Source organism: Talpa europaea (genome assembly GCF_964194135.1).
Source record: "Talpa europaea genome assembly, chromosome: 6".
In the NCBI taxonomy this organism is placed as follows: Eukaryota; Metazoa; Chordata; class Mammalia; order Eulipotyphla; family Talpidae; genus Talpa; species Talpa europaea.
This window is the reverse complement of record NC_140072.1, coordinates 100,025,826-100,083,669: the sequence shown is the minus strand read 5'-3', so window position 1 is coordinate 100,083,669 and position 57,844 is coordinate 100,025,826. Positions and strand designations below refer to the sequence as shown.

General features: G+C 36.5%; 1 protein-coding gene across 2 annotated transcripts; it reads right to left on the bottom strand.

Annotated features, from left to right (window-relative positions):
* Positions 1–14,466: 14,466 nt before the first annotated feature.
* SUGT1 (SGT1 homolog, MIS12 kinetochore complex assembly cochaperone) lies at positions 14,467–45,538 on the bottom strand (the record flags this gene model as incomplete). Of its 2 annotated transcripts, XM_084234578.1 has the most annotated exons (13): positions 14,467–14,588; positions 15,944–16,125; positions 18,845–18,935; positions 26,837–26,944; positions 27,702–27,798; positions 29,700–29,734; positions 31,433–31,449; positions 31,815–31,868; positions 35,607–35,677; positions 36,397–36,466; positions 37,701–37,791; positions 45,354–45,411; positions 45,501–45,538. In XM_084234578.1, the coding sequence occupies 13 exons, from the start codon at positions 45,536–45,538 to the stop codon at positions 14,487–14,489; spliced, it is 1,014 nt and encodes a 337-aa protein (XP_084090704.1). In that variant the 3' UTR covers positions 14,467–14,486. The 2 variants fall into 2 exon arrangements, with proteins under 2 accessions (XP_084090704.1, XP_084090703.1); XM_084234577.1 differs by lacking the exon at positions 31,433–31,449 and having other exon boundaries at positions 31,792–31,868.
* Between the last annotated feature and the right edge of the window lie 12,306 nt (positions 45,539–57,844).

The window sequence follows — 57,844 nt, the reverse complement described above, 5'->3', positions numbered from 1 at the left end:
AAACAGACATAGAATAGAATCCACCCAGGTAAACACTGTAAACTTCCAGGAGGTAGTTCCTGGGAAGTTCTGCATCTAGAGTATGTGATTAATAGGTGGCTGTTCTATGTTGAGTCACTTCCAGGAGAAGAGCATTAGGATAAAGATGGAAAATGGTTAATGATAAATCAAACGTGAGGAGACTTTCATTGACATTCTGAAAAGCAGGTCTTCACACCCTCTTCAATCTGTTCTTAGGAAGTGGTCACTAGGCATGAAAGAGGGTAACGATTTCTACCTTTGTAGTACAAATCAGGCTCATGTTGTAGTCCAATTACCAATAAGTTACTCTCCCAGGAATAGGGCTGACAAGGCTGCTTGCCAGATACAGCTGAGGAAAAATGGCTTATTTATCTGTAATGACAGAGTCTCCTGGGCACAAGATCTTTAAAAACTGAAATACTAGATCAGGAAGATGGACAGGTATTTCACGTATTTGACATTTTAGCTTTGAACCCCAGTTCAAGAGGTAAAGAACTTTCTTAGGGAAAGTTTTCCATTAACAACACAAGGATTAAGAGAAATGACAGAAGAGGTCTTGATACCATGATCTCACTAACATCCCATATTCTAATTATACTTTATTACTTTATGTCCTGTTTGCCAACTTGAGCCTGTAAAGTCAAAGAATTTTTAAAACCTGGTTATTAGATAATGCTCACATGCCTGTACTTAACAGAATACACTACAAGCAAGGTCTCAGGAGGAAAGGGATGAAGACATACACTGATGTGTCACGTTCACATCCATACTTTTCTCAAGCAGTTACTTCCTGCAGTTATGAATTTATCAGCCTTTAAATTACTGTCACTCCATTAACCAAGCAATCATGTGCCAACAGTTCTGCCCACCCTCTCCAACTCACCACCCAGCTACCTGTATTTCGCTCTAGAAATAAAACTCAGTGATGCTAACCCAGAAAAGCTTTTGGTCTACTGAGATACAGGTAAGTAGGATTCACCAATGGTCTTGATAAAGATGGGAACAGTAGGCTTCTTGGAGAAGGGAATGCCTCTGTGAGGTCTTGAAGGTAAAGGAGTAACGTGAAGGTGACAGAGGAAGGGTATTCCTGGCACAGTAGTAGTTTGAGTGAAGTTAGAGGTGTGAAGTTACATGGTTCAAAGCAGGCCAACAACACTCAAGTTGAGATAGGAAACAGCAGATGGAAATATAGGCAGCAGCTCTATAGTGAATGTTACCTTTGGGCGTGTATGTATTTGGTGGATAAGAAATAAGGAACCAATAAAGAGGTTTCAGATGAGGGGTGTAGTGTTTCCATTTTAGATGAATTACCTTGGTAGCTTTCTATGACAGAAGCAAGCGGGTGCTTATCAAGGAGAGCATTTAAGGGAAGGCAGGCTACCTCCTGAAGAGGTGCTCCCTTTACAAAGCACCATAATTAAATGGGAATGTTGGAGATGGGTAATTGACTTCATAAATGATGGAATTACGTTATTATGAAAAGTCACTAAATATACAAGTCAACCAAAAAAAACTGATGTTTGAAGGGCAGAGTGAAGCTCACTAGATTACGGATAGGAATGACATTAGAAATTCAAATTGTATTCATAGAAGAAAACTAAAGGTCTATTTTGAAAGAGAACATACAAGTACACAAAGAAAGAACATTTGATACAGGAAGAGAGGACACTGAAGAATACAAACTCTTCACAAAATAGTAATGATTTCCATATTTTTAACCAAAATAGTACAAAAATTGCAAATGCAGCTTAGTTTGCTGTGCTGAATTATTAACTACACATACACACACACATAGACACACACACATTTTAGTGATATATCTGTATTTTTAAATATTTAATGGTGTTTTAAGCCAAGTCAATGGACATTACAGGTTAAGTTTCAAGGACTGAGTTTGACTCAGATTGGAAAAACCACTGTACTTTCTGATGGAGTTGCTGCTGCATCAGCACACAGACAATGAAGATACGGGATTACAAGGTTTCATTATGTTGAAATGTTCTTTCCATGTTACATTAACTTATCTCACTGAAATATGCCAACAAATTTCTATTGAAATTTTTAAATCCTATTAACCTCAACCTTATACCACTCTCCCACCACCATCTCAAATAACTGACACTAAAAAAGTAAATATTTTGGAATAATCAACCAACTGAAAGTTTACTTCTTACACCAGATTTTATTACACTCTGAAATATAAGCTACATTTTTACAAAATAGAAAATCTTCTGTGAGTGGTTAACTTAATTTTACTTTTGTGTAAGCTGAATATGCTATTCTGCTTTATGAACATTATATAGAAATGGTCACAATCTTTTTTTTTTTACTGATTTATTGAAGGGAAGGAAGGCGTTGACAAAAATCTATATACACAATCCTAGCAGCAGATCTTAAACATGAAAGTGCAAATTTGCAAGTCAATGATGCAGACTTTAGCAAGAACATTTTATAGGCAGAATGAGTTTGGGTGTGTTTATAAAAGAAAGTGAAATTCCTTTTAAGGGCTTTTGTACATATATGCATGCTTATATTCTATATGCATACAGAGATTTTACTTTCAAAAGCCCAACATAATATTAGAATCAAATTTACAGATCAGGTTAAGTTAGTGTTCAATGATTTAATAAAAGGACTCAACAGTTTTTATTTAAACTGTTGACATTCTAAATAAATTACAGTTTCTATGTACTTACTGTGTAAAGGTAAGTACATCTCTATATACATTTATACACATACGACCTAAACCTAGCAAACAGGTGATGTTATTTCCCAAGGTGTTTGGCTTATTGAAACTTTTCCACATCTTAATAGCTTTTAAATAAATTATATAGAAGTCTTTATTAGCATATGTTATCACTATAGTGATAAAAATCACTAATAGTATACCCAAAAAACTTAGGTTAAAACACCACGTTATTTAACAACCATTTGTTTTAAGAGGTATTCTATGAGTAATAACTTTACATGTCATATTCCTATTCTGTGTCTGCTCCTTTATAAAAATTCTTTATACATCACATTCCTACAATTGAATCAGAACCCCAAAAGATTCAACCCCTTTTTCTCATCTTTAACAGATTACAAAAATTTTAATAATCAATGAGAAGAAATTTCTTGGAATAGCCTCTGTATACTATTTTCTAAAATTAGCATTATATTTGCAAATTTATTTGCAACTACTTTTTAAATCATGATTTCTGTGGTTTCCCATCTGTCCTTCAGCCTTCCAAAGTGTATTTAATTGCTAAAAATTATCTTTTCAACTGGCTAAAATAGGCTTTCCCTGGTGGTCTAGTGGTTAGGATTCAGCGCTCTCAACTGGCTAAAATAAAGTTTATTAACCTTAATTCATCTTTTTATAATTAATTTGCTTTATATTGACATAGTCAAAGACCTGGAATAAACTAGTCAAGCATGAAATTTCTCTTAGAAGGATATAATGCTTTTAAATTTTTTTTCCAGTTAACACCATATTTATTCCTGGGCCTCCCCTGGTGGCGCAGCGTTTGAGCGCTGGGCTGCGAGGCTGCCCGCAGCCTCTGCAGCGTCGGTTCGTTCCCCGGCCACCGGCGAGGGTCCCACCAGAAAAAAAAAAAATATTCCTGTTTTTGTGTAACTATACAACTATGTAGTAAAAATTTCCACAGGATGTACCCTAACACACATTCTACAAACTTTACTGAATCAGCACCATCATTTTAAATATTCACTTAGCATTAAACCAATCAAGCAACTTCAGAGAATACTTAAGTAGCTAGAGTTTAGTACCTCATTTATAAGTCAGCACTACGCCATGGCTGTAATTATTATTCTAGTATTCTCTCAATTTTATAATACCAATTGGTGAAAAACTGACATCCTGCCCAAATAATCTCAACTTGTTTCACTTTGACAGAAAAGATGCTATACAGATTCAGTATCATAAGGATCCTAAGACCCTAATGACAAAAGAACAATCATTAAGCATCTTTTCTCTGCCTTTGTATCAATGCAAGAGACAAGTAAATCCCTTTATTCCTCAAAATCAATGTTTTTTTAAAGCAATAGCCCAGGTCACTGAAAACACAGACTTACTGGGCCCTACTCCAAACCTACTGATGCAAAATCTCAGGAGGAAAGCCAAGAAAGCCTGTGTTAACATCAAAAAACAAAAGACAAGCATCCCACGTAAGGATTATTGACCATTAAGTTTGAGAACCACTACTTTATATATTATGTGAAATATCTGCCCAACACTATTTTAGTTATCTGATATTTGTGGGAACTGTCACAGGGCAGCACAAGATTAGGGTAAATAATTTAAGTTTTAAGGGGTTAGATTCACATTCCACCAACAACTATATGTTTGAATTATGTTTAAGAACGGTTATGAGGGTCTCCCTGGTGGTGCAAGGGGTTAAGACGCAACCTATGACGCTATCCCGCAGCCACTGCAGCACGGAGTTCGATCCCCCACCAGGGAGCTACTCATATGGCGATAGCAGACCTCTCCTGACTCGCCGCTGTTCCCCTTGGCAGTGTATTTCAGTAAGTCTGCCTGTTCTGTTCCCCACTCTGTCTCTGGTGAATCCTCTCACCACTCCCCTGCCCCACATCTCTGACCTGTGCCCCAGTTCTTGTATGCATAAATAAATGAATCTAAAAAAAAAAAAAGGAAGAGTTATGAAGCGTATGAGTGCTATGGATAAAAAGGCATCTGCAAAACCAAAGGTGGACTAGACAGTACTTATGATAGCTTTCAGCTCTGAAATTTTATTTTTCTTTGTTTGGTCTCCTCATATTACAGGGAACAATACATGTTTAAGGGAGTAACTGATATCAAAACTATTTTGAGTCTTGGCAGATGGCCCATAACATGTCCTGTTCATCTGATTTTAATGATTCTATTAAACATAAAATTCTACATACTTACTCTGAAGTCCCTGTTCACAACCAGTCATTTTATTGAACCCAATTCTGTCTCAGTAATTTATTCTGCGAAAACTGTATTTATGCTCCAGAATAAAATATAGCTTGGTTAAACAAAGATTAAACTAAATTGGGTATTACCTGTAATTTAATGAATAAGGAGAAAAGGGCAGAAATAAGGTAAGCATTGAGCCTGAGTGTTCCCCATATACTCATCAATTCATATACCACAACTCAAATTCATTCACATGAATACCATGAGGTATAGAGTAATTCCTGACAGATTTATAAAGTACATTTGCATGTATACACATCCGATAAAAATCAGAAAATTTTTTTTAAACAATTTTTTTTTAAAGAGGCACGTATTTTATTTATTTATTTGTTTGTTTGTTTGTTTATACATGCACTGGGTACAGTCAGAAGCGCGGGAGGGTGAGAGAATTCACCAGAGCCAGAGCGGGGAGCAGAGCAGGCAGAGGGACCGAAGTACACTGCTGAGGGGAGCAGCGGGCGGCAGGAGAGGTCTGCGCGCCATGTGGGACCCTCCTCCGGTGGGCGGGAAGCAGCCGGGGATCGAACCGGCGTCGCAGAGGCCACGGGCAGCTTCGCAACCCAGCGCTCAACCGCTGCGCCACCGGGGAGGCCCAAAAATCAGAAAATTTTAAAAAATGGTTACTGATAAAAATTTTCACAGCACTAAAGACAACAGGATTTTATATTAAGCTGGGACAAGCCCTAGCTTTGGCTATCATCATCTCATCTGTATTGCCTGCAAGACCCTGTAAGATCTAGGCCTCCATTACCTGCTCAACCCGCTCACTCTATTTCAGCTGCAGAGTCTAACAGTTTCACTAACACACGAGGCTTCACGTTTTGCTTTTCCTTCATTTGGGACCTATCTTAAAATTTTAACTACCTGTTACCCTCTTTACAGTTTTCTTCCTTGGTACATAGTATCATTTAACATACATTTCTCTTATTTCCACCCTAAGTTAAGCTTATTCATAAAGGCATGGAATTTTGTATGTTCACCAGCATACTCCTCCTAGTGCCTAGAACAACATCTGGTAGATGTTTGGCACTCAACGTTGATGAATGAATGGGTATATCATGAACCATGCATTCTTCACTTACTGTGTTAGTGTATCACCTACCATGTAGTGAAGACCCACTCCAAGAAAAATATGTGAGTTTTAAAGAAAAACCTCAGTTTTTCAATATTGTAAAAAACTTCAAAAGTACACAATTCTCACTAAAGAGGGTCATATAGTATTAAATAGTTCACATTTTCTTTGGGGGATTTCCAGAAAAAACATACTAGTAAGCAATTAAGAATTTTTGTCTCCAGAAGTTGGTGTGCTTATAAATGAAACTGCTTGATTCACTCTTGGCCTTTATAGCGTTGTGTATGTCTGTATCAATCCCATGCCTGCCTCTATAAAACTCTAGCCTCCCTTATAGACTCAAGTTCCTTGGGTTCAAGATTTCTTCTTGAAAGAATGACGAGCCTTACATTAGGACATAAACTCCAGTCCCTTTTTAAAGAATCACACATTTTGGTTTTAAAACAATCAGAATCCCCTCTCCAAAGCCACAACAATCAGGACCAAGATCTGAAAATTAAATAGTAAAATAAAAAATTCTTGCTTTCACACTAGTTTTTTAGTTATATAGATGGTATTCTTTCTAGTAATACAGATAACTCAAGAAAATTTAGATTTAGCTTTCACAACCACTGGTTAAAAATTTACTTAGAAATTATCTACATGGATGAAACAAAACCAACTGTAAGGGCACAATATAGTAACAACTGTCAAAAACTACTTAATTTGGAGTAAAGTAACAGTTCCAGTATCTGAGTACCTATGTGAAAGGCACTGTGCTCTGCACTAAAGAGCTAGAGCTAAAAAACTGTCAAAGCTGAAAACCAGGTTTTTCCTCTTCACCAAAAAAATGCTCAGTCACGGGGAGAAGAAATAAGTCAACTGCAGTTATTTGCTAAAGAGAGGATAGACCAGAATCCCAAACATGCTCATGAGTCACCATGTTTTGGGTATTCCTCTACCAAAAAAAAATCTAATGGATGCTTCAAACATAAGCTAGTAACACAATCCAACTGCTACAAAACAGCTGTTGACAGAGTAACACAAGATTCAATAGGCTTCCTGAAGATGGCTTTTGAGCTCAGTTTTGAGTTCAGATCAGATTTTGTACAACTGAGTTGGAACTGGAGCTTTCCAAGGCAGGTGGGAGAAGGAATAAAAACACATGGTACATTCAGACAGAGCAGGGAGTCTATAAACTAAAAACAAGAAAATGTGATAAGGATTGTATGTGACCCACAAAGCCTAAAATATTCATTCACTATATGGCCCTTTACAGGAAGTTTATCCACCCAAGAGTATTCTTGTGTGGCTTCATTTAGGTACACAGTGAAAGAGTGACAGATGAGGAAAAAAAATTAACTGAGGCTGAATTATAAAAGTCCTTCAATAGCAGATTCAAGTCAGACTTGTTAAGCTCCTTTTGGGTATTCTACTGCTCCAGTGGAATTTATTATTTAAGTTCAGATGGGTTTGTCTCAATACACACCATTAATATATCAGAATAGGATTTTAAGATTCCAGATTCACATGTTAATATGCTTTTCTCTCCTACAGTTGCTTCTGTGGTAGAGTAGAAATAAAGTGACGATTTTGCAACTCATTATTAGCAAAATAATAGTAAAGTCATGGAAATCATTTAATTTCTTGACATATTTCATGGTCACTAAATATATATCCCTCGCCTGAACTAATGCATGAAAATAGTCATTGTAGTCAATTAGATGACAGAAAATTGTCAACAATGGAGGACAAATGATCAGCAAAAAGTGGTAACTGGGGGAAGAGAACCCCAAATCTGAGTCCAAGTAGTGTCTATAAACAAAGGAACTGCACATACTTATCATAACTCCCCACTGATTATTTGGGAGGAAAAAAGGATGGACAAATTAACTCTTGTTTTTCCACACTGAAGGAAATAACAGAATTCATGATTTACAAGTGATACAATTTTGCACCTTATTTTTATAGACTATTCTATAAACCCTGTTTTAGCATGCTTTGAGATTTTAAATCAAAATGGAATAAAACCAAAGAACTTCTATAAGGAAGCTCCTTAACATTCTACAATATACTTTCTTCTGCCACCATCATGCATTTTATGCTTCTTTTTAAAGGACAATATATTTAAGCTCTGCTTAAGTAAATTACTCAAATTAAAAACCTTTTCTATAAACTTAAAATTTTAAATACTTTTATCAGGTTCATGATTCATAAAGGACTGAATTTATAATAAAAAGGTTTTCCATAGGATTTAATTCTCCCATCCTAAATGCATATAAGATAATCTGATGTCATCTGTAACATTAAATGTTGTTTTTTGAATTTTACATATACAGGTAGTTTTTTTTAAATCTAGAACCCTTAAGGTCAGATGCAGTTTCTGAATTCAGAATTTAGATTACAGAACATAATATGGATATACCATTTATTACGTAATGACCTCAGCAGTATCTATGCCAGCATACTGTAATTAAAGAATATTTCTGCTGCAAAATATCAGTGGTAATATTGTGAGTTCAGGTCAGATTTTGTACCACTGAGCACACATATAGATAACACAATTACTTTTAGAAATTTTTGAATTAAAGAATTATGGAATTATATTAGCTCATTCATCTCTTAACAGTCCATGAGGGGGACGTTACTATTATTTCAGTTTTCTAGCTAAGAAAACTGAGGTAAAGAGACATTAAATAGCTGCTGCAGTTGACAGTATAAACCACGATTTTATCCCAAGCAGGCTCCGTCTCAGAGTTCATATATTTAAACACTATACAATACTGAATTTTAATGCATTCAACAGGGAATCAAGCATACAGTATGTGCAATAGTTTACTATTATTTAGTTACTGTGGTTGCATTGCAGAAGTTTTTTAAAAATCCACAGATAGACGCTAAAGATTCTTTTCCTAACTCCTCAATAAGCTAAAAATTACCCTTGAACAGGTATATGTATCTAGGAAAAAACCCTTGAAACAATCTCAGCGTTTGTCCAATGAAACCAGTGTGAGTGCTGCCAAGTTTTCTCCCTAGAAGAGCAAAAATTTGATTAGCACGATGTGCCATTCCTCTTACACCTGTAAGAGTTGTAAGGGTATTTGGTTTCTCCACAATTATCTGCATATGAGAAAAACAGCATCTTCATATGAATCAAAACTATCTGTGTTTATTACCTTTTACAGGAGGCAACAGATTTGGATTCCTAATAAGCTTTCCTATTTAAGAAACTGACAGCAGTTTGAATTTTAGGAGTATATCTTCCCAGATGATATACAAGAAGAATTAAAGAAGAATTAAACAATTCAACTGACACATTTCTGCTTCATTGTTAGTTGATTTATTAATAAAAATATTCATTGCACACCCATCTCATTCACCTAAAAAGGGAGTCACTGTTCTTAAAAGCATGGGCACTGGAAAGATATACAGCTGGGACTACATCAAATTAAAGAGCTTCTGCACAGCAAAAGAGAGAATAACCAAAACAAAGAGAAACCCCACCGACTGGGAGGAAATTTATGCGCACAACACTAATGATAAAGGACTGATCACAAAAATCCACAAAAAGCTGATGAGACTCAACAAAAACAAAGAAAATAATCCAGTCAAAAAATGGGCAGAAGAGCTAAAAAGAAACTTCTCTGAAGAGGAAATGCAAATGGCCAACAGGCATATGAAAAAATGTTCAACATCACTTGTAATCAGGGAAAAATGCAAAACAAAACTACAATGAGATACCATCTTACAGCAGCGAGAATGGCACATGTTAAAAAAACTAGCAACAACAAATGCTGGCGAAGTTGTGGAGAAAAAGGAACTCTCCTGCATTGCTGGTGTGAGTGCAAAAACTGGTCCAACCATTATGGAGAGCTGTGTGGAGATTTCTTGACCTCTAAACATAGAGCTTCCATATATATGATCCAGCAATTCCACTCCTAGGTATTTACCCAAAAGACACAGGGGACCTAATTCCAAAGGGGACCTGCATCCCTATGTTTATAGCAGCACTATTTACAATAGCTAAGCTATGGAAACAACCCAAATGCCCAAAAATAGATGACTGGATCAAGAAGATGTGGTACATATACACAATGGACTATTACTCAGCAATCAAAAAAGATAAACACATGCAGTTTACAGCAACATGGATGGAGCTAGAAGGGATTATGGCTCAGCGAAATAAGCCAAAAAGAAAAAGAAAAATACCGGATGGTCTCACTCACAGCACGAATTTAGAAAACCTAAATAAGGGACCAGTAAAAAGACTAATTAATACAAAGTAAAAATCAAAAGCAACAAGCAACTATAAACCAGAGACACACTGGGGGGGGAGGGGCAGGAGAGGAAGGACTAGGGTCAAAATAAGGCGGGGGTGTATAATTGTATGGGGAATATAACCAAAATGAAAATGCATACATTGTGCAAAAACGAAAAATGATATAAGAATTATATAAAATAAAATATTAAAAAAAAAACACAAAAAACATGGGCACTGGGGTCTAAAAAATCTGGGTTCAAATCCCAGCTCTATCACTTACCAGTGTCGTAAATTTGGGCAAGGCCCTAACTTTGGACTCACTTTTCTGATCTGTAATAATAGGATGCTGTCACTATTTCACAAGGTTTTTATAAATGAGATAATGTACATAAAGCACTTAGTGAATCTGGCTCATAAGAAGTACTAATAAAGAATAGCAAACACTGTTACTATCCTAATGGGTTAGTACTGTTAACTGATGATTTTATCTGATTTGGGAGAGGGGCAAGTTTACTGAGGGAGGGTAACATCCTAAAAGCTAAATTAACTTCACAATCAAATCACAGTTATGATCCCAAATAGCAACATCTGTGAATAAATCAGTATTTCTAATTTGCCCACAAATTCCCAGACATTTCCAAAATGAAACCTCCTGGTATGTATAAAATGATCTTACAACAGAAAATGCATAGCTGTAGACAAAAGAAACTAAATCAATGTTGACTCTCCCTCTTATTTAAAAGGATACTCAGTAACTCTTCCCAGCACAAAAACCATCATTTTGTCCTCTTAGTTTTATTACCTCCTCTCCTTGGTTCCTCCAAGGCCTAGATAACTGAAATCCATATTCTTATGTGGCTCCAACAGCAGGTATGAGTGTTTCCAGTCAATTACAAAGAAAAGTAGATGTAGTAACCACCTTTCCTTCTCTTCACTCTCTCTCTCCCTCCCAATCCAGAAATTTTCCACCTATTTTGAGCAATGTCAATAACAGCTACAAATCAGAGATGTGTAGTACACAAATCAGGCCAAGGAAGAGCCCAACAGAATTAAAGTACATTAGGTAGATCAGATGGCACATAAGCAATTGTACTCTGGGTCACTGATATAGAGATCAACTACTAATCTGACGTGCAAATAATTAGGGAAGCAGAAAAGAAAGGTAAAATGGGAAAGGATAGCCAAAAAAATTAAATATTCAACCAAATTAAAATTTCTATATAAACTAATTATAATGGCATAGTGCCATTAATACAATTTTAAATAGTTTTCTGAAATTTAACTAGGAAATCTACATAGACATGCCAATTATTTTTCTTCCTTGTCCTATACAGTTAAGCTACCAAAATGAAGTTGTTCCAGATTCAAGGAGACAATAGTGACTTCAATGTTCTATGATGAATATCACTCATCTAAAGAAAGAAAATGTTTTTTAAAAAATTGTAGTTATCAATGCAATGCATGCTTTCTCTCCATTCCATGTAAAAATAAAGAAAACTGTTTTTTTTTTGTTTGTTTTTCAAGTGGCTATTAACTGCCAATGTTCAAGACAAAATTTATTAGCTAGCAAACTAAATTTATTAGCAGGTATTAGGACATAAGACAGAAAATTATTAAAATTGATCCTGTTTTTCAAATCTGTAACAGATTAACCAATGTGATTACTATGTAAAAGTTCAAAGAAACAGATTATCCCTTTCAAGAGTTTTTGAAGACAGTGGGAAAATTCTGGAAGTCATCAAGGAACAAATGATTATAGAAATCAGCAGAAGAGATGAAGAATCGTAAGAGTAAGAAAAAGCATTCCAGGACTAAATCTTAAAAAGGAAAATAAATGGTAAGAGGGAAAAAGTACATCCTGAATAAACAAAAGGCTAACTATAGCACTATGAGAACCAAAATTCGATAAATGAAAATTGAGAGTCCAGAGAAACCAAGCAGCTAAGCTAAGATAGTAGACAACAAAGGTAAAGAGGTTCTTTTGTGTGTGTGTGTGTGTGTGTGTGTCCCTTGCCGGTGGCCAGGGAACCAACTGGCACTGCAGAGGCTGCAGGCAGCCTCACAGCCCAGCGCTCAACCACTGCACCACCAGGGGAGGCCCGGTAAAGAGACTCTTAATCAAAATAAAGATTTTTAACTTTCTAGAGGCTTATACATATTCACTATCTAAAATGTTGAAAGAGGCATTCCTCTAAAATAGTACTTTAGAGCAGAAGTCTAACCTACTTCTCAAAATTCCCTTCTCAAAACTTCCCATAAATCTATTGTCCTTTGTACTCCAGGTACATTTTATAACATAATCATGTATACTAGAAACTACATTTGGCTCAGCAAAATCTTGAATCCCACAAGTAAAGCAAATCTAGCCAACAGATAAGCATAAGTTAATGTATCCTTTAAAATACAAGCAAAACTAGCAACAGAATTTTAAAGACAACTTCTATTATAATATTGTCATTCTTAGGGAAGAAAAAAGTTTTTAAGGGGAAAAATGTTTTCTTATTTAGCATCATGGATTTTTAAAAAGGTTCAACGTGTTGAAAATTATGAAACTAGTGAGTGGCAGAGATTTGCTAGAGCTAGGATTCTCGTTTCTGGGGTGGTGCCAAATGTCCCTGACTTATCACTTCCATAACAAAAGCCTCTTAACCTGTAGGACTAGTGGTACTGAAAAAACTTAACATACAGAGTACAGGAATCACTTTCTTCTTCTGTAAGGAGAAAATTTTAGAAATCCTGAGAAGCGATTTAATTTTGCTTTTCCTTCAGTGTTCTTACTGGCACAAGAGGACAAGAAAATCCCCATTGCCCACCCCATGCTTGAACAAGTTATAACAAGTTTGGACATACTCTGGTTATCACCCCACCATCATTTTCCTCATAAACTCCCCTCCCCTTGATTTCATTGTCAATTTGATCATGTCAAACTCCCACTGTTTCAGAGGCTGAAAAGATGACCAATTTGACTCTGTATCCTCAATTACAAAGATACAGAATAGTGTCCTGTAAAAATATCAGTGATATATAACACATCAACTCTAGGGCATTATGGTTTAGAAATCATGATCAGAAAACAAAGTCAGAACTGCAGGTCATCTATAGCCTATAGCCTATGCTTTAACAGTTGAGACTCCAAAGAATTTTAATCATAGAACACTTAAATGTCTCAAAACTATTTCTAAATGAGTTCAGCATTCAAGCATTGGATAATTCCTTCATGGTTATTCATTTTTTTTCTCTGCTAGATTATAAACTCTTGCAGTTAATGCTCAAGTCTTTTAGTTTTGTATTCCCATGGTATCTACCTACTCTAAAGAGAGATGCCACTTAATTCGTATTAATTTACTCACTCAGCAGTTCCCCTAAAATCACTGAAACTGATATAATCATGGGGATGTAAGAAGAGTTTTCCTAACAAAGAAAAAAATCTAAAGAAAACAAAAACAAACCACCAGTGCTGTAATTGTAGGACCCATGCTGTGGCAAAAGCAACAAGACAGAGTTGGGCTTTTCTAAATCACTCTCTGCTCCAGTCTCACAGATTAACTTTCATAGTTAGAAATGCAGCAGAACTCAGGTGTGTATGTCTTATATAAGGATTTGGAAGGAAAGAACCAAAAATATCACCGCAATTACAAATATTTTCCATAAAAAGAACCAAACGGGAATTCTCTGAGATACATCTCCTCAAAGTTCTCATTAAAAACTTAAGAAAAGGTAAGTAAAACAAACTTCTTCATAGAAAAATTATATTTACAACTCCAGTCAAAAGCAGTTTTCAAAAGCAAACAATGTAACACTGAGGTTGAAAAATCTATGCTCACCCAAAATTGCCAAGTCTAATAAATTATTACTAGAATACTGCATCAAAAATAAGGCAAAAACCCAATATCCCATTAATGAATTTTCCACTTCCCTAACTAGGTAGAACAAATCTATCTAGTAGCAAATGATACTTCATTCCATTTCAGCATGTCTGAAATGCTTAAGGACAGAAGTGATAAAATATGATCTTCATTCTTCATTAGACTCTTGGAACACTTGAACGAAAATAATTTCTAAAGCATAAAGAGGTAAAGAGGTATAACCTTTCAAAATGACAATCAGTGTTCAAAATTCGAGAATGCGTTAATACACAATGAGCATTAGGTGAATATATGTAATACAGCCATAGCAAATTAATTTATTTAGTACTTTTTCCATTCCATATCATCAGGTGGATTGATTTCAACTTTCCTTTTACCTACATCAGACCAGTTGGTACTCAAAACAGTACCACCAGACTCCATCTGCAATAAGAAATAAAAACAGATTAACTCTTGGACCATATACTTAAAACACTATTTTTCTAAAAGTGTTTTAACATAGAGTACCCCAAATAAGCTATAATTGGTTCAATATAAACTCAACGCAATATTTAATCTCAGGCTTTCTAAAGAAGCTTGCATTGTTCTACATAATCTAAAAAGAAAATTCTAGAGTAGTTAGATGGAAGCATCATTTCACATTATCATACAAAGCATTTTCTCTCCCCACTCTTGCTAATCAGCAGATGAAAATAAAAATGGCTTTCAGAGAAACCAATGGTGGGATCTCTTTTGCAGAGGATAGTAAAGACCAAGCAAGGTAAACTTTCAATGCTGTTTGGACAGAACTAAAAGGGCCCCATCTTAATGTTCTCTCTGTGCCAAATATAAGCCAAGTATATATTTTTTTTAACTCAAGTGTACCACATGTACACAAAGTCAGTGTCTCAGCAAAGAATGACAACTCTGGCATATTCATAAACACAATAAAGAAAAAAACCTGGAAATTTGTTTATCTCAATGCAATAAAAATTGACTGACTTGGATCACAGCAAAGAACAATGTGAATTATTAAACTCGCAACATTTAAATAACAATCAGCTGTGTTACTGGCAAACACAAAATTATGTACCCTACATATGTATACATGTACATTGGAACCTCAATGCAAACCTATGCGTCATACTCTGCCAAGACCCCATATGTGGGTTCATTTGAAGGAAATTCTTTTCTTCATTCCACCCCAATTTTTATGTTACTCACACTCCAAACATGACATCTCGCCACCTTTCTATGGCTTTCTTTAGCTCTAATCAGGACTCTATCCTGTAGAATGTATGAACATAATGACCACTAACATTATATGTATCACGCGCACTTGTTAAAATTTTAAGGGCTTGTCTTCTTGTATCTGCTTCTTACCATTGGCTCCAACTAAAAATGAGGATGCCTAAAAGGCACAGAGCAAATTTTACTAAAATTTATAGGAAAATTTTACTAATACTTATATCCCAGATATAAATGCGCTCACTTATTGTGGTTACCCAACAAGAATAAATCTCTATCACCCACTGTAACCTTGGAATTTCTTAAGCCTTCCAAAAGTTCTAGTTTACTGAATAAAAAAAATAATTTACAATAAACCCCTTGTTTCTCGTCTCCTCCACAAGCTTCCAATTTCTTCAGTAATTACGCTAAGTTTGGATCAAGAAGTTTCAAACAAAGCATATTCAAAAGAAAGGTCACTCAGCTATAGTACATGAAACTTGGTCCCAAATTACCTACTTTTTTAAATTTCTGAAATTTACAATTTTTTTTTTAAAGTTTAATGTTCTTACAAATGATTTGTTCATGGCACGTTTCACTTCATCAGAACCATCAGAATAGATCTGTTGAAATAATTTGTTCAAAGCTGCATCTCCTTCCAACTTCTCATTTTTTTCTTCTTCTTTGATCTCACCAACCAATTTATCCCAATTTCTTGTATAATGAGATGACGATGGATATAGGTTCTTTGCATCTATAGAGTGAAAAACACAGAAGTCATTAATCAAAAGATTGTGTCAAGGCATGTGAACTGTGTGGTATTAACAGAATCCACTAAGCAATTTGGTCATTAAATTTCAATGTTTGCTGCACCCCTAGGTTTACTGCAGCACTATTAACAATAGGTAAGCTATGGGAACAACCCAAATGCCCAAAAAGAGATGACTGGATCAAGAAGATGTGGTACATATATACAATGGAATATTACTCAACAATCAAAAAAAGATATACTCATGCCATTCGCAGCAACATGGATGGAGCTGGAAGGGATCATGCTATGAAATAAGCCAGAAAGAAAAAGAAAAATAACATATGGTTTCACTTATAGAAGGAATGTAGAGGATCCAAATAAAGGATGGTGGGGGAGTTATTATAATAAAGTGAAAATCAAAATCAACAAGCAACTATAAACCAGAGACATTCAGCGGGGGGGAGAGGGATAGGATCAAAACAGGGGTGGGAAGAGCACAAGGGACTATGGTGATAGAACACAGGTGAACTGACGGTGGGAATTTCACTGGGACGTTAACGGAGATGAGAAAGCATACAATAGATACTAGTGGTTAGCAGCTACTAAGATCGACAGTGTAGCTATAGAGCTTTAAAGTGTTTCAACATTTCTTGAGCAATAACATAGGTCACATTAGTCCTAATCTAAAGATACCTCTTCCACGACCACCTCTGTATATCCCTTTCCTCATGACAGATCAGAAACTACTAGACATTTGTTCTATTTTTCCATCCATTCTCTTCAGTTGTAAAATGACTCACTAACATCAAAACAAAAGCACAACATCCCATAGTTTTGTTTGGGGCAAGCATATTGCTTTTCAAATCCTATCTTCTCTTTTTCTACCAGTAATCCCTTATCTTATACATTTTCACTAGTAGATAAGTGGGGAAAAAGCATGCCATCATAAATTATGACCCTAGGAAACATGAGTTCAATTAATCCTAATACTGACTCCCCAAAAGGACGGGAACACAAGTTCTAATCTCATTTTACAAATAAGAAAGCTGGCCCAGATAGATTAAGCAACCTGATCTTATCTGTAGCCTCTAGTTTGCAGTACACCAGAAAATGACAAGCATATTAATTCCTTACAAAAAGTTAACAGGTAGGTAGAACAGTGTCTTGAATATGTAAGACAATGAATTTAGAAAAACTTGTTAACTATAATATTTAATCTCAGAAAACTTTAACACCTACAGATGGTAGATGAACTGATAGGGTAATCTAAACTTGCTCATTCACTGTACTATCAAATAACTGCAAAAATATTCATGTTAACAGAGACTTTCCATTGTCAGAAAATGTGGCAACAAGCAGTACTACACATGGGGTTAACAGAACAAGACCCAAATCCTACAGATCGGAATTTTGTCCCAGACAATGAAAACTGCTGGGTGATCTTAAACAAGTGCTTAACCTTCCTGAGCCTATAAAATAGGAAGACTTACTGAGATACCTACTATATAAGGCTGTTGGTAGAATTAAATGAGATACAACATTTACAGTGATTCTTTAAAAAAAAAAAAAATCCTACACAATATATAAACCTCAGCTCCAAAATTTCTGGGATCAGCCCCAAAAGATGCATGTAACAGCTGCACTACGTGTATCAAATAAAATGTGAAATAGAAGCTTACTCTAAAAGCTGAAAAAAAATCTTGAAATATTTCAATCCTTAAAAATTAATGTTAATTTTCTGTTTTCTTCCTAATTATGCTTTAGGCGATTTAGAACATTATCATGTAGGGAAGGTGAGTGAAGGGCACATCGAAACTCTTATTTCTGCAACTTTTGTGAGAATCTAAAATTATTTCAAAATAAAAGCAAATAATAAAAATGCTAGCTAACCTCTGTTGTTTATTCAATAATGCCACAAGGAAGTGTTTCCACAAGGACGTGTTTTGTGTTACAGAAGCAGTGAAAATCTAAAAGCAGCTAAACCACAAAGTTATCTCATTTTAGTAACCAAACTGGAACATTAACTATAATCAAAAAATAAATTTTTCTCCATTCATTAATGAGGCCATTGTTTGCAAATTACATTCTTGGGTTGTAGTTCTAAGAACGTTCTAAAGATTGTTAAAATATACCTACCTTGCATATGCTTAGAATTAACCCCAACATAAAATTTGAAAGGTTAAACAATCAACTCCAGTTTTCTACTCTTCTTCTAGGTTCTCTGGGCAGCCCTTATCTGTCTGTGTTCACTTTTAAATTAGCAATATAGTGAAATGGATTACAAACCTTACTCTGAGAAACTGAAATTCTAGGAAACTAGAGTTAACAATATCATTAGAAGAAATAGAGTAAGTAAAAGATGGGAAAGAGAATGAATGTATTAATAGAATAACTACTAATACATTTCAAACCAAAAGCAATAAGCAATAAGAAAGGACAACACACAAACAACCCCCAACAGCTGTCATTAACTGATAAAGTAAATAAATCCCAATTCCCTTCAGGCTTCTGCTGCCATTCACTTGCATTCTTGGAATTTAAGAAGTTGGAACTTTCATTAAAAAAAAAAAAAAAAAAACTACTTTGTATTCATTATAGAACCATCTTATTATACTTAATGTATCTTATCTTGGGAACATAAATAATGAAAGTAGAAAGAATGTTCATCCTTATTTAATTTCAACTATGTAATACAAAACTCATCGTGGCCAGAAAAACAAACCTGCTATGAATTGTTTTGGCTTAGGTACATCTCCTTGCCCCTCTAGCTTTTCCCATCTCACAGCCTCTGGCTTTTTCATTTTAATTTCAATCTGGAGGAAAAAAAAAAAAATACATTGTTCAAGTTAACATACACAAAACTGAAAAAATTGCAATTTTTTAAGTCATATAAAATTAGATTTGAAGAACTTTCAAACACTTTGTTTCTAATTAAAAGTTATCCTTCAAAAATAACATACATATAAGAGTCTTGAAATCAATACACTTTTTTTCTTCCTTCTAAATGAGAGGTCATTCTGCATTTGGCAATGTCTGGAGACAATGCTGGTTTGTCACAACTAGGGTGAAGGGTGCTACTTACATCTAGTGAGGAGAGGCTAGGGATGCCACTAAACACACAATAATATAAAGAGCAACACCCACAACAAATTATCCAGCTCAGAATGTCAACAGGGCCCACCAATGGGAAATACTGTGAGTTCTGAAGGTATGTTTGCATGAATAGTAGCCAACTTTATAATGCAGGGATTCATTTCACTACATAAAAATAAAACAAATATCCTTTTCATATTTGGGCCCAGCAGAATGGCTCCCTCAAAGAAGGGTGAGGAGAAGATAGTGACCAGATACTATCTCAACATTCACAAGCACATTCACAGAGTGGGCTTCATGCAGAATACCCTTCAGAGATCTGAAAATGTGCAATGAAGAAAATGGGTACTCAGGTTGTGCGTGTTGACACCAAAAGTTTTCTGGGCCAACGGATAAGAAATCCCATATTGTTTCCATGTGTAGTTGGCCAGAAAACCTACTGAAAAATCACTAATAAGCCAATATATTGGTTACCTATGAACCTGTCACTACTTTCAAAAATCTAGTCATTGTGGATGAGATTTAACCAGACTGTTAAGAGTGAAAACTGCAAAAGAAAAAGAAAAAATTAAGACTAATGACAACAATTTTACAAGCATTCATTCAATAATTATTAAACACATACTCTGAGCAAGGTATTTTTATAGTCTTCAGAATGTGGAGAAATGTTAAAAAATACTACAGACATATCCCTAATTATTAGGATCAAGAGAGATACATGAAGAAAGTGAACCAAAAAAGGCAAATAAATGTTCTATAAGCTCAGGAAAGCTCATACCTGGCTGTGAACAAGAAGGGTTTTAGGTCACCTTCAAGAGCTGTCAAGGGTAGCAGAGTTTGAAATGGTGGAAGCGGGAGTCCCCAGACACAAAGGAAATAGCCTGAAACTGGAACTCATAGCTGTGGAAGGACGCAATGCCTCAAGGAGTAGAAAGGCACCAATTTGCCTCAACTTCAGGTTTTATATTAATGAAAAAATACCTTAATGAGACAGAGAAACTGGCCAGTATTCTGACTCAAACAAGAAGTGATGGTATGGAAGGGATGTGGTATCTGAGTATATTTTCTTTAGAAGCATAGAAATGGAGCAAAAATAGTTTTTATAATGAGAAAAATATAAAACATGTCACTAAGAAAAAGTATATTTTAAATGCAAAAGTATATTTTAAATGCAATTTACATGCTTAAATTCTACATAAATAAAAGCAAGCATTTATAAGAATTCCTAGAATATGTATAAATTTTTAAAGTAAAATACCATCAATATTTTTTTTCTTACATAGTATTAAGTGTTCAATACTATTTCTCAAAAAAAGAACAGAAATCCAACAGCTGACAATGACACATTATTAGCCCTCTGCACTCCGCTGTCCCCTCTCAGGGGACATTGGTAGCCAATGTCCAGAATGGTTCAGAGTGCAAAGGGTTAGTTACCGAAAAGAGCTGCGGATACTATCCTAAAATATAAAATTGCATGTTGCACCATTATTTTTTTAGAACAACTAGGGTATATGCCAGAGATGCTGGGTGTAGAGGATTCACCATAGACAGATTCGGGAGCAGGACAGGTGGCTTTACTGATACATACTGCTAAAATACACTGCTAAGGGGAGCAGTAGGCGAGACAGGAGTGGTCTGCTGCATCATATGTGGGCTAGCTGCCTGGCTGGGGACCTAACTCAAGCCCCAGTGGTGATATCATTGAGACTGAACCCCTCACCAGGGAGGCCCACATCTTGCTTCTTGAATTTTCAACTCATCTGGAAATGAAGACCTGGTAAGCAGTATGTGCACCAACACTATCCTTACTTACCCTTAGTACAGCACACCCTACATTTGTACTTCAAGTTCCTGTGCTAAAGTACTGTCTACAAAGTTTGTTTCACCTGAAGAGTAACACACACCAGCACATATATCTACTGAAAACCACTCTAACCTGAGTAACCTGAGTTTTTATTAACATGTCTCAAATGAGATACATTGACCTGAAAATCCATTCATTACCATAGTTGAACATAATAAACTATTTAAAGCCGTTCTTTTTAAAGGAAAAAGAGGGAAAACTAATTGTCTCTAAATTCCCTTTTACACCTACTTCACTTTCAAAGCTTATACATGCTTTTAAAAATTAAGTTTTAAGTTTTGATGATTCTGGTAGTTACTTCTAGATTGACTGCCAGTCCAATCTCAAGTATTTTCACTACAATTATTACAAGCCATTCAATTTTCCTTTATGTCATAAATAATTTAGAAGTCAACTTAAAACTCTGATAGTTTGCTTGCATGTTACTCTCATAAGCATGGAAAAGGTTTTCATTGTGCCAGAATATTCCAAAGCAATATTAACAAGTTACTAATAAGAGTCCCTACTATTCTAAATTGTCAGTTTTCATTATTATATATACTATCATTAGTTCTCCCTGGTACAGAAGTTCAATTTTTCCCAATGGAAGAAACATTAAGTCCAAAAGATAACCCATTCTCCTAAGGGGTCATGGCATCTAGACACTGCCTTCTTAAGAAGTGATGAGTAAGCTTTCACTTACTGGTACAGTTTGACAGTGAAGGGATCTTTCTCAAAGACTACCTAGTTGGGACACTTTAATGATAAAACATTTTTCCCCCCAGCAAACTTTTGAGAGCAATATTTTTCATGGCTATACTCACAAAATAATTGTTCCTTTGATCATCAGAATACAGCTTTCCCAACATTCTCTCTTAGTTCTCTGCATGTTTAATATATCAAACCCAGTCTTCCTGAGGTGAGGCTGTACAGAACTACCTTCTTTATTTTTACAGTCATATCACTTTCTAATGTATTTTAAAAACTCAAAAGATAATTAAGAGAACCGAAAGAAAAATCTTTTCCAAAGTTCTAATAGCTCACTTCAACTGTTTACTTAGTATCTACTCTGAGCCAGACACTGTGTTGGTATAAGATCATAACCTCAATTCTTCTTAAAAAAGTATCATGAGACATTCCCATGATTAAAAATACCAGTATTATCTGTAGTGACAGACCTAAATATTGGGAAATATTTAGTTATCTAGAAAGACACTTTTAGCAAGACTGAGTGATTACTTTCTCAGTTTCTTCATCTATTTCCAAATTTTCTATTTTATGCATTTACTGCTTTTATAACCTGAACAGAAATTAATCAGTATAAAATGGTATTAATAGCAGTAACATTTGTTAAGCACCTATCACATCATCTTTGTACTAAGTAAACTATAGTACATCTAACAGAACATCCCAATAAAAGGTTACCATTAACATTTTACAGATAGAAAAACCTGTTGGAAATGTACTTTACCAATAGAGGTTTTACTTGATTTATTTCCTTAAAATAAGCAGTTGAAAACAGGACAAAATCAGCTGTGCAGCTTTAGAAAGAAGAGAGTCACAAATAGGTTCCAACATGTGTTGTGTTATGTATGTATGTTATAAACATACATACTGAGTCTCAGTTTCCCCTATAAAATGGGATTAATAGGGCTTACCTAAATTAGGATTCTTAGGAAGATTAAATGGGGCCATATATAAAATACAACATTGAATCTATTAAATAACTGAAAGCTAGCAACTTTCAAAATCTTTATCACCATTATTACAAACAGCGAAAAAAACCTGGACAAATTATTTACACACCTATGAATAAGCTGATAAAAATACCTATACCATGCAGACAGCTTAAGAATTACATGGGATAATACACAGCAGTCAAAACAGCAAGCTTCTATAATTCTCCACACGTCAAATAATATGGACTGGCTAAATAAGTTACTATAAATATTTTGATGTAGAATATTTAAGGACACGAAAAACTATTCATAATGTATGGGTAAGTTTTAAACACAGCATGTTCAGTAAAATCCTTTTTTTTGAGGGAAATATATGAATGGTAGATTAATAGAAAAGGCAAGAATGCACCTCAAGATCTACAATTTGTACATGTCAGCAACTAGTTGGTTATTAAAAAAAAAAAGTAACTTACCACCACTGAATCAAAAAGATGTATAAAACACAACCCAGAATCTCCACATATGTATATGTTTAAAAAAGCAGTAATATTCTGTCTAGATACAACCACTATTACATCATTGGGATTCTTTTATGAATTCACTTTAAAACACCAAACTTTAGAGAATTAAGAAGGGAAAGGAGACTATTTCACTAAGAAATATATTTTCTCTTCTCACAATTCTAGTTAAAAGCTTTTATATTTTATATTAATACAGAAACATTTTACACTAATACAGAATACACGAATATATCCACAAGGGCAAATTTGCTCCAGAAGAGAATTCTAATTTTCACTTAGAGAAATAAGTATTAATCTTTAAAATAAGTATTTCACAGTAAAAATATCACTGACGTTACAATCTTGTGATTATGTGCAGAAAATACTGTAATGAAATAAGATGTTAAAAAAAAGGAAGCATGAGAGCTTATTAAATAAAATGGATTAACAGGCACACATAAAGCTGGTATTCAGTAAAAGGCACAAATAATTATCAGAGATACTGAAAAAAATATGAATTCTGACTTGGAAAAATATTAGACATTCTATTGTAAAACATTTATTTTTGAAATGCTATTTCTTTAAGGGTCCTACCTCCATTTTTATTGCAAATTATATTTTTTACTTGAATTAACACATGAAATATTCAACATTCATTTCATCCTGAAGATGGGAAACAAAACAGGACTCTCAAAAGCAAAGAAACAGACCTTGTAAGTCACAGATTTAAAAAGAATCTCTGATTTTAAGCAGGTTTTCCTGAGCAAAATGAATCATTTTCTCAATTCACATAAAGGATTCAAGACATCTGAATACGTAGGAAAAGAAAATTACCTCACTATTGTCTCCTCTTAATGCCATCTCTAAATAAGCCGCAGTAACCCCCAAAAAGATTTTTTCATTATTTTAACATTGTCTCCCTCTGCTGTATGAAAAAAAGACTCAAAATTTTCATCATTTCCCTTATGACATAAATTAAGAACAATTCTTTCAGTTTGTTTTCTATAAAATATAGCTTAAAAGTTGGCAGAATAATAAAGTAATAAACATTACTTTGGGTTAGGACAAGAAAAAATTTATTCTTCAAAATACCACCTTAGAATATAAATTCTTTAATTTACAACTTAGAAAAACCTAAGCAATGACCAGTTTCATATTCCTAAAACTATTCCTCTGAAGACAGGCTTAACAATTCATTAAGGACAATTCATTATGTAAACTTGGGATAAGCATTTTAAAGTCCATGAACCTCAGTTTCTCTTCACATGTTAAAAAAAACTAAGAATGAAGATATCTTATCTGCCAACTTCATACAGCTAACATTAGAATTTACTTAAAGTCACTCACTAAGCAATTACTGAACACCATTAGGGCAAGGCACAGGGCAAGGTCTTGCCAAAATTAACCAAGGGAACATAGATAGTAGAAATTCTTCATTGCAGAGTTAACTGGATGTCCTGTACTTTATCTGGCAACTCTATATGGACTATATACAAAGACAAAAATTTGATGTATTTCTAATCCTCAAAAGATTTATTAAGGACAAGGGAAATAAAATATACATATAAACAATTATACAAGTACCCACGAGGTATTTAAAGAAAGAAAAAAGCTGGGCCTCCCCAGTGGCGCAGAGGGTTGAGCACAGCGCTGTGAAGCTGTCCACAGCCTCTGCAGCACTGGTTCGATTCCTGGCTGGCCGGGGAGATACCCACATGGCTCAGCAGACCTCTCCTGTCTTGCTCACTGCTCCCCTCAACAGTGTATTTCGGTCCATCTGCCTGTTCTGCTCCCCACTCTGTCTCTGGTGACTCCTCTCACCTTCCCACACCTCTGACTGAACTCCAGTTCTTATATAAATAAATCAATCTTTTAAAAAAAAAGGAAAAAGGAGAAAAAAGGCAAATAGGGGATACAATAAGGGAAGTTGAGAAAGGTTAGAACAACAAAAACACACAAAATTCAAAAAATTAATAAAAGACAGTGCTTAGTTGATTCTAACCACACAAATGTTTATTTACTGTATGTTTACACACAAATATTTACACACAAATATTTACTATATTTGATGGCTCAGTAACACAAGTGTTTTTAATCACCATCTATGTACATATATCAGTTCATACTAATTACTAACTTCTTGACAGAAATATGTACAAAAATGTCAAACTCATAATAGTTGACCCGTTTCCTTCCCAAATCTAGCATTAACTTTGTGTTTAGTTATTTTACCCAGTATTATTTTATTAAATAAATTCCACCCTATGTGGGATGGGGCAAGACTGAAATATTGGTAAGATTTTATCCCATTTCTACCTGGCAGTGGGCATGGAATAAAACATAGCTGTTAAGGTAAGAAATGGTACACCTGAAACCTTAAATGTAAACTTATGTTACCTTAATAAAAATTAGTAAGATTTCATCACGTTTTCATAAAAGCAACTGTTTAGCTCCACCTCCAAAGTGTATTTTTGTATTTTGTAATATTCAGTAAATGGGCAGACCTTTTTAATTACATGCAAAAAACTACTGCTTCTTTACTTTGTACTTCCTACTGCAACCTGCTGCAGATGTCCTCTTCTTTCTGCAGGTCTAGTTACCATTGTTCATGACACACTTATTTAGTCTATAACCTTTATTTTTGCAGATGCCAGAATTTTAGTCCTATAATCATGTTGTGACAAGTCTAAACTCACAAGGCAAGCAAAGAACCAGAATGGATTTTTAAATTTTCAGTACCGTATTTCTACTGGGTTATATTATTACCTACATCTTTGGATTAATGTTTAAAATATTCCCTGAATTTTATTTCTATTGCATATTTTTAATTATTTTTGGAAAAAAAAACTAAGGTATATAGTTACACAAACTGCAATTTAAATTAGTGATGAATCCTGAATAAAAAAGTAACCTAAAGTTCAGCTTATCTAAAAAACAAGAACAGATTAATCTTTATAATAGTTTTAGTTTGTATTTTTAACTGCGTAAGCAGAGTGAGAAAAGTATATATCAAAAGATTTAAGAGAAGAGACACTGTCAGTAACAAATCTTAAGGAGAGGCTGATTATTCTCTTTTGATAATCTCTTTTTTTAAAACTACTTTTTTTTTAAGGTTTATTTTTATTTATACAAGAACTGGGTATATAGTCAGAAGTGTGGGAGGGTGAGAGAATTCACCAGAGACAGAGCGGGAAGCAGAACAGGCAGATGGACCAAAGACACTGCTGAGGGAAGCAGCAGGCGAGTCAGGAGAGGTCTGCCGCGCCATGCGGGTTTCTCCCTGGCCGGCCGGGAATAGAACCCGTGCTGCAGAGACTGCAGACAGCTTCACAGAGCAGCGCTCAACCCACTGGGCCACCATGGAGGCCCTATACCTATTTTAATAAGTATACAAATACCACTAAGGTTAAGGAGATTTTTACACTCCATTGTCCTAGAATTTGGGAAGGGGAAAAACCATTCTCAGAAACTACCACTGTTATGGATCTGTCCCTTTTAATTTAAAGACACATGGCTGAAGGACCTACAAGCTTATCAGATGGGGGATTAGTTATCAAAGTTTCTTTATCTTGAAAATACTACCCTTTCAATTGTCTTACCTTTGTTGACAGTACTTTAAATGTACTCTGTTCAGGTATTATAGGATGAAGAAGTCTCAGTTTTAAATTGTAATCCTCTCCAGAAGGAAGTTTCACCAAAGCAGACAACTAATTAATATAAAATCAGCGATATATTTTATGAGTTTATAAAATTAAAGGTAAAAAATTGAATATAATCACATTTTCAATACTGCTACATATTATTATAAAGCTGATATTACATGGGATATCAGATTTAAGAACCTCAAAATAATCCTTTTTCATCTGGTATCCATCACATGATTTCTTATGTATATATAATTAAATGGCAGGAAAGAATGTGTCTCATAACAAACTTAAAATTTAAGTCTCAAAATACAACAACAAAATGATACATATATAACAAAAATATTCATGTGCAAAACATCTAGTTCTGCCACTCGCTTAAATGTAAGGTTATCTACTAAATGCTAGGGAGCCAAATTATTAAAAGCTTCTCATTTAATATGGTAAGTAAATTCTAAGACATGTAAGTCATAAAACAAGTAGACCCCTTCATTAAGTATATACACGAATGTAACCAAATCACATATATTACTGATTTCTACTACAGAAATCAGCAGAACCAAGTTCTGCTTTGAATTCTAAATGTAAAGAAAAAGAAAGTAATGTACATCTAACTATATCTGACACTATATATATACTCTTGTCTCAAAATTTAAAGTGATTCAAATTAAAAAGCAATGCCTCAGATTTTGAGCATTTTCCACATTATCTCAAGAAATGACATATACGCCACAAATTGCCAGATTATTCTGCAATATACTATAGTTGCAAATAAAACCACTTAATCTCAACACAAAGACTGTTCAAAGGCTGTAATAACCTCTTTTTCTGAAAATTCCACATTTACATCATTCTTCTGAACATTCTTGATCATAAGTGTAATGATAACTTGAGAGTCTGTTTGATACCAGTCATACCTATTAAAAAAGAAAACAAATTTAAAACAGACTTCTTATTTTCTTAAAGCTGTTGCTTCTTTATCAAATAAAATGTGCAATTTTATAAACAACAAGAGCTCCACCTTGAGGAACAACATAGCAAAGCAGTCGAGGATTTGCAGAAGCAATTTTAACTCATTATTTTTAAGATCTGTACTAATGAAACAGAGCAGTAAGGGAGATGATGCTCCAAATCTTTCTAGGGGATTTAAATACCTGATTTTCTGGGTTCTCGCTTATATTTCTAATACTTTCGTGCTTAAGAGAATGTTAAAAGATGAAACTTATTCTTAACTAAGCTTTTAAACCATAATTTTACACTCTCAACCTCAGATTTTACATTCTCAACACTTCTATCCCTATTTTACAGATTAAAAAAAAATAAGCTTATGGAAGGGATTATGCTCAGTGAAATAAGTCAAAAGGAAAAAGGAAAATATGAGATGATATTTATAGGAGGAATACAGGGAAACTGAAAAAGGGCAAAAAAAAAAAGGCAAAATTTGTATGCAACTTTATATCTGAGGCTTACAGCAAGGGAGAGGAGGGAACAGGGCTCAAAATGTGTGGAACAAGTGCAAGGGATCATGGTGATGGTTCATAGGCAATGTTATGGTAGGATATTCACAAGGACTAAACTAGAATGGAGAAATCAAACAATGTACAAAAATGAACAATGTAAGAAAATGAAAAATTAGTAAGGGGTGGGGGGAAGTAAGCTCAGAAGGTAAAGCAATCAGCCAATCAATGGCATGTGTTAGTTTGACCCTGGTCAGCTTCAAGCTACACTCCTAGATCTCTCAAATGAAATTGAAATAAACATTCCTGAGCACAGCAAACAGAAGCAAATGTGCTAAAATTAAAATAATTTAAAATATAATTCATCCTGCATATTAAAAAGGTATCTTTCTTCACTTTCAAGGTATGTAGGAAATCAAGTGTGCCCAGAGATTCTAATTATGTGTATCTTTTCCACTAAAAGTTCCAAAAATATAAGGATCTTCACTTTCAAGTCTGACTACATTATAAACACCATGAGGTTAGACTATTTATGCTGCCACTATTACATTCTTAAGACTAAGCACAATGCCTGGTAAATGGTATATTAAATCAATGTTTAGGCCATCTTATGCTCCAAATAACATAATTATTTTCTGATGTTTATGTGTCCTGTGGCAGCCACCAGCCTAATCAAAGTTCTCTACTAGGTACTTGAAGAGTCATCCTGCATCTCCACAGAAATGAGAACTGCTTTGTTTTAAAGTTTCCAAGTCATTTTAGATAATTATGTCAAAAAGCACCTAGATTAAAGACATAAAGCTTTAAGAGTCTCACAAATTCCCTTTGAAATTCAGTGAGGAAGCAAGCTCTGATCAATGCCTTGTGCTTTATTCTGTTACAGTCCAAGAATACAAGGTGTACAAATAATTAAAAATAAATTCAAATACTTGTTAGGTGCTTTTTCATTATTGTAAATGCTGTCCTCAGCAACACTCACATTCAAGTTAAGCAGAATTATTCTATAAAAAATTTACTCCAAATAATAAAGGCTGGTAAAATTACAATTTCTATTAAGCCTACTACTAACTTATCTGGATAATAATGTCCTAAAGAGGGCCTCCTTAATATATGCAAAAGTGACAAATAATGGAACCAGGTGAAGTAGTTTAAAGTTGAGAAGTCATTTGAATTTAACCTTAATAACACCTTAAATTTGTTTAAACAAATTTAAACTTTAAATTTGTTTTTTAAGATGTTACAAATTTTTTTTGACTGAGAAACAAAATCACAGAGTAAGGAGTTACAATTAAATGACAAGAATTTTTATTTTCCCTTCAAATGTATTTAACATGATTATTTTTTGAAAAAGAAAAACTTACTTGATTTTTGACTGATGAGTCCGCTGGGATGCAGCCTGATTTTAGCAAGTTGGAAGAGAAAGATATTTACAAATTAGTTTAGCAACTGCGTATTAAAATGCAAATATTATTAATTTACCCAGTGTTGATAGTTATTCATATGGAATAACTTCATGACAACTTCCTTCAAACAAGTAACATGATATCTACAATTGTTAAATACCATTCACAAAAAATGAAAATAGTCACCATTTTCATAATTTTATTAGCTTCAATTTCAAAAAATACTTTTCCTCTAAAACAAAACATGAAAACCAGAAAACTTCCTAAAGGTATAATCAGAAAAGGTTAGATATAAAATGTCCAGTTCTCTATATAAAATGAAATAACAACATACAAAAAACCATTCTTAGCACATAGTGTAGCCTTCAGGTCTAATAATGGCATCATATATTGCTCTAGTTCATATAAAAGAACATTTACATGGTGTGCCCTACTGAAAACATCTTATTCCTTTCATGGTCTCTCTACGACAAACATTTTACAGTGTACATCAAGAAATGAACTGATTCTTGACCAATTCATATTTTCCTAAGGTACATAATGCACCCGTCAAGACTACATAAATCTGAAAAACTTGGCCTGAGTCTTAATAGGAAATCTCTTAAGTTTTTCCTGTAGAAAAATAGAAGAGATGGTGTTTGGAGGAGGAAAATAAGCAAAACTTCTCTAGAGATCTAAGTCTTACTCAGAATTATGCCCCACTGTTAAGTATTGAGAAATACCTGAACATAGACAATATGAAGCAGATATATTGACCAAAAGAGATTATTCCATTCATTTTGGTACCAAGATAAAACTATAGCAGCGAGAAAAACAATGTGGCTAAAAAGCTATTTGTGTTATTAGAGTTTCTGTTATGCAAATGCCATTCTATTATCTTCAGTTCTAATCCATATCCCAAATATTGTAAGACTTGGACAAAAACACTAGCAGGTAAAGCAAGCCAATTTTTAAATACCTCCTCAAATCTATTCTCCACCTGTCACCCCCAGGAATATGGATAAGTCTGGAGGTATAGGAATGGTCAGACAGAGCTCTCATGTTTGCTATGTTCAAAATCCCAGTCACTACATGTGCATATATACCTGCACTAATACTCACAACCAACTACCTAAAGTGGATTAGCTATAAATGAGTTCAGTTTACACATGTAGAAAGCTCAAAAAATAAGTGACTTTCTTGATGTTACAATGCAATCCTGGAAGACAGAAATGTAAGTCATTCTTCCAAGATTAAGAAAGAGATTCAGAAAGGTTAAGTAAATTGTCCACAAAGAAAGTTAAGAACTATACATATATATCCTGACACCTTAACTAAACATCACTCTCCAACTCTATCACAATATTTAGTAAAAGACTCAAAAATCTTGATGTCCCAAACAAATATAACACTGATTTAGACAGATAAACATTTCCAAATTTAAGCTAACCTTTGTGTTTTAGCAGCCTAAAAATTGCTTCTAAGATAGCAACTGTTTAACCAAGAGGTAATGACTTTCCAGCAAACAAACCAAATCAATTTAAATAATTCATTAAAAGAATACAATAATTTTCATGAAATTTACCAGTTACTAAAGGAACAAAGCATTTAAACAGAACTACTCAATATTTAACTGAGAGAGGTCATTCTAAGTCTTATTTATACCACAGTAACATAATTAAAAACATGAAGGATAAAAATTTTGGACTTACCACCTCATCTTGTGATCCTAATAAAAACACAAAAGGAAGTATTTTAAGTATTTTCAGTTAACAAGAAATTAACAGACAAAGCTACCTCAATGGCACAATCATACTGATTAAGCAAACCACTCTCCATACACTCCAAGTAAAGGAAAGTGACTTAACTTTACATCTGAGTAACTGCCTGCCAATAATACTATTACAAAACAAATCCATCAAATCTCCCTTTCAACATGATAAACTAGGCAAAAATCAGAATACCTTTGGAAACCCCTAGGGGAACATGTACCACAAAAGTCAAGTTATAGTAAAAAAATAAACTGGTTTAAATAAAAAAATGTCAAGCTTTTTTTTTTTAAACTAAAAGCCCATGAGAAACAGATATACTTACCATTCTGCGCTTCTTGACATCTCTTAATCCAGACAACGAAATCAGCATCTGCACCTAGAAAGAACAAACTGACTATATCACTCATCTGCACAATCTAACATATTTGTTCAACAAATACTTACTGAAAACTTACTACAATTCAAATACTGTTCTAGTTCTAGGCACTGAGGATTCAGCAGTGAATCAAAAAGACAAAAATAACTGTCTTAACAGACCTGAGCAACCCTAATGTTATTGCTCTAAATATATCAATAAGGGGCCTCCCTGGTGGTGCAAGGGGTTAAGTCTCAGCACTTGAAGTTATCCCCAGACACTGCTGCACAAGTTTGATCCCAGGGCAGGGACATAACCCACATGGTGCAGCAGAGCTCTTCTGTCTTGCCCACTGCTTCCTCAGCAGTGTATTTCAGTAGATCTGCCTATTCTGCTCCCCACTCTGTCTCTGGTGAATCCTCTTACACACACACACACACACACACACACCCCTCTGGCCTGCACCCCAGTGCTCTTGTATGCATAAATAAATAAATATAAAAAAATAAATATATCGATAGGTTTAACATTTAGTTCATCCTGAAGAATGCTGATCAAAAAAAAAAAAAAAAAGTTTTAGTGACAATCAACCTTACTGGTTCCAAGATACAATCTACATTTTCCCTAACCCTTCTAGTAGAAGAGCTTCCTCTCAAACAACAAAATCAGACCTGAATCAGACTGGCAAGATGACATCAAACAGGTTGTAGTGGAGGCCTAGTAACCAACATCTGGGTCAAGGTCCAGAAGTCTCTCCCAGCCCATTTATTGTCCTATGCAAGCTACCTAGCATTCTGTCTGCTATTTTCTCAATGGCTTTATTTGTTACCAAGGCTTTCCTACCAACAAGAAGGAGCTTTTTTTATATACTTTATGGAGTTTTATCATATCTACAAGTTTCATGGCAGTCAAGACACTACACTGAACTATATGTCAAACAGCAATGTAAACATTACATAAACAAGTTACTAATACTCAAAACAATAGTATCTAAGGCTTTAATAAAATGTTAAGAAAATTTATTAGAAATACTCTAATAAAAGTTTACGCATGCAAGCTAATTTCAGGAAAGACTATATTGAGAAAACAGCAAAAGTATCTTAGAATGAAATTTTCTAATTCACTACATATAAATGAAATTCAGCTATACACACACTCGCATACACGTGCACGTGCGCACACACAAGGTTATAGTAGAGAACAATTATAAAAACCCTAGATTTGAATAATCTATTACTCAAATCAATCAGTAAATAAAAAGAAATTTCCTACCATGCAAAGGGGAAAAATGGTAATGTTCCGAGTTATAATATTTTTACCATTTGATCAAAATGGAAGTCTAATAGTTTAACATGGATTTTTCCTGGAATTACATAAAAAGACATACTGTCTTTAAATTAAATCCTCAATAGCAATTTTACCAAAGAGCAGACATCATCTAAGCTACGTCTGAAACAGTTTCAGGATAAGTCAGTGGTATGATAATAAGGTATTACTCAGGGAAGAAAAGTAGGTAGAAAATTCTAATAGCAACACTCTTGCTGTAAATAAGATAAGCATTAGGGCTTAGAAATCTAGAAGACAGAATGAATGATGTCTCCAGGATTTTCTAATATGTATCAAAGCTCTAGATATTGGGACTCTTAGATTTTGTTATGAGTGCAAATATTCTGGCTTGCTAACTGAAGAGTCACGTTGTTCAGGTACTATACTTGGAATAATCAAGTTTGGAAACAACTTTTTTTTTTTAAGATTTATTTATTTATTTATACAAGCACTGGGTACAGTCAGAGCGTGGAAGGGTGAGAGAATTCATAGTCAGAGCGGAGAGCAGAAAAGGCAGAGTGACGAAGTACACTGCTGAGGGAAGCAGCGGGCAGCAGGACAGGTCTGCACGCCATGTGGGACCCTCGCCCAGTGACCAGGGAACAAACCAGCACTGCAGAGGCTGCGGGCAGCTTCGCAACCCAGCACTCAACCGCTGCGCCACCGGAGAGGCCCAAGTTTGGGAACAACTTCCAATGCCTAAATATCTTCTTTCCTAATTTGTAGCTTCTACTTGCAAAGTTGGGCCTAACGTTCCTGCTCAAGTAGGTATACAACAGAAAAGCAAGTATTCAAAGCACAGTAAAGAATATTTTAAAATATAAAAATATAATTCTACAATATTTGAGAGCAGAGCAATCTGGAAATCTAGAAGATTTGGTACTATACTTGGAATAATCAATTTGAATAATCAAATTCTAAGAGTCCCAATATCTAGAGCTTTGATACATATCTGAAGATCCTAGAGACATTAATCATTCTGTCTTCTAGATTTCTAGAAGACAATCAATTGTCAATCTCAGCACTACTCATTAGTAGTAGTAACACTTGATGAAGCTGTGGGAAACTGGCGTGTGTACTATAGATATTTAGCAGCATCCCTGGCCTCTACTAACTAGATGTCAATAGCACACTCCTCCATCCACCAGTTAATAGTAATCAAAAGTATATTCAGACATTGCCAAATGTCCTCAGGGAGTGAACTCACCCCCTGTTGTTAGAAACCACTACTTTAAAGTGTTCTAATAACACTTCAATAACATAAGGTAAAGATAAAAATGATAGCAAGCAATTAGGATTACGTAGTCTATAATTAACTATGAGATTACTTATAACCTCTTTCAGTAGTTTGCACTTTCTGGTTTTTGCCTCTTACAATTTATGTATATATGCCTAGACATCTATACTGCTCTGAAAAAGATAGTGAAAACTCACAATACTTAAAAAGCTCCATGGTTCTTCTGTACCCTATCACAATTATCCAAACTAACTTCACTTCTCAAAAAAATCTTTTAAGATTTCCTATCTCAGGGCTCCCTAGTGGAACAGGGGTTAAAGTCAGTTCTATTAAGCTATCCAGCAACCACTACAGCATGAGTTCGATCCCTGGCCAGGGAGCTAGCCCACATGGCGCAGCAGACCTCTCCAGTCTTGCCTGCTGCTCCTCTCAGCAGTTTATTTCAGTAGATTTGCCTGTTCTGTTCCCCACTGTCTCCGGTGAATCCTCTCACCCGCCTGACCTCTAGCCTGCCCTGTACCCTAGTTCTTGTATGAATAAATAAAAATAAATTTTAAAAAAAAGATCTCAGCAATCTGAACACAAGAACAAATTAGACTTTCACTTGTCCATTAGGAAAAAATAATGCCAGGCTACATAAAGGGAAAACGGTGAGTATTTATATAGTTTCTAGCTTCTAATGGTACAAGTCTCCTTGTGATTTGAATGTTAAAGAAAGGTCAATTTACCTTTTTTTTTTTTAAAAGAGGAAAGAATTTCTTTTTTTTTTTTAAAGATTTATTTATTTATTCATACAAGCACTGAGTACAGTCAGAAGCGCGGGAGGGTGAGCAGAGCCAGAGCGGGGAGCAGAGCAGGCAGACTGACGAAGTACACTGCTGAGGGGAGCAGTGGTCGGCAGGAGAGGTCTGCACGCCATGTGGGACCCTCGCCCGGCAGGCGGGGATCGAACCGGCACTGCAGAGGCTGCAAGCAGCTTCGCAACCCAGCGCTCAACCACTGCGCCACCAGGGGAGGCCCAGGTCCATTTACTTTTTAAGTAAATTCAAATTTTGTAATCAACACAAAATGTCATTGAGGGTAGAAAAAAAGGTTTTGGGTTTCTACAATTAACCTGAGATTACGCTAACTAAATTTAGCTATGGTATTTAAAGACAGAGAAATAACAGATTTATTAACATAATTTTAACACTTACTATTTAACTTCTGTCCTTCTGTAAAAGTTTCTAAAGCAGCAACATAGTTTTTTTCATGGTATTCACATATCCTGCATGAGCATATTAAAAACAAATACCACATACACATGAGATCATGAAAAATAGCCTTTCTTACAAAAAAAAAATTCCTAGTAATCTCTATTGTTAAAAGATTTTAAGTATATATTAACAAACTGAAGCTTATTTAAAATATTCTACTGTAACAATAAGTATAATTTACATTGAAATCCAATTTTGCAACTTATTTCAGAAGGAATTTCTTGATTTCAATTACATAAACTTACTTATTCCAAACTATAGTAAGATTAAGGAATTAAACAAGTTTCTGAGTAAAGACTAAAGTCACATTTATCAAAAGTCTAAGACTGGGTTATACAAGAGAAACCAGATGGGATATAAAATACAGAGAGAGACCGTGTTTTCCTAGCATTTAAGGCAGCCTATCCAACTTGGTTGAGGAATAGAATGTTCTCTGGTCATCTAAATGTAGTCATCCTAAGTGATAAATAAAAAAGGGATTTGAAATCCATCAATATCATCTATACCTTGCCGTTACTTAAATTATCACTATTTCAAAACACAGTAAAATAGAGTTCCTGTCACATACTGTAGTTAATAGAACAGAAGTAGAAATTATATTTAAAACTGAACCCTATATTAGATATAAAATATAAAAAATAGATTTTATTAATTATGTAACATTTATCAATTCATTCCACTAAGAATCTAGTATCTGTAGCACACAATAAGAAGAGTTGTTACTGCATACCCTTTTCTCAGCATAGCAATGGAATTATTTGGATTAAGTTCAAGAGATTTCTTTGCATCAGCAACAGCATCTGAAATGAAGAAAAGAAGAGTTTAATCAGTTATTTATAGTCTCACAATTACCAAAAAAAAATTCAGTCTTACATTTTTAAGGTTTCAAGTTGGAATATACAAGTTTTAAAATAGGAAAAGCTAACCAAAGATATAATGCAAAGAAACATTACCCTCATACCTATTAGCCTAATATTTAATTTCATTTTTAAAGTTCTTCAATGAATAAAGCTGTGTGACACAGTTCATGTATTTTTTATTAACATCATTATGTAATTTGACTCAAGATATTTAACTTTTCCTTACCAAGATTCTCTATCCAAAATAATTAGTCATAGAATAATTGAAATATATATTTCAATTAAAAATGCAAATGAGAGTGGGCCTCCTGGTGGCGCAGGTGGTTGAGCACTGCACTGTGAAGCTGTCCTGCAGCCTCTGCAGCATGGGTTCAAACCCAGCCAGCTGGCAAGAATCCCATATGGAGCGGCAGACCTCTGTCTTGCCCACTGCTCCCCTTAGCAATGTATTTCAGTCAATCTGCCTGTTCTGTTCCCCACTCTGTCTCTGGTGAATCTTCTCACCCTCCCGCTCATCTGGCCTGTACCCCAGTTCTTGTATAAATAAATAAATCTTTTTAAAAAAAAAATCACTTCAAAAAATGCAAATGAGAGTATTTCAATAAATATTCTGTAAAACAATAAATGTGATGTTATTCTTTAATAACAGGTCCAATAACCACAAATGAAATCTATATAAATTCTCTACTCACGAAAGTATACACATCCATAAAATTTACATGGGCGTTGCCCATCATGCTTGGCTCACTTCAGCTACTTTACTTTGTATGAAAGATCAATTTTTTTTTAAAGATTTATTTATTTATTTATACAAGCACTGGGTACAGTCAGAAGCGAGGGAGGATGAGAGAATTCACCAGAGCCAAGCGGGGAACAGAACAGACAGACCGACGAAATACACTGCTGAGAGGAGCAGTGGGCGGCAGGAGAGGTCTGCGTGCCATGCGGGACCCTCCTCTGGTGGCCGGGAGCAGCCGGAGATCGAAACGGCGCCGCAGAGGCTGCGGGCAGCTTCGCAACCCAGCGCGCAACCTCTGAGCCACTGGGGAAGCCCTGAAAGATCAATTTTAAAATCCTAACACTGTTCTCTATTTTATTTGATTCACTACATCTTCGGCAAAATATATAAGTAAATTACAAAGAAGATACAATAAACTTTTTTAAGAAAAATTACCACAGTAATTCCCAAGAAGAATGTGACAATAAGCTCTTTGACAGTAATATTGTGCATCATCTGGTTTCTGTTCCAAAGCCTTAGTCAGCTCCTACAAATACAAACATTTTGAGTGTCAGTAAGTGTTTTTCAAAAGCTATTACATTTTAATTAAGTATAAGTTTTAATCAAATAAACTTCATAAGCTGTTAGAGATAACAGGGATCAAGTGTGGAACTTTTCTTTGCAAGAGGACATTCTTCCCTACCACTCCCTTCTCCCCCCAAAAGCACACAATCTAATATATTATCTATACAATGCACTTAACAGTTCCTGCCCTACAGTAGGAACTCAATAAATGGTAATTATCACCACCTCATTTACTCTGAAAAGCTTAGTTGATATACATTGAGCATCACACATTTTCTCCTTCTAATTTGGAAGACTCGAATATCATGTAGAATTTGAGATGCCTAGAAAACGTAAAGCTGTCCAATTAAAAAAAAAATAGGGGTAAAATCTAGAGCTCAGGAAGGTTAACAGTATCAATAAGTACACAATCAAGCTTACCTGGCATGCTCTCTCCCTCACTGTCAATGGCAGAGCACCCTAAGAAATTATATTCTGTTGAAAACCCAGATCTCATAGATAGCTATCATCAATTGTTCAAGTGCTAACATTTAAAGAGATTAAAACTTTTGCTACCCTGGGCAGTCACAGCAAGTAAGTGGTAGCTGGAAAAATAATGATGCAAGAAGACAGAGCACAATCAGTGAGGCCAGGGCAATTGCAGGCAACCAGAAACACTTTGATTCTCTACCCAATATTCACACACCCTAGGGTTTTGGTACTTTTCTCGAAAGGTAAAATTATCTCAATAGCCACATGTGTCGATGACTTTGCTTTAACTTAGTAATATGATTCTCAAAAAGCAATGTACTATATTTTGCTATTCATTTACCTAAAATTCAGCATACCTAAAATCCAAACCACTTTTTACCATCTTTACTCCATCACCCTTATCCAAACAGTAATATAAACCAGATCTTGTTACTATGTCTCTGCTCAAAAATCTCCCAAGCCTTTCCAGCTGACTTAGTGCAAAAGTCCAAGTCCTTCTAATGATCTACAAGGTCCATTTTGATATGAATCCCTGCTAGCTCTCTGATTTCATGTTACTACTCTTCTATTTGTTTTACCATTCTAGCCACAGTGGCTTCTTTGCTGTTCTTCAAATACTTTAGATTTCTGCACTTGATGCTCTCTATCACTAGAACGTGCACAAAAAAATCTATCCCCTTACTACCTACTTAGTCGCAAAGACCAGACCAGAGATAGGATTCAAATCCAGGTCACATTCCAAATCAGATTATAAATGTTTCTTTACTCCATGTTTCTTACACATACCATCTGACATGTGATAGTATCTTTTCTAATACTTTGAAATTCCTAAGTTTAATAATACCATCTTACACTAAACTTTCAATCTTGAGACAGCTGATAGCTTCTTACCTAAATACTCAAAGCATAAACTCAGACCAAATTTTTAGCCTTTCCTCAGCAAGAAAATTGTGTATTATGGTTAAAAAAAAAAACAAAACTCATACAGATTGTTAATATATACATTATCAACCCAAAACAGAATTTTTAAACACATTATTTAACAAACATAGGTCACACACTTAGGGTGTATGGATAAATCAAATTAATAGTTACTTACTAAGAAGTCAGATAAAAATTTCTGAACTTCAAACAACCAACTTGCAAATAACCTTTAAAGACATGAACTAATTGTTGATTGCAGTTACCATGATTCAGTGAAACTAACCAACTAACTCATGTTGTTACTAAAATAGGTTGCCAAAGAACTACTAAACACAACATTTTGACACGGAAACTTAAATGTCATGAATAAAACACAGTATTTATTTTGTTTTGTACAAGCAGTAGCAGCATAGCAAAGGACAAAGAAAGTGAAGTTAATGATTTGTGGTTGTCTTAACTACATCTGACTTGTGGCATGTTTTTATCATTCTGTTTCTGTGACAACAGCTGCTGGCTGTTAGAACACAAAGGACCTACAGGAGGGCCTCCCTGGTGGCGGAAGGGGTTAAATCACAGCATCATGAAGCTATCAGCAGCCAGTGCAGCACAAGTTCGATCCCTGGCCTGGGAACTACCCACATGGCACAGCAGACCTCTCCTGACTCACCTGCTGCTCCCCTCAGCAGTGTATTTCAGCAGATCTGCCTGTTCTGTTCCCCACTCTGTCTCTGGTGAATCCGCTCATCTCCCACACCCCCAACACCTCTGGCCTGTACCTCAGTTCTTGTATGCATAAATAAATAAATCTTTTTTTTTTTTTTTTAAAAAAAGGCCTACAGGGACGTATCTCAAAAGGGACGGATTCAGTGCCATAGTGGGAAAGGCTATTGTTAAATGCAGACCCATGGGGAACATAGTGTAAACCTGTCCAAAGATATTCTTACTAAAGTAATGTCAAGCAATTTGGTATTTAAAGTTTTTAAAAATAAAGAAATCTGGTAAAGTGTAAATTATACTGAAACATGACAATGCTGATGAAGTACTCATAACCCAGAATAAGAGGAAAAATGCCTTTTCAGGGCATAAAAATTGTTTAAGACTTGAAATGTAGAAAATTTCCAAGTCTTTCAAGTTCTAGGTGCTTTTTTTTTTTTTATAACTTTTTTTTTTTTTTAAATTTATACAATAGCTGGGTTACAGGCCAGAGGCACAGGAGGGTGAGAGGATTCACCAGAGACAGAGTGGGGAGCAGAACAGGCAGATGACGGAAAGCACTGCTGAGGGGAGCAGGGGGCGCAATAGGAGAGGTCTGCTGCACCATGTGGGAATCTCCCTGGCCGGCCGGGAATCGAATCCGCGCTGCAGAGGCTGTGGACAGCTTCACAGCCGCACTCAACCTGCTGCACCATCGGGGAGGCCCTTAGGTTCTTTTTAAAATGCTACTTAATGGGCCTCCCCGGTGGCGCAGCGGTTGAGCGCTGGGTTGCGAAGCTGCCCGCGGCCTCTGCGACGCCGATTCGATCCCCGGCTGTTCCCCGGCCACCGGAGGAGGGTCCCACATGGCGCGCAGACCTCTCCTGCCGCCCGCTGCTCCCCTCAGCAGTGTACTTCGGTCCTTCTGCCTGCTCCCCGCTCTGGCTCTGGTGAATTCTCTCACCCTCCCGAGCTTCTGACTGTACCCAGTGCATGTATAAACAAAAACAAAACAAACAAACCAGCAAACAAATAAATAAAGCATGCCTCTATTAAAAAAAAAAATAAATAAAAATAAAATGCTACTTAACAAGGTAAGATGTTATTGAGGGCAAAAGCAAAAGTCAACTGCTCAGTCTGACCTAATGTCTAAAGGCCTTTTGTTGAGTATCTCAATTAGATTCCACTTTGTTTTCTTCCTGCCACAGTTAAACCTGAATTAAGGATAAACAACATCCAATCTCTCTTCCTAACCTGCCTAGCACCGCTGGAGAAAAAACACACAACCATGCATATTTATACCACTACGGTTTATACGAACAGTTTTTACAGTTTACACTGCTAAAAAAGCAAACTATTGCTAGTCCACTACTTCAAAGATAGCCACCAAATCTTTCATTATATCATAATCCCCAATCCTACCCCTCTTCTCCAGAGGTTGACCTTGACGCCTAGAACATGAAGACTAGTCACTTCGAAACTATATAATGTTGAACAAGTTAATTTCTTTAGCCTCCATTTCCTTACTAATAAAATACAAATACCCACCTCAGAGCTGCTGCAAGAATGATGGCAGGGGTCATTTACCACATCCCCAGCACTACACTAAGAACACAGTCAGTAAACAACAGCCCTGCCCTCTTGAAGCTTACAATGAAGCCCAATCTAGATAGGGGAGATCAGAGAGAGGACAGCTTCTGAGGCGACATTTCAGCTGAAAGCTAAAGTGATGAGCATCTACCGACAAAATAAGAGTTAGGTAAAGAAAATATTTTTCAGACAAAAGGAACTGCAAGTTCAAAGGCACTCCAGTAGGACTGAGCTTGACGCATTCAAGTTACAGAAAAACACTATGCTAGAACCTAGAGAGCAAAGAAGCTACAGATGACTACCTCAAGAACGTCACCATGTACCTTACTTTTCTTCATTATAAATCTTTATATATAGGTCTTCTTTAGTCTCATTTTATAACCAGGAAGTCTGAGCCAGTGCACCAGAAATTTCTCTGAATTTTCAGAATTTTTCGGAGGCTTTGTTATCCTGAAACCAGGATTTGGACCAAAGCAGTCTGACTCCAGAGTCTGTGCTCTCAACCACAATTCATACTGGGCCTCAAAATTCTCAAAAATCCATGTTTTCTCTTCTTACTAAACTGAGATTTACTACATAAAATTGCATTTTTTTTACTTTCCTAGTCAACCTCTACTATACTATGCTTAGTTTACTTTAATAAAGACTCCACCAACGTACTTCTATTTTAATGAACTATTGATCTCTCCCCACTAGAGTGCAAACCTCCTCACTGCAATCGTCATATTTAGATCCCCGGTTCCTAATACAGCAGTCACCACTAACGTACACTGTTTCCTGATGAATGAATGAAAAATATGAATCATCTTTCTTGACACAAATATTTCCCCTTTATTACTAATTAAAGCAGTCTTATATAAAAATGTAACATTTTAACAAATGTAATACCAAGTGATCTGAATTTCAAACTGTTTGGCCCTTAGGATAACCTAGGGAGAGACTCACTTTCCCTAAAGGTTAATAGTAATTAACATTTACCTATTCATCTTTGTGAAGTTATTTCAGGTTTTAAAAAGATCATTTTCTCTTAATACAGCTGTTTCTTATCATGATCATCCTCCCCACCCCAAATTTCATATTCAGGTCTGTGTGGGTTCTGATCATTTGTATTTCTAACAAGTTCCCAGTTGATGCTGCTGCAATTGGTGTGTAGACAGGACAAGACAGAGTAAAGAAATATGTGTCCCAAAGCCCCCTTCTGCCTCTGGCCGTATACGTCTCTGCGAATGATCACTTGGATTTCTCTGCGTCTCAGTTTTCTTCTGTAAAATGGAAAGGTAAGAAGTACTAAACTACAGGAACTGTAAAGACATTCAGTAAATCTGGTGTGGGATTTGAGAATATTTTCCTTTTTTTTTTTTCCCTTACATTTTAAAAGGACTGGTTTATTAGGAAAAGGAGAAAGAAAGAGACACCTCCATAGTAACAGGTGGGCAGGAGAGCTGCTCCTGTTTTGCAAATGGAAAAGGTTTTTGAAAAAAAAACACCTGCACTCTCACAGGTGGAAAAGGAGAGCTGTATTTTGCCAGTCCAGAAATGATACTGATATGAGGAACCTGCTTTTCTAATGAGTTCCCAGGTGATGCTGATTCTGCTGGTCCAAGAGCCACACATTAATAACTAAGGTACTAAAGCTAATCACATGCTACTCTAATGCAATTTCACCCCCATGTATATACCTTAAAAATACAGGAGTGCACGTATTCACCAAAATACATGTACAAGAAAACTCACAGTGGTTTAATTCATACTAGCTAATAACAGGAAATAACCATATGTGCACTGCTGAATAAATTATACTGTATTACTACAATGGAATGCTATGCAAGAATGAAAAACTACTATTTTACACAATATGGATGTATCTCATGTTTAAAGCAAAAGAGAGTACCTATACTGAACTGAGTACCTACTATTTGATTATTTATAGGAAGTGCAAGAACTAGCAAAACTAACTGATGGTGATGGAGGTCAGAATAGCAGTTATCTGTTGGGTACAGGAAAATATTGACTGGAAAGAAGCATGAGTGAGCCTTGAGGATGGAGCATTCTATATTTGACCTGGGTGGTACACACATATGTAAAGCTACAATTTAACTACTTGTACACTTAATACTTGTGTTGATTACATATATACTTCAATTGGAAAAAAAAAAGCAAAAAGCAAAATAAGCAAGATAGAAAGTGACAAGCTTTAAAAATAATTTTTACATAAACTGAATTTCCAAAGGAGACACTGGGTCTAAGAGGATGGTAATAAATGTAGATTCTGAAAATAAACAATTGTTTAGATAACATAAGGACCTGTGGGGGGGGGGGGAGTCTCATTGCCTCCTGTTACATTATTCTAATAATGACAGCAGAAGCCTATGAAACATGACAACATTTTCTTTTAAGGCCTTTATTATCCAGATCCAAAAATTGTATTCTGAGATAAAGGATCTAAGGGACCAAGTCTATGGTTCTTCCCTCTCTTGATCCCGGTCTCTTATTTTTTTTTTTTAAATAGAGGCATGTTTTTATTTATTTGTTTGTTTTGTTTACACATGCACTGGATACAGTCAGAAGTGCGGGAGGGTGAGAGAATTCACCAGAGCTAGAGCGGGGAGCAGAGCAGGCAGAAGGACAGAAGTACACTGCCGAGGGGAGCAGCGGGCGGCAGGAGAGGTCTGCGCGCCATGTGGGACCCTCCTCCCGTGGCTGGGGAGCAGCCGGGGATCGAACCGGCGCCGCAGAGGCCACGGGCAGCTTCGCAACCCAGCGCTCAACCGCTGAGCCACCGGGGAGGCCCCGGTCTCTTATTTTTTATCTACTCCAGTCAAATGGATCTTTTTGTTGCTCACTGCAGAGGTCAATTTTATTCCCACCTGAGGAGTTTTGCATTGGCTCTTCTTGCCTTGACTGCTCTTCTCCCAGAGCCTCTAAGTTTAGTCCCTCATTCCCTCAAATTTCTGCTCAAAAGTCATTCCTTAGAGAAATCCTTCTGGCAAATTTCTTTTAGAAGTCATAGCTAGGAAGACGTTCTCTAGCCTCAAATTGCTAACCTTTTATTTGTTTGATTGCAACAAGGCAACAGTTTCCTCTGTTCTATGCTTTGAAGCAAGAAACCTCTCACTAAATTTTGTGATCTGCTACATCAAGTGTCTTTAGCTTGAGCTCACTTTATTACTTTTAATTATAATTGAACTCTTGCTAGTCTGTGCTCCTTTATGTTTTACAGGCTTTGTCTTTCACTGCGCACAAACACAAAGTGCTTTATTCATCAGTTAAATGTAGAAAAAAGATTTTAAACCACAGCTATCAGTGCCACAGCAAACAAAATGTTATGATGAATAAATAGGGAACAGCACATGTGAGAATTTTCAGGGACACATGTGAAAAGGCGTTTGTTCCAGTAGTCTGAGTTCCTACAGATTCGGGAGCACTGGGCTGCTACTTAAGTATGTCAATTCTTTACCACTGATTGTCAATGGAGATGATGACTGTCAAATGAAAAACCTAATGAACTATACAATCCTAGATTCCACTTTTCTCCCAGGCACAAATGCTATTAAATAAAATCCTTTCAAGGTAACTGTAAATGTCAACGAAATCCACCCCCCACCTCAAAAAAAAAAAAAAATAGAAACGGTTTTACGGTTTAGGAGTGAAGAGCAAGAACAAGGTAGTCTAGAGTGGGACAGAGAAAGGAGGGGCAGAGACTGTTAATATTAGGGGCTGAATCAAAGTAAAATCAGCAGCTCGGGTCCCAGGCAGGCAGTGCTGGGAGAAGGCGGGGTCGGCCAGATCCCCTCTCCGTCGCGTACCCCAGAGAAGAGGGGGTGGGGCTGAGAACGACATTCTCACCTCTAACGCCGCCTGCGGGTCCTCTTCGATCAAAGCATCTGAGAAGCTCCGGAAAAACCTGCCAGGAAAACAACGAATAAAGCAGGAATCGCTAACCAATAAAAGGAGGACTAGAAATAAACAGCAAAGAGAAGAAAAAATACGTACCTCTGGGTTGTTGCAGGCCCTGCTGCGGCGGCCGCCATTCCTTACAGTTTCTGTTGTTGCTGCTGGAGTTGCCACAACCGAGGTTAGAAGCGCTGCCGCCGCCCCAGGGGGAAACTTCTGGAGAAACACCAACCGAGCTTCCGTCCGAGTAGCCAAAGAGCAGCCACGCAGCGTGCGCGCGGGGAGGGGCCATGAAACGTGGCCGCAGAGCGCGCTGGGACAGTGGAGGACCGATTCCTCCCCGCCAGCCCCGGGTCCCGTGACCAGCGCGCCCAGGCCCCACCCCTCGCAGCCATGGTTACGAAGCCCCCCCCAACTTTGTTCACCTCTCTTCCACTAAGCCCCCGCACTTGAGCGGAGCTTTCAGGGGTAGTAAACTGAAAGCGCTTTTGTAACGTACTGTTCTCCCTCAGGAAATGTGGCGTTTGAGGGCGTTAATAACACGAGCCGCCGCTCTTATCATGGCTACCCGAGGCAGTCCAGCCTTTTGTGAGCCGTGACGTCATTCGCTGCTACGTGTTCTTTTCTCGGAGTAGAGTTCCGGCTGGCGCTGGGAACCCTAACGGACCTGGACTCGCCGGAAGTCGTACTGCTCCTGCAGAGGCTACACAAGAGAGAGCTTTTTGGTTCCGCTTGGAGGTAATGGTCCAGGCCCCAGAACTCCTCAGGTCCAGCTTTTCTTCCTATCTTTCTTAATCGCTTGAGAAGAAGAATCTGTTCCATCCGAAGTCGTCCTTGAAGGGAGGGCGGTACCCTAAAATGGTCTCAGTGCAGCTTTACTTTCCAGTGTAACCAGCCAGGCGCTCGCTCATTGCACTTTGGCCCATGTAAATCGAATACAACTACCAGCAAGCTCCTTAGGACCCGGGTGAGGGGTGCAGAAGGGAATGGTAGTGAGTGGTTCCGTCAGTAACCAGGTAACTGAATTTGAGTAATAACTACATCCAAAATATAAACTAAGCTGAGGATCCAAAGATGCTAATTCCTTAAGAAGATGCTTAAGCGACTTGTAAGTTTTAAGCGAAAGGTGTGGAGAAAGCAGTGATAGCAAGGAGTGACACGTATGAATATAGAGATGGATTCCTCAAAGTTATGATAAATGAGTCTTAGCCTTGAAAGATGGATTAGAATTTTTAGATGAAGGAAATGGAAAAGCAATAGCAAGTGTGTTAGAAAACAATGTGAACGCTAAAATTGGTGGGGCCTAAATTTAAGTTACGGAGAAGCAGACTTACTGTAGAGGTAGGCAAATGTTTGGTCATAAAGGGATATATGTGGTGTGTTGTGATAGTCTCAATGGCAGTAACAAATTTCCTTTTTAAAAATATTCTGTGCTGTGGGAAAATAACAGTTGTTGGGAGACAACTGCTGTATTATGGGCCAAAGTGACACTCTTAAATAGATCCCTGATTGTCAGATGGAGAAGAAGGTAAGACAAATTTTTGATGTCAAAATGAGTTTGAGAATATCTTCCTTTATAATGATTATTGTTTGTATCAGATATAATAAGACTTTGCCTAGTCCAAAGACATGGAGATTTTTTTTAATGTCTTATTATTTTATTTCTCACATTTAAGTCTGTGATCTTTAAAAAGTTAAATCTTGTTACAGCTGTTGTAACTGGAAGCTCAGAATTCAGACCACCTGTCAGCACTAAATGCCAATGAAGTAGAAACAAGAATTGAATCTTTAAGGTGCACTTTAATCAGATAGCCAGCAATCTAGAAGAGGGGGTTTAATGCCCTAAAGAAACTGCCGTAACATTTTGTTTTAAACTGGCTTTTTGTAGTAAGTTGAACAAAGATAAGCAGTAAGTTCAGCAATAAACAGGCCTTCACTGATGCCAGGAGCTTGTGATGTCCAGCTCCCAGAGCTCCTTATCACTCTACTGGACACCTGGCCTCAAGCATGCCCCAGTGTGCTGAGTCTGGTCATCTGATAGCACTGGCTCTCTGCACTCCTCCAGATGTGTCCTTGTGCTAGAAAAATGAACTCAGAGTAGATAGGCCATAAACAATGTGTGTGTGCAGATTTCTTACTATACCTACCCAATTCCTCCTTTACTAGCCCCTATCACTATGAGGTTGGGGTCAGTGCTCACTGCCTTGTCCCTAATATGTATATCTAACTGGCCCGGCCCTACTTCTTGAAAAGACTGTCATTTGTCATTTCCCCCACTAACTTCTAATGGCACTATTGTGAAGTATTAATAGATGGCCATTTTATTCATGGATATGTTTCTAACTTTTCGTTTCACTGGTCTGTTTGTCCAATCTTGTACCTGTAACACATTGTCTTAATGTAACTTTATAGTATGTCTCGAAGTCCTATAACTGTTCTTCAAGACTGCCTTGACTATTCTAAATCCTTTATATTACCATTATGTTATAAAATTTATTTTTTCCATTTACAACTTTTAGGATAACTTGTCAATTTCAAAAAACTTCCTGAAATATTAGTTGTACTTAGAGATATATTTGGGGAAGCCAACATCTTAATATTGAGTCATGCAATCCACTAATATTATACATCTCTCCTTTTATTTAAGTGGTCCTTAATTTCACATAGCAGTGTTTTATAGATTGCACTGTAGAGGTTATCCACCAAGAAATATCCAGGCTGTAATATAATCAAGAAAGTGATTACTTGAGAGAAGGTATCATGGTCATGATCAACCAAAGGGCAGCCAACCAAAGATGTGTTCCACCAAGGGCAGGAAATAAATTTTTGAATGATCAAGGTAGGGAAGTGGTCTGAACTTGGGTAACTTGTTTTGAAATTTAAGTTCCTTTGTCTTCTTATGATTGGTTGACAGTGGTCTTCAGGCAAAAGACTGCAGTGTGGGGTTTTTGGTAACATGCAGCAGATGGTTGCCTGTTTCATAGTCACAGATAAGGAGAAAATGGAATTGCTGCACTCAGGAGTTCACCCAGAAATTTCAACATGGCTGCTAGAGATGCAATGTTGAATCTATTTGATTAAAACTAGAATCTATTTGATTTACAGTAGTTCCCACAAGGTATTACATATCTTTCATTAGACTTATCTTAAGGTAGTTGGTATGTTTATGCTATTTCATATGGCATTAAATTTTCACTTATATAGTCCATTTGTTTGTTGCCTCTGTGTGTGTGTGTCTGTGTGTGTGTGTATCCCAGAAAATACAATATATAGTGACAAAAAACCCATCAGTAGTTGACTGGTGAGAGCCATGAACAAGCACAGCAAGAAGGGAATAGTTACAAGGGAATCAAGGAAACTTTTGGGGTGATATTCACTAAATATGTGATTAGGTTAAATATTTGATTATGGCAAAGAATTCATGAGTTTATATATATGTAAAATATCAAGCTATAAACTTTGAACATGGGTGGTATGTTGTCAATGATATAGCTCTATAAAGCTATTTCTAAAACAAATTCAGAGCCATAGAGAGAAATAGGTAGTTATGTACATAGAAGTGGTAGTTAGCAAAGTGAGAACCTAAGTGTGAAAATAAACAAAAAAAAAATGTGGTTTAGTTTCATATTTAATACATACTGAGCACCCACTATGTATAGATGCTATGCTAGGGACTGAGGGTATAAAAATTACTGCTACCCTGGCTCTTTATAACCTAGCATTGGAGTCACATATCGACAGGTAATCATTATAGTATATGTGCCCAAAAGGAAGAAATTAAAGGGTTCTATGACAGCAGTGGGAAGGTTTTAAGAGCTCAAAGAAAGCTTTCAGAGGAAGTAATGTCTACCTAAGACCTAAAGAACAGGTAAGAGGTAGTCAAATACAATGAGATAAGCTGTTGAGCACAGGAAAAACAAATGCAGAGGTCTGGAACACAGTGCAAGCAGAGATCTGGGAAGTATGGCCTTAAGACTCTTCACTTGCATAAGTCCTTTCAAACCCTCTATATAATTTGGTATTCTTTTTTTTTTAAAGATTTATTTATTTATACAAGCACTGGGTACAGTCAGAAGTGCAGGAGGGTGAGAGAATTCACCAGAGAGAGCAGGGAACAGAGCAAGCAGACTGACGAAATACACTGCTGAGGGGAGCAGCGGGCCCAGCAGGAGAGGTCTTCATGCGATGTGGGACCCCTGCCTGTGGCCAGGGATCGAACTGGCGCTGCAGAGGCTGGCTTCAGCTTCACAGCCCAGCACTCAACCACTGCGCCACCAGGGGAGGCCCTATATAATTTGGTATTCTAAGTGTGTTTTTCTGGAAATAAGTCCTCTTCATCCACCCAAACACCTAACTGTATAAGTTTGGATCCCACAAAATCTAGGTGTGCCCTTATAGACAACATTGGTTTATTCTTTTGAGCAGCTCCGACTCTTAAGATTCTTCTTATTTTAGGGGCCTCCCTGGTGACGCAAGGGGTTAAGTCTCAGCACTATTAAGCTATCAGCAGCCATTACAGCATGAGTTCAATCCCCTGCCAGGAAGCTAACCCACATGGCATATCAGACCTCTCCTGTCTTGCCTGCTGCTCCCCTCGGTGTATTTCAGTAGATCCGCCTGTTCTGCTCCCCTCTATGTCTCTGATGAATCCTCTCACCCCCTCTCACCTCTGGCCTACACCCAGCTTTAAAACTTTAAAACTATTTTTTAAAAAGGTTCTTCTTATTTTGCAGAGATTACTTGAGTCTTAATTCCCATTGAAAGGCAACCTCTTCTTATTTTTTTTTTTAAGATTTATTTATTTATACAAGAACTGGGATACAGGCCAGAGGTGCAGGAGGGTGAGAGGATTCACCAGAGACAGAGCGGGGAGCAAAACAGGCAGATGGACTGAAAACACTGCTGAGGGGAACGGCAGGCGAGACAGAGAGGTCTGCCCCACCATGTGGGTATCTCCTTAAAGGGCAGGGAATCAAACCCTCACTGTAGAGGCCGCAGACAGCTTCACAGCATTGCACTCAACCCCCGGTGCCACCAGGGAGGCCCCAACCTCTTCTTTAGAAGCTGAACATACCAAGCCATTTTAGAAACTGGACTTGTATTTTTTTTTATATAGAGGCATTTTTTTTAAATTTATTTATTTGTTTGTTTATACATGCACTGGGTACTGTCAGAAGCGCGGGACTGTGAGAGAATTCACCAGAGCCAGAGTGGGGAGCAGAACAGGCAGAAGGACCGAAGTACACCGCTGAGGGGAGCAGCAGGCAGCAGGAGAGGTCTGTGCGCTGTGTGGGACCCTCCTCCCGTGGCCGGGGAGCAGCCGGGGATTGAACCGGCGCCGCAGAGGCCGCGGGCAACTTCGCAACCCAGCATTCAACCGCTGCGCCACCGGGGAGGCCCTGGACTTGTATTTTCAACTTGTCTGGGAGTTAAAAGCATGGCACTTGACTTAAGATCTGTCAGTCACATAAATTGGTAGCTAATTGACACAGTAGATCAAAGTGGGAAACACTTTGTCTCTAGAGGCAGTAGCACTATTAAGATGAAATTCCTAAACCACAGACAGTGGGTGCAAAGTTCAGTGGTTAGTGCTTGACAACAGTGGCTATAATTTCCTCACTGACCAGTTGTGCAGAATAGTTTTATCATTTGTACCCAGCTGTGTGGCTTAAATTGACCCAAATCTTCTTATGCTCTTGTCTGTTCTGTGAGATGCACAATATTCTTTGATTAAAATTTCTTTTATGATGAAAACCAGAATCAGTCTCTGTTGCTTATGATCAAGAACCCTATCTAACAACTTGGCGTTTGGAAATGGAATATTACAAAACAGACCCTGCTATATATAACCAGCCAGGTTGAAAAGGCAGATGGAAGACACTGAGGGCACAACTATCCCAGGCTGAAAAATATGACCTTACAACAACGCATCAAACTTAAAGCACCAGAAATGCATTCTAAAGCTGAGAAGTGTTGGAAAGAGTATTTCTTAATGCTCATACTAGATATGGCTCTGGAGGACAAGAAACTAGGGAGTTATAACTGATCTGAAGAGGACTGCACGTCACCCCAAAGATCCTAAATGTAAAACTAAATTAGACTTTAGCTAATCTCTCTTTGGGAAGGAATATGTTTCAAATAAGGTGTGAGCAGTTTTGACCTGCTCCGTTTCCTACCTGGGCCGGTTCACCCCTCCTTAGGCAACCTGGTGGTCCCCCGCTCCCGGGAGGTCACCATATTGATGCCGAACTTAGTGCGGACACCCGATCGGCATAGCGCACTGCAGCCCAGAACTCCTGGGCTCAAGCGATCCTCCAGCCTCAGCCTCCCAAGTAGCTGGGACTACAGGCGCGCGCCACCACGCCTGGCTGTGAGCAGTTTTGAAAGTGCTAAGTAGAAGAATGTGTATGGGTGACATGTGGCTAATTCATTCCTCTCATTCCTTACTATGGAGTCCCAATTTTGACTGTCCATCTCCCCAACACATGACTATGTTAGGGTAGTCTTTGCTTCTTTGGTTTTGGTTAGGAATTGGTTAGAAAGGAGTGTGTGTAACCAATCTAGCAAAGAACCCTGAAAAGATAGCTGCTCAGGGGGTTTTGAGAAAGGTCTTCTTACTAACAAACAGACAGAAGGAACTACTGCCCTTCTGCAACCATGGCAAGCGCCAGCCTGGAAATGAAACATCCTAAACATGGTAAGCAAAAACATGGAAGAAATCTGCTCACTGAGTATCACCACTGAGCTCCTGATTTAACCAATATGAAAACCTCTTATTTTATTTAGTAGTTTTGAATTCATCTTTTGTTTCTTGCAATTGAAAGCATCTTAACCCCGACTACAAAGTTGGAGAGTGAAATCTGAAGAGAAGGCTGGCGAGAGCAAGAAGAGGCAAGACCCATCTAGGGCCTCAATTCCATCTGAGGATTGTAAGAAACCACTGAAGGGCTTGACATAATTTAATTGGCACTCCTGTTGCATTTGGGAGAACAGATTGGAGGGGAACAAAGGGGACAAAGAAAATGAGAACTGTGACCTTTAGATAAAATTTGGGGGAACTTTGACTTTTGAAAAGTCTCTGGAGCAACCTAGAGGAATACTAAGAAATTATAAAAGACAGGAAGAGTTGAACACAAAAGTGAAGGCAATAGGGAGTTTAAAGGAAGAGTGCGTTATAAAAGGTTGTCAAAGCTGGAGAGGCCCAAGAACAGAAGGACGGAACTGACAGTTTGGAAACTGATTACTACTACTGACCTCTGTAACAAATTAAGGACAAAGGCAATACTACAGAGGGTTAAACAATAAATGGGAAGTAGCAGATTTATAGCTAAAGAATAGAGTAACATCACAGGACCTTTAATAAATACATGTTGAGTCAATAATTTAAAGTACTATATAGCTATTCAGTATGAGATTATGCTAGGAGATGAATGGCTAGAGAGATAGAGGAGGACAAACTTTTCATCTCCTTATAGGGTCCCCAGCGAGGCCTAAAAATCAAAATGATAGATAGATGAAAGGAGAAAGCATATAAATGTATTTAAGTTTTATGTGATATGGGGGCCTTTACAAGGAAATGAAAACTCAGATATGAAGAGTGGAAAGTTGTGGAAAAAAACAATCAGACAAAAGGTCATGACCTAAGGGTAATATCCAGGGGAATTTGGCAAGGCCTGTTCAAGATTCCTCTAGGAATCCCTCTGTCTTCAAAGATAAGACTGTTTCTTTCCTCCAGGTATAGTAAGGTCACCGCACACTGTAAGGTCTTATGACTTGATGCTTCAGGGAAGAAGGAGAAAGTCAGAGAATCCCTTAAGCACTTAATATTTCTATGACCTGCTTCAGCTTAAATTATTCAAAATGCCAAATTACTGATTGGAGGTAGTGTGTTCTGAACCACACAGTCAAATGTAAAATACACATATATCGTGCTAGGTCTTGTAAACTGTTAAGAAGTTTGCATCCTGGAGAGAGGAAATAGTAGCCTAAGCTAGGATAGACTCATGACAATGGAAAGGGAAAACTTAAAAGAACTTTTGCAGGAGGAAAGTTACCTAGACTGCATGACTGACTGGATATGGATGTCAGATGTGACTGAGCCACCGAGGTGGATAAGGTTATCAAAGGAGCATAGATGCAATGGGAAGAAACTAAAATGTAATCTTTAGAAGTACCAGCATATATGGTAGAGTTCCCTAGCTAGCTAATATACCATGAATGAGTTGAATGTATACAAAAAATATTTATCCCTTTGGTCTTCATGGCTGTGGGAACCACTGACTGGTCATCTATAACAGTAAGCAGCCTCACTGATTTGCCCCTATGTGTCTGGAGGATACGTTTTCTTTCAGCTTTGTATGCCAAGGTCAAGGACTCTGTGTGGCCATTGTTGATACCCAACCCAATAAATGTTTATTTGAGTGAACAAAGAGCAATGTTGACAAAAACTGTTAAAAGGGGAGATTGGGGCTAGAAAATTGATTCTTAAATTTTCAAATGTACATTAAAGTCATCCAAGGCTTCTCAGTTTCCAATTTGTACATGATCCTGATTCAGTAGGTCAGGAGTAGTGTCTTGAGAGTCTGCATTTCTAATAAGCTTTTAAATAATGTTGATGTTGTTGCTGCTTTGAGACAACTCAGAGTATCAAGAACCATACATATTGGTTAGAATGAAAATTGTAGAACTTTCCCATGAGATACAAATTCATTAAATATAGGGTAAGACCAAGGAATTTGTGTTTTAAGATTAACATTAACTCCAAAGCAGATGATAGAGAAATTTGGATAGTAAGCTAAAGATTTTAGACTTTATTCTACAGGTAGCAGAAAGACCTTAGGGTTTCTAAATCTGGACATTGCATAATCCAAGTGTATTTTGTAATCTGTTGCATGATAAACTCACAAGCGGGAAGTCTCGTGGACGGCTAGAGTTTATTACAAAATACAATCTTTGAGAAGGAAAGAACTTTTATCTATTACTAGCACCAAGAAGTGTACCTGGCACAGAGTTGACACTCAGTATTCACTACATGATAAGTGACAGAAATAATGTAAGTACTAAAATTCGGAGGGTGGCAATAGATATAAGAGGGTATATATGGATAAATAAGACATTCTAATGTGGGGGAGGAATAGGACTCTTAGTAGCTGATAGTTTTGAACAAAAGATTTAATTGTATTAAGCTTTTGAAAAATTGAGTTTCAAAAATCATTAAGCTTTAAGCTTATTATATGACTTTTAGGCTTCAATCTTTACTCAGTGTTCATGGTAATTAATTGTACACTATTCCAGTAACTTTGAATGAAGTATCTCTAAAAATTCTTATGCTCAGAGTATATTTTATACTAAAGTAAAACACATAAATAAAATTTAAATAATGCCATACATCATTATAGTCTAGTATCTCCTATTAGGATAATTCAATAATTCTTGTATTGATAATTCAATACAAGATCCTTAATATTTCTTAAAAAACACATACTATATATTCACTGCTGTCCATGAAGTGAAAAACTACAGAACTTATCTAGTCAAAAAGGTTTTAACTGGATTACAATCTATAATATTACATGACCTCTTAAAACTATTTTGGAAGAATATTAATACTTTAAAAATATGATAAGACAACTTAGTACTGGGTATAAGAGTATTAGGATTTTCATTTTCTTAAATTTCCAGTTTCTGTGTTTTCCAAATTTAACAATTAACTGGCCTAATTTCTAATTAGAAAGCCTAGTTTTAAAAGTGTGTTTAATAGTGAGAACATTTCACTGTTCTCTAATTTTTGGAGCTTGGCAATCCATTTGTGATGCCTGGAAACTGCCATTTGTCATGGTAGAAAGGGAAGTGAGAGGATAACATTCTAATAACATGGTAAATACTACCAGCATTTTCTGTATACTTTTTTAAAGAAACATTTGCTTCAAAACAGAAACACTGAGAATTTTTACATGATTTATTTAATAATAAACCAATTAGAGATACAAAAATGTTTAGAGGATTCCAAAATTTAAACTTTTCTTTAAATACAAATTCATTCTGTATTAGGAAGACATATAACAACATTAGACCTCTAAACATAATTTTTCATCTACAAAAATTTCTCTTTGCTATACTAGAAAATTTGCAGAAAACAATTTTTCTTGTGAAATTAAATGTACATTATTTACAGTTGAAAAAGTAATCTAAAAACTATTTTATCTCAGAAACTTGTATATATATGTATATTCTTTGTATGCAATTTCCCCCCCCCTCGAACCCCAATAAAAAATGATCCAAAATATAAAGCGATTATGCTTTTTATAACAACTGACTAGTCAGCCAGATTAGCCCAAAGCTTGGTTGCTTTCTGGGCCCTTAAGAAAGAAGCCTTGACTCTCAGAATAGCAGTATAGCATTCAGCACTCAGCAACATAAACCTACTAACAGACCACAGTGGTGTAAAAATTTAATGAAGATAATGAAATTCATATGGAATCACAAAAAACCCCGAATAGCCAAAGCTCTCCTGAAAAAAAAAGAAGGGAATGGAGGCATCAGACTCCCAGACTTCAAACTATACTACAAAGCCATAATCATCAAAACTGCATGGTATTGGAACAAGAACAGACATACAGACCAATGGAATCGAATAGAAAATCCAGAAATAAACCCACAGATTTATGGTCAACTAATCTTTGACAAAGGAGCAAAGAATATGCATTGGAGCAAAGAAAGTTTGTTCAATAAATGGTGCTGGGAAAACTGGGTCGCTACATGCAAAAGAATGAAGCTTGACCACCACCTCACACCATACACAAAAATCAACTCAAAATGGATTAAAGAACTAGACATAAGACCTGAAACCATAAAATATATAGAAGGAAATATAGGCGAAACACTACGTGATTTGCACATCAAAGACATCTTTACAGACACATCACCCAAAGCAGTGATAGTGAAGGCAAAGATAAACAGCTGGGACTACATCAAATTAAAGAGCTTTTGCACAGCAAAAGAGACAATAACAAAAACAAAGAGAAACCCCACCAACTGGGAGAACATTTTTGCACCCAACACTAATGATAAAGGACTGATCACAAAAATCTGCAAAGAGCTGATGAGACTCAACAACAACAAAGAAAATAATCCAGTCAAAAAATGGGCAGAAGAGCTTAAAAGAAACTTCTCTGAAGAGGAAATGCAAATGGCCAACAGGCATATGAAAAAATGTTCAACATCACTTGTCATCAGGGAAATGCAAATCAAAACCACCATGAGATACCATCTTACACCAGTGAGAATGGCACATATTAAAAAAACTAGCAACAACAAATGTTGGCGAGGGTGTGGAGAAAAAGGAACTCTTCTGCACTGTTGGTGGGAGTGCAAACTGGTCCAACCACTGTGGAAAGCTGTGTGGAGATTTCTGGACCTACTAAACATAGAGCTTCCATATGATCCAGCAATTCCACTCCTAGGTATTTACCCAAAGGACACAGAAACATCAATTCCAAAGAACACCTGCACCCCTATGTTTATAGCAGCACTGTTTACAATAGCTAAGCTTTGGAAACAACCCAAATGCCCAAAAATAGATGACTGGATCAAGAAGATGTGGTACATATATACCATGGAATATTACTCAGCATTCAAAAAAGATAAACACATGCAATTTGCAGCAACATGGATGGCGCTGGAAGGGATCATGCTCAGCGAAATAAGCCAAAAAGAAAAAGAAAAATACCGGATGGTCTCACTCATAGCAGGAATCTAGAAAACTTAAATAAGGGACCAGGAAAATGAATAACTATAAGATAGTGAAAATCAAAATCAACAAAAAACTATGAACCAGAGACACTTTTAGGGGGGCGGGAGGGGAGGGATTGGGGTCAGAATGGGGGGGCTGCAACTGTATGGGGAATATAACAATAAAATTTATTTAAAAAAAAAAAAAAAAAAAAAAAAAAAAAAAAAAAAAAAATAAAAATTTAATGAAGAAAGTGGAAAGAATTCAGATGCGTAGCAGATCTTATGGCTAACAGGAGAATGAATTTTATGGGGCCACTTCTGCAATATTTTAGTTATATTTACATTTGGAAATAAACTGATAATGTTTTAATTGATACTAATTTAAAATATAGCAGTTAGAATCATAAAATTTAGAACCAGAAAATAAATTTGAGATCATTTAGCTGATCCAGTGCATCCTTTCTTATAAGGGAACTGAGTCCCAGAGAGATCAGTGGCTTGAGGAAAGTCACAAAACTAGTTAATAGGAGAGCCATTCTTAAGCCGATGCTTTCGTACTCATCTTGCTTCTGAAAACAGGGCCAGCCTTCTTATGGGCAGATTTCAAATTTTAATGTTATATTTCATATATTCATAGTTCATTATACAGTGCAGGCAACTAAAGTCAGAATCTAAGTGAAATCATCATTTAACAAAGCATTAAACAGGTA